Here is a 58690-nt window from a genome sequence, read left to right on the forward strand (position 1 = left end):
TCTTTTTAAGAAGTTTGCACTGGACACATGTAACATATGCAAAGGATTGTATATTATTTAGTTAAGGCATATTTTCCCATAACATCTCAGCAGTCTGCAAGTGCCTGTGTGGTATTCTTCAGTGTAGCAATGATACCATTTGCAGCTTTGGTAATAGGTAACTCTTTCTGACTTTGCTTGTAACTCTTAAAATTAAACACAGATTTGCCAGACTTCATGTATAAGATTACAGCCTGCAGGCCAGAGTACATTAGTACACTAGGAGTATTTGAAAATATCACAACTGGTTCTCTTCTTGGATTCATTCTCCGAAGCCATCTAGGAAATTACCTCCCTACCAATACAGACCTCCCTGGCTATGACACACAATTAAAAAGTTTTTGTTTGCTATTGTTTAATCCCTGAAATTATGGAATTTGAGTAGACGCAGTTTACAAGTGTTTGTATGGAACAAGTAGGCTTTTAATTGTTGCTTGTTGTTTTGTGCCTTCAAGTTATATCTCACTTATGTGACTCTGTCACAGGGATGTCTTGGCAAGATTTCTTCATTGGGGCTTTTCCTTTCTAAGGCTGAATCTGACTTACACAAGATGAGTTCCCATAGTAGAGCACAGATTCGAACCCTGGTCTCCAGAGGCACACTCCAGTGTTTAAATCACTATTCCATGTTGGAACAGAAAGGCACTACTAATGTTACAAAATGTAGAGCAGAATTTCTCAAACTGCGCTCCTCCAGATGTTTTGGGCTTCAGTTCCCACAATTCATAACAGGTGGTAAACTCGCTGGGATTTCTGGGAGCTGAAGTCCAAAATACCCGGAGGACCGTAGTTTGAGAAAATCTGCTCTACATTTTGTAACATTAGTAGTGTTTGTGTAATATAATTTTGCTCTGGCAGACTGCCTGAAATGAAAGGCAGAGGCTTCACCTTTATTTCATTATTATGATCCAGCAAAAGCAATGCTGGAATATTTTCATGCAAGCATGACCTTATTCCCAAAGCAACAGTCTTTTATATTCCATAGTTACATAAGGAAGCAATAGTGACAACACACTGTATATCACCTAAGTCCATAAAGCTTAAGATAATACTTTATAATAAAGAGTCAGGAAAAATAATCAGGAGGGGAAAACATGAAACACTAATACTGTATTATGAGAATAAGTTGCATTTTATTATGAGCAAAGTCATCTTTATTCAATCACTATTTGGCCTTGCCATAGCTGTACTAATTATTATAACATACACACCACTGATCAAAAATATGGCACAGGATTTTTAGATGGAAAATTACCTTGGATAAAAGGTTTACTTCTGACCATATAGTACATCCAAATACATTTTTCTGCTACAGAATAAATGTTGATGAAACAGATGCAAAGTTGTTTGGGGAGAAAACATCGTAGAAACATTTTTCAGAGTACAACACTTATTTGACATACTACGTTAACCTTCAAATAAAAATACAGTAATTTCTTTGGTGCAAAGAACCAGATGTCTCTGTATATTTGCTGTGTAATATAGGTCTGATTACATGTTTCAGATTTATTTCTCGGATTCTGTATTCAGAAATGGAATTCCCTTGTCACAGAGATGTTGTGCATTTTGAAATAGGTGCCACATAGTTTTCTTTGGGCATGTACAGAATACATCCATTCAGTCCACATCAGTGCAGTCTACGTTTATAAGGCATCTCCTTTCTTTAATGCTGTGTCCATTTAATGCTCTTCAAATCAATGCCATCCTGTACCATTTCCCACAGCGGACTGTAAAACGAGAAGGAAAATCTGCAGTCATTACCTAGAAATACAACTAACATCCGACATTAATAAATGTTGAAGAATTTGTAAGAACAGAATGTTATTTAAAAATAGCTGCCTCTGAAGAAATACGAATTCTGTGTAGTATTTCTTGTTTGAATCCTACCGATAGTCCCAACTCAATTACTTAATCCATTATTGAATAGTGGCTCAACATGTATTTCAAACACATTAAGCCAATAGGCCTACTCTAGTTGGGGATAGTATTTAAGACATTTGTCCATCACCATCCTCCCACAGGAGGGTTATTAAATCTGACTAAGGGACAGCATGATAAGCTAGTAGAATCTATGCAGGCTGAAATAGATTTAACGTGCTGGCTTGAACAACTATATAGGAAGGAAAACAGCAAAGGAGCTAAAGATTCTGTCCTGGAATATATCCGGATGGGCCAGAAAATTAGTGGATAAAAAGTTCGTAGAATATTTACAGGAATTCGCTATTATATTGTTACAGGGTGGAGAATGCCTCAAATCTTAATTTGTAGGGTTTTGGAAGCTTTGCAGTGGTAGCAGCGAGACGGCATAAGTGGGGGTGCTGCTGTGGGGGTTTAGCAGTTTTAGTTTCAGTAGAACTAGAAGCTTAGTGTCAAATTATGACTAATCAGTCTAATAATAATATACTAACCATCCAGATAAAACTTAAGAGTTACTTGTGCTTATTTTGTATTAACGTCTATGCGCCCACAGTAAATTCGGTGCAGTCCGCCAAAGAATATAGCAATTGTTGTTGGTTTTTTTAGATACAGTTTTTTTAAAAGATACAGTCTTGGGAGATAGGACCGCTGGTCTGGAAAATACGAACATTGTATTGGGAGGTGATTTCAATGCAAGAATGGAAAAATCAAATGAGATACTAGCTCAGCATTTTGGGTTGTATTTAGAGAAACAATTCTCAATAGACATTTGAGCGATATGAAATTTAATAAGAATGGGCTGGAACTATTCTTGCTAACCTATAAATATTTTTTACTAATCATGAATGGTAGCTATTTAGATGAGTCATCCGGCCTATGTACTTACCACTCAGTAAGGGGCGGGGCGGGGCGGGGGGGGGGAAGAGTACTGGATTATTTTATAATCTCACCAGGGTTGCTGTCAGCAGTCCAGACTTTTACAGTGGACATACACCCAGAAAGTGATCATCACCCCATTAAATTAGTCATAAAAACAGAGGTAGAGCAGCCCAGATTACCAAATAAATATGCAATGGACTTGGTATCCATGGGGCCTAGGAGGCTCAACTGGTATGAGCCCTTGAGCGTCAAGGTTATGGACCTAATGGACCAATATTGGAAACCTGTAGAGATAAGATCCTCAAATGTACAATAAACCCAACAGAGGGCTATCAGCAAATTATTACTTCCCTTAAACCTTATTTGATCCGTGCAGAACTAACTAAAGCCTGCAAGCCTGATAAGAGAAAGTGGTTTGATACAGAATGTAGGAGCCTAAGAAAGGTCATATCCCTGTCTATCAGAGCAGCTAACAAAAATGGGACTGAACAAATTTATAAAATTTTGAGTGAAACATATTCACCACCCTCCATTCATGACACACAATGGCTAACAAATATTTAAAACATTAAATACAAAAATGTGTCTTTAAAAATAGCTATAAAACTCCATCATAGGCAAGAAATTCCACCTCAGGGAAGGAATTTGAAATTTGATTCAAATGTCAGATAAAATCTTTAACTCCCATGCTTGTGCTGACAAGTACTGTAATGAAAAGTGAGGCCTTTCCTTTCCATCCTAAGAACGTCTGCTGTCAATTATGTTTTTTAAACCCTAACTTGAAGGGAACATTTTGTGTGGAGATAGTGTCCAGTTGGAGGGAGAGAATAACCCTCCTCTCCTCAATGTTTTCTTCAAAATTACCATCTCCACCACTACAATGAGGCTTTTAAAAAACTTGTCACAATAAGTAAAGGATAGTATGTGTATGAACATAAATATATATAAAGTGGTGTCACTCGTTTATGCGAATGAAGTCAGGGAAACCATGGGTGCATCTACACTTTAGAATTAATGCAGTTTGTCACATCTTTAAATTATATGGCTCAATGCTATGGGATCATAGGAATTGTGATTTTTACAAGGTCTTTTGCCTCCTCTGCATCATGAAACTAGAACTCCCACAATTCCACAGCATTGAGCCATGATAATTAATGTGCTGTCAAACTGCATTAATGATACAGTGTAGATGCAGCTTATATCACTGGCCTCATACCAGAAGTAAGTTGGCTCTGAATATTTTGGGAGTCGCCTCTACTCACTGCTGGAATGTTTGGAAGTGCAGGGTTGTAAATGCTTTTCTAAGGGCTACAGATGTTAAGTCTTAAAGATATTGTTGACAATATTGCTCATTCTTTAGTAAATGAAACCGAGTAGTGGCAACAGTCAGTAGTTATCTGTGACTTGTTAGTGGATTATTCCAAAAATACAGCATTAAAGGTTGCCACATTTGCAGTCGCAACCCAAAGAATTTGAGCTAAATTTGTAAAATCCACAGTGGAGGCTAGAAATGGAAATGGAGATCATTTGGGATGATACAAATCAGACATTGTTATTGTTATCATGTCACTGCAACTGTTTAAAGAGTCACTATATAGAATAAGTTTTAATGTTTATATTGGAAAGTGCTTATTGTACTTTTAAAGGTTGTATATTATTTGATGTCATGACCTGTGGCTGGTATGATAAACCATTTATTCATTTACTGCTGGCATGCGGCTCCCTACATGAACACCCAGAATCCATTTATTCCTTGCCTAAGGCAAGTCCTCAACCTCAACCAAGGAAGGCATCAAATACTATTCTTCTTTCCCAGACTTGACCCACTTTAACCACTGAATTCCAATGAATTCTTGACAACAAAGGTAATGGTACACAAATTCTGCAATGGTTAAATGTCAAAAAATTAGAAGAATTTTACCTCATCTCCCTTAATCTCTTGACATGCTGTATACATTTTGTCACAGTATAATCCACTTCTTCTTCTGTAGTGAAACGGCCAATGCCAAACCTGCAGTGAAACAGAGCTTGTTAAAAGCAACACAATACTTATACACGCAGAGAGACATTCTGCATTTGACAGAAGTTATACGACAATGTAAAGACTCAAAGTGACTATAACCCTTGCCTTATAGATGAATGAGCCAAATCTTCATCTGTTCCAATTGCACGCAACACATATGATGGTTCCAAAGATGCAGATGTACATGCACTGAAGAAAATGAAAACAAATTGTCAAATTATTACATTTTATAAGGGATGTAAAACTACCATAGCCAACTGCACTAAATTAGCATACTCCTGAAGTATATGAGTTATTTATGTTGTCCAAATGTCCTTCTTGACTCTATCTGGTAGAACAGTGTTTCTCAACTTTCCTAATGCCACGACCCCTTGATACAGTTCCTCATGTTGTGCTGACCCCCAAACATAGCATTATTTTCGTTGCTACTTCATAACTGTCAGTTTGCTTCTGTTATGAATCGTAAATATTTGATATGCAGGATGTATTTTCATTCACTTTACCAAATTTGGCACAAATACCCAATATGCCCAAATCTGAATACAGGTGAGGTTGGGGGGGATTGATTTTGTCATTTGGGAGTTGTAGTTGCTGAGATTTATAGTTAACCTACAATCAAAGAATATTCTGAACTCCACCAATGATGGAATTAAGCCAAACTGAGCACACAGAGCTCCCATGACCAACAGAAAATACTGGAAGGGTTTGATAGGGATTGACCTTGAGTTTTGGAGTTGTAGTTCACCTACATCCAGAGAGCACTGTGGACTCAAACAATGATGGATCTGGACCAAACTTAGCATGAATACTCAATATGCCCAAATGTGAACACTGGTGGAGTTTGGGGGAAATAGACCTTGACATTTGTAAGTTGTGGTTGCTGGGATTTATGCTTCACCTACAATCAAAGAGCATTCTGAACCCCAACAATGACAGAATTGGGCCAAACTTCCCACACAGAACCCCCATGTGAAATTAACAGAATGAAGGCATTTACAAAGTTGAAATGTAATGGAGAAGACATAAAACCAATATTAGGGGAAAGGTGTGAAGGGTAGAAAGGAGCAGAAAAAAGAGATATTGTGGTAATACAATTAAATGTGTTGTATGTGAGCAAAATATCAGAATGCTTTGAATTATTATGATTGCAAAAGTTAAGAGAGTTGAAAAGAGATGGGAGAAAGGATAAATAAACTGAGAAGATGGGGGCAATGATGTTAAAAGGCAGATTCAAGGCTAAACAATAAAACCTGTTAAAATTATGTAGATAAAAATCCAGTATCGTGCTTGTATTGCCCTTTTCTCCTTCCTACTGCTCTCCGTGCTGCCAGAAAAATCAACCTTTGAGATTTCTCATCTCTGCGGAGCTAATTTTGTGGGCACTGATTGAATACAGTGGGGAACTCACTTCTATTTGATTTCAGTTCTGGCAATAAAAATCCAGTTTTGGATACTGTTTATACTTTGGGAAATATTAATAGAATCTTTAAAAGGACCTATGATGTTAGAAGCAAATTCTTTATGAATGGAAGCAATGTAATTCCGATGCAAATTAAAAAAAGGTCTTTGGATTGGTTGGTCATAAACTGACACTGACATCCTGTTTAAAAGTGATAGATCACACCTTACGCTGTCAACAGAGGTAGCAAGCCTGCCATCAGTAAGGAGCACATTTGGGGCTAATAGCTTTATAGTGTACCTCATAACCAATATACATTCTGTTCATGAGGCAGGGCTCTGTTTGCATTCCCACTGACTTCCTAAGCTTGTCTATTATGCTGTTGATGAACAAAGAGCAGCTTGCATTAGGGGGCTGTGAAACAGTTTTATGCAAACATGGTAAAAGGACAACCAGACATTGTGCCCCAACAGCTTCTGAATGCTCAGACCATTCTTGAGGCCCTTTATTTCTCTTTCACATTCAGTATTACCTTCCAGAAGAAAGTGCCACATCTTTAAGTGCCATAAGCAGACTCTCTCCTTCCACATATGCAAAAGACAGGTTGATGCAGCCTGGGGAGTTAACAAAGCATAGTCATCCTCTTTAAAGATTAATCTATCTCTCTGTACGAGAGAGTTATATTTACATTTGTAAAACCTACATAGAATACTAATATAAACCGTTGTTATGTACATAAAAATAAATTCTGATTTATAGCAAGCCTATCTCTGGAGTTTTTTCTGGAAATTACAGCATGGAAAATATCAAAAAATGTGATTTTTTATGATATGTAATGTATTATTTTTAGGATAGCACACAAGATTACATACTACAGTCTCCACATTTGTGGGATTAACTTTGTAGATTTGATATGGTCTCTTTAGGAATCTCTAGGTGTTCCAGCACAATCCTATGGTCAACTTCTGGCAGAGATTAACCACCATTTATTTATTTATTTATTTATTTATTTGTTATATTTCTATCCCGCTCTCTCACACCCCAAGGTAACTCAGACAGGTAAGATCCTGCACCACAAACCACAGAACACATGGAAATCTAACTACATTTTAAATTACAGCACAGCGTACCTGTTCCACACATAAGTTTACAAAGAGGTTTATTAATTTTCTTTTATTTGGGGGAAGGGGGTGTTAAGAACCCTTGAGCATTATCAAGATAATTAAGATAATTACTGGTATTTAATAAATTCAGAAATAAAGGGAACACAATATTCTTCTAACAATACCTGGATATCGGTTCTCTGGATCTCCATTCATTACCACATCAGGAACTTCTGCCATTATTTTTGTAACTAGCCTGTCAGCCAATAAGCTAATTCGCTTATGGTCATACTAGAAAACAAAGAAGAATACCAATCAGCTAATTAACCAATCCACAGATATCTCCTTACCTATTTACCCAAAATATTATACTAGTGATTCATATTTTGTTGCTGTATGTTTAAACCTGAAGAGGTATAATTTTGTGTCAGGTGTCTCAATCCTTGATAAGGAATACACCCAAGTAGTTACTAAAATGGTTAGTTTCCTTCTAGAAACTACAACTCTTTTCTTATTAGCAGCAGCAGAGGAATCAAAATATTTGCAGTTCCGAGTTTGGCGGTTCTGTAGCCGATACATGAAAGAAGAGAAATGGACTACTTAGCTAACGACTGCAGCATTACTAAAATCAAAATGTATCAGGAAATGGTTCTATTAAGATGCTAATGTTTAGATCATTGAAGCACATTGTATTTTTTTTTAAACTAAGGGGAAAATATGGAACAAGATTAAACCTATAGTATAAAGGAAGAGATGTTAAGCCCTCATCCAAATAAGCAGGTGAGTATTTTGCAAACTTTTTTGCAAACTTACTACTATGGAAATTGTGTTAAAACACAGCAAAATAAAGCTAGCTAAGCTAACTTGATCTCAGGGTACAATTCTACACTGTAGAATTAATGTAATTCGACATCACAACTGCCATGGCTACATGTTATGGCAATCATGGGAATTGTAGTTTTACAAGCTCTTTAGCCTTTTCTGCCAAAGAGGCTTAGTGCTGTACCAAACTGCAAATCCCAGGATTCCAAAGCATTGAAGCAAGGCAGATAAAGTGGTGCCAACCTCATTAATTCTACAGTATAGATGCATGCTCAATCAGTTGTACAGACAAATGGAATTGCACTTTGTACCTCCATCTCTTGCTGTGCCAATTCACAAGCTGCTCCAAGGCCTACAGCTAAAGGAGTTGGCACCGTCCCCGAACGTAATCCTCGTTCCTGGCCTCCTCCACTCTGTATGGGTTCCACTCTCACCCTTGGTCGTCGCCGAACATAAATTGCACCAACCCCTTGAGGGGAAAAGTGTGTTTAGTAAAGAGAAGATTATGCATACTGAAAAGTTTGGGAATGTTCAGAAAGGCTTTTCCTCCCTGTATCGATATTCTTTCATCAAAATCCTCAGTCACAAGAAGAAAAAAACATGAGTGAGTTTTAAATAAGAATATAATCAATTTCCTGTGGTTACGCCAATTATTCTAACTATACTCACTAATACTCACAACTTTTCTGTCAAGTTAGTAGCTATTCCTTTAACAAATCAAAATCCCTGTTCTGTTCCTAACTCAATACTTTCTTCATCATTAATTCGTTCTAGAAAATAAGAATAAACAATGTGGCATCATGAAGAAAAGCGTAACAGGGTTTCTGACATCCCTACATACTGCTGCATTCATACACACACACTCTCCAGTAATCAAAAAGATTAAGCATTTGCACTTTAAGAAACGTAGCCATGATTCCAAGAATAGTGCAATGCATGTGGACTGGCAGGTATCTATGTAATAATAGTGTAAAAGAGGGAATGTAAGCAGATGTGGCTAGTTATGCAAGCAAAACCGGCTGGAATTCTCTCTTCTGCATAACCATTAAAGGAACATCTATCCATTATTTCACCTGTCAATCTTATTCAATAAAGAGTGTGCTTCACAATACCCAAGATACATAGATGCCCATAACTTATTTCAAAACTTGAAATACATTGTTATGCACAAACATACACACATGCATAGTAGACTACACCAAGGATAAACACAACAACAGAACAGTCTGCAGACAGTTATTAATTGCATAAAGACGATTACATAAAGTAGTTTACACAACATGTCTAAGAACATGTTGTGTAATTTCATTGGCAGAGTGACTTTACTCAGCCCCATCTACACTGCCATATAAAATCCAGATTTTCTGCTCTGAACTGGATTATATAATCCAGTTGAAAGCAGAAAATGTGGATTATCTGCTTTGATAGCCTGGATTATATGTCAGTGTAAAAGGGGCCTACATGAAATTCTTCCATTCATAGAACAGCCAGACGAAACAGCGTCTGTCAGTGGAAGTCAGGTTGGGATATTTTTTTCCTCCTCTGCAGCTCCCTGGATGTTTAGAATGAAAGCCATTCATTCTAAGCTGAAAATCACAAGTACTTCAATGCAGTCACAATGTGTATGGACAGATTTTTTTTCTGGATTCAAGTAATAAAAACATAGAACTTGTAATTCATTGACCTACAATTTATCAGTAAGGCAAACAGAATTCTTAAAAGGAAAAAAATATTACAGCTCCCTGATAAAACTAAGTCTCCTAAATCATTTTACACCCTTGGGATGAATCCAGTAAAAGTGTTGCTCCCAGCAGCTAGAAATAATATACAATAGAAAGCAATATACATTTGCAGCTGCAGGTCTAACCTGTAATACAAAAACAACATCATTCAGTGCAAAGCATTATTTTTTCTGGTTACAACATACATTTTTTCCTCCATAAGTATCAAAACCTTTGTTTTACAGTACACCTTTGGCTATTTCTCCAAACTTTGTTTGAAGATCTAATACGATAAATGTAAGAATATTTAACAGACAAAAAGACTAAATGCCATAATATCAGGAAAAAAACAAATACCTTTGGGGCCATATATTTTGTGGCCACTGATGCTCATTAGATCAATTTTCATTTCATTGACATCCAGTGGGATTTTCCCAACTGCCTGGGCAGCATCTGTGTGAAAGAAAATTTTATGGGAGCTGCAGATCCGACCTGTAATACAAAACAAGAATCATTCAATACAAATATCATTTTTGTCTGGTTACAAGATACAGTACACTTGTTTCCTCTATGAACACCCAAACCTTAGTTTTGCACAACACCTTGGAATAGATTAGCAATTTCTCCAAATTTTATGTAAATAACTAATCAAACAAGTGGAGGAATATTTAACAGTAAAGATTAAACGTCATAAAATTGAAGAAACAAATATTTTGGGGGCCAAATATTCTGTAGCCATTGATACTCATTAGATACATTTTCATTTCATTGACATCAATTTTCATTTTTAAAATTGTTATATCTAAAGAAAAGCTTCAGATTTATTTTAAGGACAATTTTCAAGACACATAAATGCAATTATTTCCACTTTAAGAGGACCAGGAGGCCTCACTTTCAGGGGAGCTTTTCAAATATGTATTAGGAATATGTGGCAACAGAATCATCTTTGCATACAGACACTAACTGAGTCAATCATGCAGAGTTAAGGCCTATTTAAGAGAAAATCAGCTGGACTAAATCATTCCTAAGGTTGATTTTGGGGAAGACCAAAGGAGAACCTCTCTTTCTCTGGCCATCCCTAAACTATTATTGGGAACAGGTTTAACTGCATACACAACACATCTCAACCCTTAAGGTTTGTACTTCTGCTCTGATAAAAAGAGCAACAAGTAGTAGCTCTAATAAATAGTGTATTTCCCTTTTTTCAAGCATGAAACTCTGTCAGAGATCTCTTCTGATCACTACAAATCTTGAACACACATTGAAATGAGTCAGTGTTTTGTTTCCAAGCACAGTTATGTAGACTTCTTGTATTCTTCTGAGTTAGTATAATTTCATCTTAATGCTCTGGGGCTTTTTTGCTGAAGCCAAGCCATTATCTACTTACCGATATCACCAACTGGCTGTATCACTCCTATCTCATTGTTCACAGCCATCACAGAAACCAAGCTTGTGTCTGGTTGTATTGCACTTTGTAGGTCCTGGAAAAAATAGTGCAAGATAATGAAGTAATTCAAGTTACATGAGCACTGGAAGTAAATGCTCTTTATAAATGATACTGAGATTTTAATTCAACTACTTGCAATAAACACATTAAATCTAAATATGGTAAAGGTCTGTTCACAATTTCCATAACAGAACTAAAACTTGGTACAATTCAGAAAAAAGTTTGGCATAGTTATGTTTCAATGACATCAAGGAGTCAGATGTAAAGAGGTGTGTGCATTAGAGGAGCAAGGACTTGGCAATTCTCTTCACCAGCAATACTTTGAGAAAATTCAAGGGTGGATGTGGTAAATGAAAACTTCCTGTGCACATTCATAAGGCTGCCCAGTCCGTTGAATAACAATCATTATTTTTGTGTTGGTTGTATATTTTGTAATTAAGTAAAAACTGCCTTAGACATTTTAATAGGGCTGCAAAACATGTACTTTGATTTGCAATACCAAGTACTGCAATGTATTCCATTATGTTCAATAGTAATTTTGTTTGATTGGTTAAATCTTATCCAGTTGAATACAAGCATATCTAACTTTATGCTTACTATGCCTGCTGAAGCGATTCAGTGTGACAGAAGAACAAGTGTCAGCCTTTCTCATTTTACCTGACAAACATTTTCCTTGTATTGCTATGTGTAATAAATTCAAGAATGTGTAACACACCTCAAGTTACTCACCTTTAAATCTATAATTCCATTTTTCTTTACAGGCAAGTATGTAACTTTAAAGCCCTCAGCTTCTAGTGCACGGCAAGAATCCAACACACATTTGTGTTCGGTTTGTGTTGTAATTATATGTTTCTTTCTGGATTTATAGAATCTTGCAATACCCTTTAAAGAAATCAAAGAAAAAGATGGCAGTTTTAAAGATGCCGGAATATTTTAGCTTTTAAAAAATAATGTTGAGTCAGAGGTTTGGAATGTTCAGTAACTTGGCTGCTTGGAGTCACTGCAAACAAGACCCTAAATGTGCTTCCTGTGGGGGAAAATCCCGCTGAATTTTATGGGCCTTAATCCCAAGCACCTGTGAACAACATTATCTCAGGATGTAATCCTATATGTACTTGAATGGGTTTTAATGTCATTGAATCCAGAAAAGTACACAGAGAATTATGCCACTGACTGTACTAGTCAAATAGATTTTTCAACTTTGATCAATATTTATATAAAACTTTCCAGCTGTCATCATTGCAAGGAATATTCTTATTCTAAATAGTTACTATAGTAGGGTATAACTACCAAGGAAAATATATGCACTCATAGGAATATCTGCAGTCCAATATGTTGGCATAAGGAAAGAGACCTGTAGTTTCAAACTATTCTGATAATATGACTGCTTAGCACAGATGCTTTAAGTATATTCCTGGCTGAATTAGGTCATCTTTGCAATAGGCTACTCATATCCTAGGTCAAACGCTCAATGAAACAAACAGTGCAATCCTACACATGTTTACTGAGAACTATAACTTACTTAATAGCAAGAATAAAACCGCATACCGTTTTATTAAGAGGCCTAACTGGAACATTCTCCCAGGAATAATATATATAAGGACTGCAGCCTAAGCATGATTACAACCTAAAGCTTCAGTTCTATCCATAATTACTTGGTAGTAATTCCCATTAAGTTCTGCAAAGCTTCTTTCTAAGTATGTTGCAAACCTTTTTAAGCTAATGCCAAAATGTATTAGAGGCTCATCTCATTATAAAGCCTTGTGAATATACAATTATACACATTTACAGAGTTTTTTTAAAAGCCTTTATTGAAAAGTTATTTTCGGATACAATTTGTGAAATAAACAAGGTTTATAAATTAACACTATTGCAAAATATTCACATCACATTATCTATATAAAGAAGTCATGGTTGGTTTTATATCTTAACAGTTCTTTAAATAATTTAAATAATTATTAAAAGAACGGGTTTTTTTCTGCTTGGTTTAAGCAGATTGCATACCATATGCCAGGTTAAATACTATTCTGAGGCTTGCCATAACTTTCAGATATTTCATCAAGCACAGACATAGATAATTGTGCTCTTGATTCCTAATATATTAAACTTCTGTTTTTCTTAGTGATATAATATCAAAGCCTAACTACTGAGAGTTGCGGTATGAGATATCAGACACTACAGTAGAATCATTTACCTTAACTGCTATATTGTTGGATTCTGTTGCTCCACTGGTAAAAATAATTTCTCGAGGATCTGCCCCTATTAGAGATGCAATTTGCTGTAAAAAAAAACAACAACAACAGTTTAATTTGCATTTGAAACAGAAAATAAAATTCATTCTGCAATTTCAGTAATATTGAGCAGCATAGAAATGCAGTACAGCTGAGCAGGAAAACATTAACAAAATTAATTATAAGAAAAATACAGAAACCTTACATTTCTGGCCTTTTCCATAGCAGATTCACTTTCCCACCCATAAGCATGGGTTCTAGAGTGTGGGTTGCCATAGAAATGCACAAGGTAAGGCAGCATGCTGTCCAAAACCCTGGGGTCCTAGGAAATAAATTATAAAATGTTCTTATTTCAATACAACATCTTTTCCTCCCCTGTTACTTACATGCATGTACACAGAGGGATAATAGCTTAGAATATGGCAAATCTTAATTTCTGAATAAATCAAGATTTATTTAGAAAACTAACTTTCTAAAGTTGCTAACTTTTTAATTCATTTTCTCCAGTTGCTCGATTTCATATAATTTTTTTCACAATCAAAACATATTGAAGTATACTGCACACCTAGGTACACTTATCTGGGGGTAACCCACTCACCCCCAAAAAGGAATAGAAATTACATCTGAGTAAAAAGTACACAGGATTCCTCTACAAATACTATGTTGTTTTCCTTCTTCTTCTAAAAAAAAAAAAAAGACTATCCCAAAATGAATACTTAGTTTACAAACCATAGGGGTAGTTGCTTGGACATCCATGTACAATGGTCGGAGTGTATTTTCTTCAGCATTACTTTTACCTAGGAAAACACAACCACATGAGTAACAAATGCAAATATGCAGAAGACGTGAACAGAAATTTATTAATATCAATTCAAATATTCTTTTAATAATCTTGCAGCACTTCCTTGAAAGTAGTTATATCAGTGATACAACTGATCCCTACACCAATTGACAGTCAGCCCTCCACATTCAGATTCAGTGGTGTTAGTGGCCCAGGACTCCTGTCGCAATGGGAAAAGCATAAATTTTAAAAATAACATTTTTTTTAACCAGAGAGAACACCTCTCTAAGAAACTGGTACTGGAGTACCAAGAAATGGTCAATGTACGACAGACATTGACCATAGAGTTGCACTAGAAAACCTAAAGATTTCTAGAGAGAACATATATTAATTAAATCTGAAAAAGTGAAAGCTGCAAATGTGGAGGGCTGACTGTAAATATCACTAAGCTGATTGGTTAGTCATAATGATATGTCTTTTAAACAAAGTAAGGTCATTTAAACCATTTTTACCAGTTACAAAAATAGATCCTATACAACCACTAAATCGGTTGAGGTGAACTCATAGTTTAGCCTTAAAAGTGCAAGATCATGTCTGTTCAACAAAAAAAGTGCGCAACTTTTTCAAAGGTTTCTAGAGTTGGAAGGGACTCCAAAAAACAATCCAACTCCCGAAAACCAAATATGTAATGCTGGTCTACAAGCTTCTGATGAAATTGACAGTCTGCTAATGTTTAAAGTAGTCTATTTCATTGTCAAAACATTTTCAGATGTATGCTACTGGGTTCCCATTAGAGTTACCAAAGCAAATCTATCAACTCAGAGCTTTCGTTTAAAGAACTCCCTCCGAAAGAAATTGCAGTAGCTTTGCATCAATAAGTCTTTCATCACTGACAGCAGGATACAACTACACTGCCCTGGGTTATAAAAGGAGGAAGAGAAATGTAGACTTATGCAACGCTAGGAGAAAGAGCTGTTCCTGTCTGAACCATGGGCTAATGCAGGGAGGAGGGAAGACATTTGTCACAGCCCGAATTATCCGGGTCGATGGTGCGTGAAATACCTTTGTTGACAAAATCCTTACTCACGCTCTGCTTCCACTATCACCAAATATTACATCTGATTTATAGTTATGTAATTTAACTATAATGATTACATATGTCGTAGAATCAATGCAGTTGACACCACTTTAACTGCTAGGGAACCATAGGAGTTGTAGCTTTAGGAGGTTTTTTGCCTTCTCTGCTGGTGACTCACCAAACTACCACTCCCAGGATTCCATAGCACTGTACTATTCCACCCAAAGCAGTACCAAAATAAATTAATTCTACAGTGTAGATCAGGCATGGGCAAACTTGGGCACTCCGGGTCTTTTGGACTTCCACTCCCACAATTCCTAACAGCCTACTGGCTGTTAGGAATTGTAGGAGTGGAAGTCCAAAAGACCCAGAGGGCCCAAGTTTGCCCATGCCTGGTGTAGATGCACCCTATGTTGTTAACTGCATCAAAGAGGGGTGTTAACAAATAAAATATGATGACTATTATTATTACTAGTAGTAATAATACTAGTGGTATTAGTGGCGAAGTGCTGAGGTGCTGAACTTGCTGTCTGAAAGGTTGGCGGTTCAAATCCAGGGCGTGGGGTGAGCTCCTGCGGTTAGCCCCAGCTTCTGCCAAACTAGCAGTTCAAAACATGCAAAACATGCAAATCAGTAGATCAGTAGGTACCACCTTGGTGGGAAGGTAATGGTGCTCCATGCAGTCATGCTGACCACATCACTTTGGAGATGTCTATGGACAACACCAGCTCTTCAGCTTAGAAATGAGGTAACCACCACCCACCAGAGTCGGACACGACTAGACTTGATGTCAGGGCAAACCTTGACCTTTTTACTAGTAGTACAACTACACTGAAAGGCAGTAATGGAAAAATACAGCCTAAAGTGCAAACCTTATCTAACTTGAGATCTTATCTAATGTGTAGTGGCGCAGTGGGTTAAACCACTGAGCTGCTAAGCTTGTTGACTGAAAGGTCGCAGGTTCGAATCCAGGGAGGGGCATAAGCTTTCGCTGTCAGCCCAAGCTTCTGCCAACCTAGCAGTTCAAAAACATGCAAATGTGAGTAGATGAATAGGTACTGCTCTGGCGGGAAGGTAATGGCACTCCATGCAGTCATGCTGGCCACATGACCTTGGAGTGTCTACAGACAATGCCAGCTCTTCGGCTTAGAAATAGAGATGAGCAGCACACCCCAGAGTGAGACACGACTGGATTTAATGTCAGGGGAAAGCCAACCAGTCTCAACATGTGTTATGACAGTATTTCCTGCCCAGTTTACTGCGCTCCTGTAAAAATGTATTGCACTCATTGAATCTATACCTCAGCTATGTTTCTTTCAGCCGTATTATTTTTATATTGCTTTCAATTGTGCTGTTATTTGTTTTTATCTGATGTTTTAATTGGTTAAGTGTTTTAGTTGTGTGCGTTAATTGTAATTTTGGGCGTGTCCTTGTAAGGCGCCCCGAGTCCCCTAGGGGAGATGGTTGGCGGGGTATAAAAATAAAGTTATTATTGGGTTGTTGTAGGTTTTTCCGGGCTATATGGCCATGTTCTGGAGGCAATTTTTCTCCTGACGATTCGCCTGCATCTATGGCAAGCATCCTCAGAGGTAGTGAGGTCTGTTGGAAGTAGGAAAAATGGGGTTATATATCTGTGGAATGACCAGGGTGGGACAAAGGACTTTTGTCTGCTGGGGCTAGGTGTGAATGTTTCAGCTGATCACCTTGATTAGCATTCAATGGCTTGGAAGTGCCTGGGGGGAATCCTTTGTTGAGAGTGATTTTATGTGCCTGTTTGTTTCCCCTCTGTTGTTTTGCTGTTGTAATTTTTGAGTTTTTTAATACTGGTAGCCAGATTTTGTTTATTTTCATGGTTTCTTCCTTTCTGTTGAAATTGTCCATATGCTTGTGGATTTCAATGGCTTCTCTGGAGTTGAAGTCCAAAACACCTGCAGGGCCCAAGTTGGCCCATGCCTGCTGTGGAATCATGGGGTTTGTAGTTCGGTAGCTTTTAAACAGAGGCTGGATGGCCATCTGTCAGGGGTGATTTGAATGCAATATTGTTGTGTCAATATTGTATATTGTGCTCTAATGGTTTTAAATTGTATATCGTTGATTGATCTTATCCTTGTTGTAAACCGCGTTGAGTCGCCTGTTAGGCTGAGAAACTGCGGTATACAAGTAAAGTAAAGTAAATAAATAAATATTCCTGCTTCTTGGCAGGGGGTTGGACTGGATGGCCCATGAGGTCTCTTCCAACTCTTTGATTCTATGATGATGATGATGATTATATAACCAGTCTGCCCTTGCTCAGCCACAACAAAACTCTTGCCATCCCTGACAAGCCGCACCAGCTGCTTTCCCTAAAAACTCAAGCTCCAAGACTGCATGCGATGGGGTCTTGGGAGTTGTAGCTTTACAAGGCCTTTCTCTTTCCTTGCCAAGGGGTGCTGGTGCCTTGCTATCATGATTCCATAACACTGAGCTTTGGCAGTTCAAGGGGTGCGTTATTTCCGCCCCTGGGTGACTCCTGAAGGCACTTAGGAAGTCGAAGGGGAGGCTTACCTTCTTGCTGAGCGGGGCCCGAGAGCCTCCTGGCCTGGAAGACCCGCCAGACCCGCCGCGGCGCATGCCTCAGCACCCACATCGCGCCTGCCTGCCTGGCCCTGGCTCTCTCTCTCTCTCTCTCTCTCTCTCTCCTTCAGAGACGACGCCAGAGGGAGGCTGGTTTCCTGTGACATCACCAGGGCGCGACGGAAGCGTCGCCCCAAGGAAGAAAAAGAAGGCAGAGCGGGGTTTGGCGGAGCTCGGAGCGGTCGAGGTAAAGAGGGCTGTTTGAGGGGGCCTCTTCTGAGGAGAGGGGGGAGAAGGAGGGAGCTCTCAAGCCTTCTTAGCAAAAAGTTCCTTTTCTCCCATTGAGCAAGAGAAATGACCCTGGTAAAAAGGACTCCTTGACCCGCATGGGCGACAGGAAAGCTCCACAGGCCTTGTCCTGGGTTATGTCACATGCTGTAGGACAGGCGTGGGCCAACTTGGGCCCTGCAGGTGTTTTGGACTTCAACTCCCACCATTCCTAACAGCCTCAGGCCCCTTCCTTTTCCGGCTGAGGGGGAAAAGGAAAGGGCCTGAGACTGTTAGGAATGGTGGGAGTTGAAGTCCAAAACACCTGCAGGGCCCAAGTTGGCCCATGCCTGCTGTGGAATCATGGGCTTTGTCGTTTGGTAGCTCTTTCACAGAGAACGCTAAAGGCCCTGTAAAACTACAAGTCCTAGGTTTTGGAAAATGGCTATGATGGCACGCCGGGAAGATCTAATGAGAAACTAAATGTGTCTGGCTATTTTCCCAGTGACCATCGGTATGCCCTAAATTACTATAATTCCCCCAAAATAAAACTCTACAAACAAGATTAAGTTCAACAATTGTTTACTGAATAATCAAGGTATAAAAGTACAGTTTGATTATGATGGTGTTAGAACAGTGAAATATAAACTCTGAGGTAACAAACTATAATTTCTATGAGGTAAGTATTCTATAAACCAGGGGTCCTCAAACTAAGGCCCGGGGCCAAATGCGGCCCTCCAAGGTCATTTACCCGGCCCTCGCTTAAGGTCAACCTAAGTCTATAGCGACTTGAAAGTACACAACAACAACAACCTATCTCATCAGCCAAAAACAGGCCCACACTTCCCATTGAAATACTAATAAATTTATATTTGTTAAAATTATTCTTCATTTTAATTATTGTATTGTTTTTAAGTGGTTTTTGCACTACGAATAAGATATGTGCAGTGTGCATAGGAATTCATTCATGTTTTTTTCAAATAATCCGGCCCTTCAATAGTTTGAGGGAGTGTGACCTGGCCCTCTGTTTAAAAAGTTTGTGGACCCCTGCTATAAACTATGGCAAGTGTGTGCTATAACTATGGCATATATAACTATTAACTATTGGGGGATGTATATTCTAATCTATGAGGTAAGTATTCTATAAACTATAAACTCTAAGGCATGTATTATCTAAGAATTCTATGAAGCATATATTATCTATTCTTTATAACATCTACTATAAACTCTAAAGCAAATATGTGATAAGGATGGCCTGTACGGACTGCAAACCAGACCAGACACTTTTCTGGCAACTATCTATAAACTATGACCAAAAGGAATGGAGCCAAAAAGTCTTTCACCAGGCAGAATGGGCTGAACCAAAGAGCTCAGCCTATAGGGGGAGCCTAAGCTCCTACTCTAAAACTTAACAGAATGGAACCGTCTAACTCCAGGGAAATAAACAGGAAAATGAACTAGGCCGAGACATCACAGGCATTCATAACCTTTTGGAGTTGTTGTTGTTCATTCGTTCAGTCGTTTCCGACTCTTCGTGACCGCATGGACCAGCCCACAGCAGAGCTCCCTGTCGGCCGTCATCTTACACTTAGGCGATCCCTCGTTGGATGAGTAAGATAGTCTTCCATGATCTGTATTCTTGTGGATCCGTAGGTGGCTGTGGAACCCTATTTTTGACCTGCATCTTCTCCCACAGTGAGGACATTGGTTTCCAGGTGGAAGGCGGTCTCGGTCGGGGTTGGCTTGATGTGCCTTCCTCCTGGCATGTTTCTCTCTTCAAATTCTGCAGCACTGCTGGTCACAGCTGACCTCCAGCTGGAGCGCTCAAGGGCCAGGGCTTCCCAAAGATGGAGAAGAAAGTTGGGGCAATAACACTTCCCTATTTGATGCCTGATTCCACCTTAAATGGGTCACTTTGGGAGCCATTGCTGTCCAAGACTGTTGCCATCATGGAGGAGCCACAGGATTTTCGCAAATTTGTTAGGGCATCCGATTTTTTGGAGGATGGTCCAGAGAGCGCTGCGATTCACTGTGTCGAATGCCTTTGCAAGGTCCATGAATGCCATGTACAGAGGTTGATTTTGTTCCCTGCATTTTTCTTGGAGCTGTCATCCAGTGAAGATCATGTCCACTGTTCCTCTGGAGGGGCGGAAGCCATCACCACCCCCAGCTCCTTCAAGGTCAATCCAGTCACTTCCAAGGATCCCATCCAGCCATCTTGCCCTTGGTCGGCCCTTCTTCCTTTTTTCTTCCATTTTCCCCAGCATAATTGTCTTCTTTTGGAGATTATATTTTTTTTTATAAAAGCATGACATTTCTTTCAGAGAAGAGTCAAAAACCCTCTAGATCAATAGTTCCCAACCTGTGGTCTGTGGGGATCCTCAACATTTGTTTATTTATTTATTTACAGTATTTAAATTCCGCCCTTCTCACCCCCCAGGGGACTCAGGGCGGATTACAATGTACATATACCTGGCGAACATTCAAGGACATAGACACACAACATATATAGACAGACACACAGAGACTATTTAACTTTCCAGCTTTCATGCGACAATTCTGGCCACCAGGGGAGCTGTCGCTTCACCGTCCATTTAAGACACTGATGGAGTACTTCCTCATTCTTTGCTTGCTTGCTTGCTTGCTGGAGATTTTATGGCATTGTAAATTAGTTAAATTAGCCTCCCCACATAAGCGATACCTAAATTTCCTACTTGACAGATGCAACTGTCTTTCGGGCTACAAAGGTCAACAGCAAGCTACACACAATGGTCGGAAGCTCACTCTGACCCGGACTGGTTTCGAACTCATGATCTTTTGGTCAGTAGTGATCTTAATGCAGCTGACTCCCAGCCAGCTGCACCACAGTCCCAGTTCATGGCCTCACTGTTACTACACTGTTGCAACGAGCGCGACTGGTCACACAAAACCCTCTTATAGTGCCGAGGCTTATTAAATATGGTTTTCTGTTGGCAAGTAGATAGTGACTACTGGATGGGATATGTTCTGTATCAGAAACTAGAGCTGATGTGGTTTATCCACTGCAATTTTCTGAATCAGCACGTCAAATAACAAAGCTGAACCTAAAGTTGACTAAATCAGATTTGTTAGCCCCCTCCTTAGCAGACTTCAAGAAAAACCTGAAAACCTGGCTTTTCCATTGTGCCTTTGGAGAGTGACCATCCATTCCATTTGTGTTACCCCTATGATGCACTTTTCCCCATTCTAAACTGAAAGCCTTACCCCACTGTTTCATTTTCCCTTACATATTTTCTATTCTTGGAGCCCCCGGTGGCGCAGTGGGTTAAACCACTGAGCTGCTAAACTTGTTGACCGAAAGGTTCGAATCCGGGAAGTGGTGTAAGCTTCCGCTGTCAGCCCCAGCTTCTGCCACCCTAGCAGTTTGAAAACATGCAAATGTGAGTAGATCAATAGGTACCACTCCGGCGGGAAGGTAACGGCACTCCATGCAGTCATGCTGGCCACATGACTTTGGAGGTGTCTACGGACAACAGCAGCTCTTCGGCTTAGAAATGGAGATGAGCACCAGCCCCCAGAGTCGGAAATGACCGGACTTAATGTCAGGGGAAAACCTTTTACCTTTACCTATTTTCTATTCCTACCTCACCCAGGGTTTTGTCATTTTACCTCATCAATTTGGCCTGCCCACCCTGTTTGATTTTATTGTGTGAATTTGCTTTATTATTTTACTTTGTTATTATAATTTTATTTTCTGATGCATTTTGTTTCTTGTATTCTGTATTTTATTGTGTTGTATTGTATTTTAAAGGGCTTGGCCTCATGTTAGCTGCCCCAAGTCCCCATTGGGGAGATGGTGGTGGGGTATAAATAAAGTTTATTATTATTTATTATTACCCTTTTGATACAAACGTAGAATCAATGCAATTCGACACTGTTTTTAACTGCCACAGCTCAATGTTATAGAGTTGTGGGAGTTGTAGTTTTGCAATGTCTTTCATCTTCTCTCCCAGTTAGTGCTGGTGCCACATCAAAGTACAACTCCGATTATTCCACAGCATTCATCTGTGGCAGTTAAAGTGGTGCCAAACTGCTGTAATTCTACAATATAATGCATCCTCAATGGGTTATACAGACAAATGGAACTGCAGTTTGTACCTCCCTCTCTTGTGGTGCCGATTCACAAGCTGCCCCAAATGTGCTACAAGACCCTGAGTGCTGAGTGTGTCATGCCTTCCTCTCTCTGAGTTTCAAAACTTGTATTCTTCCTATTGAGTGATTTCTGAAGCATCTGCACTGATGGTGCTTTCAGTAGGTACTTTCCATTAAGTTCATTCCCTTACAGGAGCATGAATAATGCAATCAAGGAGCACTTAAAGCCTGAATCATTTCCAAATTGGTATTGCTCTGCCACTGTTTGTCTATTACTGTGTAAACAACTACAGATTCAAGGTCCAGATCACTTTCATTTCACCAAACAAAAGTCTTAGTAGTGAAATTATTGAATAGTTACTAAACTCATTGATCTACCACGTTATGCATTCTGAAATGGGTCAATTTCTCTAATGTTAAATTTTGTTGGTTTTGGTTGTTGTTAATAATTGTTTTTGTTGGGGTTTTTTTCCTTTTCTTTTAGTTGAGCTCAAGTTATAAAGTTCTTTGGGGCAAAAATTTGCCTCTTTTGCTTATGATAGTATATCAAGCCTTTATAAATAATATTGCAGAATGCAAAGGAAGAGTTAACTTTTCTGGGAACCTTCAGCAAGCTTCTCCAGGAATTGTAGTTTAAATGTTGTAAATTTGGATATAAATATTTAGTAACATAGTCACACAAATCCTACCCCACCCCCCAAAATATGGATTTCACATCAAAGCCTGTTCTGCAGGAGCTGTTATTACAGTCCTACTAAAAAGCATATATTGAAGCCAAATCCACACTTCAAAGTGGCCTAAGGAATATCCCAGTGGCAGTTACCTTTAGACATTTCATCTACACTGGAAAGGAGAATAATCTGCAGAAACAATATATCTCATGTTGGTGCTTCATTAGTACTTTCATTTATTTTTCTAGATGCCTGTAACAGTGGGGCCATATGGCCAGTCGCAACCCAGTTGTTTTGACAGAGTGAAAATGGGCTTCATGATGGGCTTTGCTGTTGGTATGGCAGCTGGTGCACTGTTTGGTACATTTTCTTGTCTCAGGTATGTTGAAATTGCTATAGGACTGGTTCCATTGGCAAACTACTCTCACTGTTAAGAAGTCCCTTCTAGATTCTGTGAGTTCTGAGTTTCTGGCAGGTATTTAAAACTATTGTTTGTCCTTTAATGTTTTGAATTAGGGCTGCTCTGGGTCTTTTAACTGTCTGTGGATTTAAATTAATTTTAAGGAGTAGTTTTGGGTGTGGTTAAAAGCTTTTATGTATTTAATTTATAATGTAAATATAAATTTAAGGCCATAAACCTTGTGCTATAATTTGAAATTACAGTAAATTATGAAAGTAAATCTTCAGTGTCAGAAAGGTAAGGCCTAAACATGTTTTATGTTCTCTTTAGATAAAAACATCAGTAAACTCACTGTACTCTTAATTTTGTCAGTATATATCAGGAAAGATGGAGTTTTCCAAGGAGGATTCCTTATACATAACAACATTATGTAGTCAACTTAAATAATTGCGTTAAATACTGATGTCAGCAAAAAAAATGGAGACTTGCTAGTAGCTCATCTACTGACTGAGAATTACAAACACATTATTTTTTCTGATCTAATCAGCCTTCCAAATTGCTTCTGCAACTGAAGGGGTCATTAACCTTAAATTTTGATCTGACTTTGAGACTGATGTGTGAAATTTGGTGAAGCCCATTTGTGTCATCAGCTATATGCAGTAATATATAGTTGTGGAATAAATGTTTATGCCCTGTTTTCTCTTTTAGGATTGGCATGAGAGGACGAGAACTGATGGGTGGCGTTGGCAAAACCATGATGCAGAGTGGAGGAACATTTGGGACATTTATGGCAATTGGCATGGGCATCCGCTGTTAATATGACACTTTTTAACAATGAAGAGTAGTCAAAGTCTTTTTGTGTAATACAATAAACATCTTTGCACCAGGAGAGAAACTTGCTCTCAGCCATTATTTCTGCAGCTATAGTCTGCAAATATTTGTCTCCATAATGCGAAATAGTAATGGAGACCCTTAACTGTATGATGAATTTTATTAATCAAAATAGTAGACCAGAGCATCGCTAAATACAACCATGTTTTGAGTAGAATATGGCCTGGAGGACACCCATCTTAGAACTCTATCAATTTAATCTCGATTCCGAGCATACATATCTTAACAGACGTAATTATCTCCAGAGAAAGTGGAGGACATAGGAATGTTGTCTAAATAAGGATATATGTGAGTCTGTGAAGTCTTTTGTGTAATTGTAAAACTAAAACCTGGGCAGAAACTTGGGTGGAGGCAAACCTGAAAGATGGTCCCTTGAATGGGAAGTGATAAGGGGAAACAAAAAATGTATGTGGATTAATAGAGATGCGGATACGATCCTCCTTTAGATATATTTAGTGTGAAGAATCCCATGGGAGTTTCTGTCCAAAATTTCCACTATATAACAAAATTTACCTAAAATCTAGAGACAACTTACAGAACACCACATACTCCACCCCTACTAAAAAATATTGAGTAAAACGCCAGATATTTGTCGTATGTTTCAGTCAGCAAGTGACCAGGTCGTTGTAGTGTGGAAGCTGTCGAGGAGTCAGTACAGCCTAGGTCAGTCACAGGGTATCCAGTGAGATGAAGGAGAAGCAATAGAGTGGTTGTCAGATGGTCACGAAGTTGTTCAGCAAGTCAGTAATCCAGATACAGCCAGGAAGGAGTAAAACAGTTGCAAATTGTACCCAGTTCAAGATCCGGAAAATATGAATACTCTAAAAAAGTAATGCTGATTGTCAACGAGGGATGAAAAAGACAAAGCTACCAGTAAGTGGCAGGTGGGTTTATAGGCAGGAAATTAGACACCAAGTGCCTACATAATAACGTCTGGGGAGTCCCTTTCTGTGTAATTGGATTTATTAAGTAACTCCTTAACCCAGAGCAATAGACCTCTGACCCTACAAAGAAACTCGGATCACCTGATCCGTCTCTCATATTTTTCCTCCAGAGCTACCTCTGAACATTTCCAACTGGACCTTTAAGACACTTTTTCTGGATTGAGACTTTTAGATAGTAAGGATGGGCTGCTTACCTGTAATACAGCATGCTTCTTCACGTAGTTATCAAAAATAGATTTATTGTTTCAGCAGGACATAATTTGGAATCTTTTTCAGTGGTTAAGTAAGTATTTTAACAGCAGGCCCTTCTTCCCTATTCCATGTGACTACCAAGACTGATTCCTACTCATATCCTCCATTTCCTGGATGGTGTAGCAGCAGCAGCCAAGGGGATAGGGAGAGCAGGACACAACTGGGAACTTCCTCAGCAGTAAAAAAATGGATCCAATGAACTAAACCTCCTGCCATGAAAGCCACGTTTGTGGGAATGGCCATCACAGTATAAACTAAGTTAGGATCAATCAGATTAGAATGATCCCTCAGAATAGAGGATGAGGAAACAGAAGATGGGACTGAGATTGTTCCAGATTCTAGGGCAATGATAAGGGTATAGGTGGAAGTGGCCACACTGACTCAAGCAGAAGGCTGAGTAGAAGGGGGTGATATGGACTATCAAACCACAATTGAAGACTCCAGGATCTTGCCATCAGACACATCTCTGGTATCCTGTTGGGCTTGGTGGCTCAATGGTAAGGTGCTAATGGCAACTCCATTATTTCAATTGAGGGAGGGGGTCAAAATGAGAAGACTCAGTTCAGGCTGAAGTGGAAAGATAGGCCCATACACCAAGGAGTCCTGAGAAGCTACTTGTGATGATAACTTTAGAGCAGTCATGTGCAAGATGCAGCCTGGGGGCCTGATGTGGCCCCTACAAGGCTTTGGTGCAGCCCACAGAGGCTCTTGAGTACAAGCCTTAAGAAGGTCACATGCAGTGCTGCAGCAGAGTAGCCATTGGAACCTGTCATTCCCCCCTCTTAAGTGTTTTTACCTCTATGCATTTGCTTTCTCTGTGCACCAAAGTTACCAAACTAAGCTGTGGCAAAGAGGACACCACTGGTCAGGACACTGGAGGTGCTGTTACTGGTTGGAAACACAGCCTGTGGAAGTTTTGGGACTCATGATATAGTAAAGAGCAGGAATAAAATTTCATGGGGTATTGGCCCTTTTTTCAGATTGACCGTTTTATTAGACGATGAGGGAGGTGGTAAAGAAGTTTCCAAGTTCTTGCATCTGCTGTTTTTTGTTTCGTTTTGTTTTTTTTGTTTTTGTTTTTTGCCTGTCATCTCATCTAGAAACAAGATTGCCAACTCCACATTACTCATTTCCGTTGTTTATGAGGTAAAAACTTAGCTTCACCATGAACATGTTGCAAGGTCTTCATGGCAAAGCCAAGCTTCTCCCCCACAAACAAGTGAAATGATTGGTGCAGTTGGTGGTTTTTTTCCTCTGGTGAAGGAAACAACACAGGCAACCCAGAAGCAAATGGAAAGCAATGGGTGGAGGCGAAAATGGAACCTGCCACCATGCTATGGGGAGGTAGTGAATTCGAGGCTAATCTGCTTTCCTGTTTGTTCTAAGAGAAAGGCACCATCTTGTAACCCTGAGGCACTAAAAATCTGCAGCTTGAAGAGGTTTAGCCTACTTTGATTTCAGCCCCTTACTACTGCCAAGTTGTGCAGGCTTACTTTCAGGAATGTCAAACCTTCTTGGCCTACTTCTTCCTTTACTAACAGTTCCAAGGAGTGGATTCCATCTCCATTTCCAAGACCAGCCTGGAGTCAAGGGACTGTTTGGCAACACTGGGACATTGGATAGTTTTGATTTACCTGTGATAAAAGATGAATCCTATGAAGAGCACAAGACCAATTGAACCCACTGCAGAAGTTGAGCAGGCTTATGTAACCAAAAAGCTTATGCAATTCTCTAGAACAGTGATTCTCAGCCTGTGGGTCCCTCAGATGTTTTGGCCTTCAACTCCCAGAACTCCTAACAGCTGGTAAACTGGCTACGATGCCTGGAAATTGTAGACCAAAACGCTTGGGGACCAACAGGCTGAGAACTACTGCTCTAGAAGGTTCCAAATGATACACTGTGCAGGTGCAGGAGAGTCTACTTGTGTGTGTCACAGAGATCATGGATGCATTGGGGAAATTTTCAGCAAAATATCTTCTTCCAAAAATGTTGGGATACATGTGGAATCTGAAATGCTTATGCATTTTCCCCACCTTGTTTCTACCAGTGACTGGTAACATGTATTTGGGGGGGGGGGGGGGGGGTTGTATCTGATTAGGTTTTTGGAAGAAGCAGTAAAACTTGGTTTATTAGAGCATTTTCAGACTTAAGATGGCTGTTGAATAATGTGATGCTATGGAATTTGCAAGAGCTGTGGAGAAACTTCTGACAGATCAAGAAAAACAAGTGGAAAAATTATAGTGTCATTGTAAATGGCGTATCCAGGTTAGATGCGGGTTGTACCTGAGTGTCATAGATAACACTTTATGGACCCTCTTCCCCACTGAGAACAAGGACTCTGCCTTTGAACACTGTATATACTTCTTGGGAAGAACTATACTGGCTGAGTATCCTTTATCAGAAATGCTTGGGAACAGAAGTGATTTGGATTGCTTTTTTAAAATATGGGGGAGATGCCTGTATTTATACGTATATGTGGTATCTTGGAGAAGGAATCAAAGTCTAAACATGAAATTCATTTGTTTCATATACACCTTATACAAATAACCTGAAGGTAATTTTATACCCATTTTTTAAAATAATTATGTGTGTATGAAACAACACACATTGGGCACATTGAAACATAAGTAACAAAGGTGTCTATCAGCTACGCATATGCACAATTTTGGGTTTTTAGAATATTTTGGATTTCGAATACAAGATAAGGGATGCTCAGCCTGTTCTAAGTTGGAAGTCAACTTGACAGTATTTAACAGTCACTATCTGTTTTTGGGAACAGACCTGGATAAATCATTCCTAGATTTGGCAAGGACTGGTTCAGGTCCATTTGGTGTGGATTTATCCATCTACTGGATATTTAAAACATCACCACCCAAGTTTGCTAAATTAACTAATTATTGAAAAATATCAGTATTAATTGCTGGACAGCTGTAAGGAAGAAGGGAAAGAAAACCAACAATAAGCATCTGAAAGGGGGGGGGGGCAGATGGAAAATTAAAACAGCTGCACACAGTGTGGAATTTGATGAAATAGCTGGTTGGCAGTATTCTGCTTAAGATAATCCATGTTTGGATTTGTAATTTCAGATAATAGCTGATTAAGAAGATAACATGGATTCTGATCTACTGTTCTATCTATGCTGATATAAACATGGTTTACAGCTGATTTTCTAAACTTAGCAGCTAAGAATTCAATTGATAGCATTGTGTATAGGCAATTTAATTCTCAAAAATAATGCTTCCACAGGCCTTTAAGAGAATTTTATTTGAGTGGTTCTTACAAAGATTGTTGCAATATGAAAGTCATTTGTTGATAGAAATATCAAGCTGTTTTGTCAAACACACTGAAGTAACCCAAAATATATTTCAGAGCTCACAGAGCTTAAAAAAGAGCAGAGATTATATGCAACCAGACAAAATATATTCCTGCATTTCCTACTCCAACGTTCAATTAGATACATTCCCTGCAATCAATGGAACTTTAACCTGGAAATGCAGAGATAGCTTTGTTTGGAATTTTAAACACACCTCACACCTTATTTACAAGAAACTTTTACAGAGACAATCAAAAGTTACCATTTAGAAATAAAATCCTCTAATCCTTTTTTTTTTTGCTAACCAATGAGATCAGCTGACCAAAATTATTCAGTAGCCACTTGTATTTTCAGTCCATACAAAACACACTAAATATATCCAATTAAATCTGATATTTACCTTTAGCAGAGCATTTAAGTGAATGTAAAATGCAGTATCTGCTTTAAAAGAAAAGGCTTGTGAAACATTAAAAATCATGTCCTGCCCACCTTTTACAGAAAAGTCTTTTCTCTAAGATACACCTGTTCCTATAGCTCACTTTAGCCAAATATTCTAAATGTACAAGAATTACAAGGCAGAACAGTAAGTCAGCTTTGTATACAGTGGGAATGCTAACCAAGAGAATGAACACGTGGCATTCCTGCTTGCTATATTTTTTGTCTTTAAAGGTAACAGGAAGTGTACACAAAAGGTCTTTATGCCTTTTCATTTTGTTTTCATCTAAATAAAAGTTTAACTCAAGTCCTCCTTCAAAAAATAGCTATGTACAAAACTGACTAACTCCATCTTCATCGCCGAGCAGGAACCAAGAGCTGGGTTGCATTCATAGAATCTGGAAAAAGGTTGTGGTATGTTGGCAGAGGTACATATGCTGCTGTTATCATTTTACCTATCAGAAAAGAGAGAAAAAAGAGGACATCTTGAAAACTCTTGCTTTTGAAAATGAGTCAAGTACTGTGACAAAAATTTAATGCCAGTAAAGAGCATCCCAAAGCCTCCATGGAATTCTTAAAATTAATAAAAAAGAAAATATTCCCATAAGGAATGGGGCAAAGATTTATTTTTTTATCTCGGTTATCCATGCTGCTCATCTTTCCCATATTACAAATGCTGGCAAATTATCCTAGGTTAGAAGTTACAAACTAAAATGGTGAAATACATTTTCCACAGTGACTGCTTCATGCAAAATAGTAATTAAATTTCATGTAGCTTGCAAAGCAAGTCATTAATTCAATAATTATAAGACGCAACTAAAACTGCCATTGTCCCTGAAAGTTAATGCCATATTTCATCAATTTTAAAATGTATTACCAACAGAAAAAAACACATTATTTATTTATATGCACAGGTTGTGTGTGTGTGTACATATATTGAAACACCCGTGATTCTAAGATGTACCTCATTTTTCACAATGTTTATATGAGGAAAAGAGTGTGTCTTAAGAATCAAAGAAATACAGTAAGTATTTGTCCCATGCATTGATCTCTGAAGACACTGATGTATTTTTTAGCCATAACGTCAATGTGCAGTCATATTGTACAGACTCTGTAAGCTATAGGGGAAATGAGAAAAGTGTTTTAGGAACAGATGGCCAAATTTCTTCTCCAAAGCCAAAGCGCAGGTGCCTTATCATACCAGGTGCTACTGGGTTTCCCCTCCAACCACTGGGTGCTGATGGGAGTGCTTCCACACTCAGAGCTTCCTCATCAGGGAAATGAATTAATTGTGTACCAAAAAATGGCTCAATTGCTCTCCTGCCTCATTTCCCTTGGCAAGAAAAGGAATTCAGATTGGGGGAAGAACACAATTCCATGGACTGGATGTACTGGCTTGGTGAGTAAAATCTGATACAGGAACTACAAGTTCCCCATCACTTCTACAGAAAGCTCACACAGCTATTCAGGCTCGGATAGATGAATAGCACACTCATGATTCAATGGAATAGATAAACGTGTTCATTCTCAAAAATCCCATTTTAATTGCTTCAGGTTGGGCAACCTCCTTCTTAAGAATTATTTCCTTGGTGGTAATATGCTGTAAAACCTACCTGATCACTCAAACAGCCTAACCAGAAATCACTCAAGACAATTCTTCTCCCCTCCCCAAAATCATTACTTAAGATTTCTGGGGCCACAACTCCCACCAAATCAAGCAGCAAGACCTGCAATCAAAGATGGCAACAGCTGTAGTCTAAAACAATTTGAAGGGAACAGATGACATCTTTTCAGTATAGCTGTCTTCTGAAAAACATGGAAATCTTTTAAAGTCCTTTTTAAACCTTGAGAGCCTTTTAACCCTTTCAACCAAACAAGGCTGAAAAAAGATGGCTGATAGTTGAGGAAAGCCCTCTGCAGCAAAGAGTGGAAAACACAGCAAGGTGAACTCCTCAAAACAGTCTCTTTAGAATACGAGACGTGAGGCTGGATAGAATCCTGTGTGGGATAGCTTTGTGTGTTTGTGAGCAGTGCTATGAGGCTTTTTTAAAAAAGAAGGAATACTATCCTCTCCACAAACCCCTCTGTTGATATTGTAAGCTTGTAGCTGGCTAGCCGAAAGAGACTTTGGGAAATAGAGAGTAACAATAATAGTATGATCCACCTCATGTTGGATGTCCCCAACTTGTTCTCATATTAAACAGCAATATAGCAAAATATTTAAAGTTAACTTACCTGCAAACCACCTTCCATGTAATGCATTTACAGCTGCAATTGCTGCTGCTATTGAAGGGCATTTCACATAGACATTGCCCTGAAATTTAAAAAAAAGTATTGATTTTCTCTATAAATCCACTTTAACCACCCTTTTCCTATCCTAACATTTCAACAGGTGTATTAAAATAAACTTTTAACCATCTTATAAAGGGAAGCTGGCAGAGTAAAAAGTTAGAACAAAAGATAAACAAGTGAATTGAATACTCATAATAGTCTGCTTTTTCATGAAGTCAATTAAGGTGACATAATAGAATGTAGTATAACTAACAAGTTAGAAAATAAAACATCTATATAAATCATGGAAGTAAATTTTACTAAATTAATCCCAGAATTCTAAAGTCTTCTGATGTAATTATCAAATGTCAAAGAAGACAAGACACAGTAAGTTCCCTGCAGAGGGAATCCCAAAGCATAAGTACTGTTTAAAAAGGTTCCTGTTGCTAAGTAAGTCTTCCAATTTTTCTAACTTTTGCACTCAGGATCTGCCTCTGATGTTGAACAGCACAAGCAAGAACCAATGGAAAGTAACCCTTTGGTTACTCAAACCCCAAATAATTTCAAGTTAAAACTTCCACCCTGGACTGAACCCACAAACAAAATGCCAGCCAGTGCCAAGATATATGAAAGTATGTAATATAAATTGCCTAATACAGTGCCTAGATCCAACCAAATGTTTGGGACCAGCATTTTATACAAACTAAATGTTTCTGAATGTCTTGAGAGTAATCCCAGATTATATAACACTGAACTGCCCAAGAGACAAATACAACACAGAAGCTGCCCAAACAAGCTCCACATCCAAGCCTATCTTAGCAGCCCATCCACTAAGTGGACTTTCTATTTTATCTGATTTGAGCTTCAAAAAGTCATGTATTTGTGATTGAAATCCAAAACTGTTTTGCAGGACAAGTCAGATACATGAAATCATGCACTGGCCTTGAATTGGTACACTATTCACTAAACATACATGACTACAGATTTGTTAACAATAAAGGAGTAACACTGCATTATCCTCTCAGATTAAACATTTTAGTCCAGAACTATAACTGCTTCAAAGTGATTGAAATTAATACCAAGGTTAAATCTTACTGAATTACAGGAACACATATGGTAATTATGAAAGATTTAGATGCTCATTTACAAATATTGTAAGTTATAATTGAACATAATAAATTAATCACATTATTAGAATTCACGAATTTATTTTAGCAACATACCTGAGCTGAATTTTTGTCTACATAAATGTGGACAACTCCTCCATGTTTGTTACATTCCTCAATCACATCGTCCTTAATTTCTGTATCCCAGCCTGCTTCCTCTTCACTAAAAATAATAAAACATAAATTTAAAAATCTCCAATAAATGAACTTAAAAGAGTATAGAACAGAATATAACAGAAATTATGAAAGCTTAACTTACGTTTGAGGGTTAAACATGTTGGAAAGCTGGAAACATTGTGTTGCAAGGGGTTGTACTGATGCAGCTGCAGCCAATACTAAGAAGTCAAAAGGAAAGTTTAGAGTAAATTTCTACTTCTTTAACTGACACTCTTTTGGTTTATTCCTCATACTGGTTTAAGAAGTGGAAATGATGCAAATAAAGAAGTAATGCTTTGTATCTCCAGGATTTGCTCACAGTTCTAAAACAAGGCATCCACACACAATTCTAGTACTATTAATGAGGATTGTACACTGCCTAGTAATATAACATGCATTTCCCAGGGAAAATAGAATAAATAGGTTCTTGTGGGTTTTTTCGGGCCATAGAGCCATGTTCTAGAGGCATTTCTCCTGACGTTAGAATAAATGTCTAACTGCTATCACAACCTGTACTACCCTTGTTATTTACTTTAACATAAGAGATAATCAACTAATATGTTATTTTATATTTGAAGTGCAAACGATCATCATGATTTACTAGCCCTCTATTACTCTTCACTTACAACTCTTATTTCTACAAAATATGGAAGGCAGAAGCAAGAAATGGTTTTGTTTTGATCCAAGGCTTGGATAGGAAAAGGATCAGCAAGACAAATTCAAGCTGTTTGTTTTTTCAATGAACAATGAAAATTAGAAGTGGTCACTTGTTTTTGAAGGACACATGTTTCTTGTACTCTGGTGTGAAGTACTCCCAGAAGCTTGAGTTCATATACAATACTGAAATCTATGCCATATACATTACAGAAATCATTCTCACCTTCACTCTGCTGTGAAAGTCTAGTCTGCAAATCTAAAAAAAAAAAAGAACAAATAGTACCTTCATATATAGTATATAAATCATTTACTTTCATTCATTCAATAGCAAGTCTTAAATTTAAACTAAATAATTCAGTTATACATTAAATATAGCGAACATTGTGTCGTAGTGATCTATTAAGAGCGTTCTGTCTTAAATTAGGTATGTGCTCTGTCAATAATGTGTTATTTATTTGTATAAGATTAGCACTGTAATAAATGACAAAACACTCACAAACCATTGTAAGTCATTAAAGGCTGGATATTAAGAATCAGCAGCCAAAAAGGAGACTTACAAGAAGATTTTAATTTTTATCTCAGTAGTACCAATATGATGCAAAAGTCCAAGTAATTTATCAGGACACTTATTCTTATTTTAAAAGATCCATGTGAAAACAGGACACCTGCAGATTCTTGTGCTGTATGCCGCTACTTTTAAAACTCATGCCATAATTCATTTTAGTGCCTGTCTTTGCATCATTAAACAAATTAAGACTTATTTATGTGATGACTCAACATTTAGCATTTCAATCAATGGATATAATCTAGTTGAAACTAGCACAATTCCAGCCCATAGGTGTCAGTTAACTCCCTGTTTTGTTTGCACTAAATATTAGCAAATACAGAAATTTCTGAATGTTAACAAATCAACAGTTGCCCAAGCCAGCTGGGGTTTCTGGGAGTTGGAAGTCCCAAACACCTGGAAGATTAAAAATTGGGAACTACTGCTTTAGATGATGTCTAGATTAGCTTCCACATTAAGACAAATAGATTTTACCTGCTACAGCACTAAATGCTAATGAGCCACTCATCTGCAGAGCTTGTTGTGCAGCTGGAGGAATTTGAAGACCAGTACCTGGAATAAAAAGCCATTGATCCATTTTTGATAGAAGCTTTTATGTTTAACTATAACATTAACACCTTGTGAAGTCCCAATTGTCATTGTGGCTAAACTAAAAGAGCTACAACACAAGAATACTCTGTCTTACTTTGCTATGACAAAGTTGCCAATAATTTTTTCTATTTTCATCCTACCTATCCACTAAAAATAGTACTGGAGGAGTCTAAAATCACCATTAAAATGAAGTAAGAATACAAATTATGTAATAAAATTATTTAAATCACTATTGTATTCAAATAATATGGACTAAAGTTTTACAATAAGATGCAGTGCAATTTAGTACAAAAACTCAAAAGATAAAACATAGGCCCTTAATTTTTTTTCTTATTTATTTATTTATTTACTTTGCTCCAATGCACATACCTTCAGCCAGTCTCGCCATCAACTGAAGGCGGCCTGTTGTTCCCAAATCAATTCCAGTCCTTTCCAGTTCATCACTGTCCAAAAATGAGCTAGCACTGGATGCATCTGTGCGTTCTGTTACGTGACCTACTTTCATTGGTCTTCCAGCCAATTCAAATCCATTTAGTTGTTCCAAAGCCTTTTTAGCACACTCTGAATCTGAAAACTGTAATCAAATTATATTTATTATGTGAAGCAGTAACAAGATTCTGTTGCATCATTAAACATTTTTAAAATGACAAGCCTTATGAAAACGCATATATAAAACTAATATTATGTTTATACCTTCAGAGATAAGACATTTGGTTTATAGAAACTGTAAAACGAACTAGAGCACATAATTTTCCACACAGCCTGTCCCCGTTTCAATTCCTGGTTAATACATTTTTTCTTTTTTACCATCCTGAAATGTTAGCAACCAAATCATACTATCACATCAATTACTGTGGAGCTTATTAATGAGAACATGAATTTCAAAATCATTCCTCTGCCCTAGCTAAGAAATTTAACTATGTAATCATATTTCAAATTTCCTTGTTTCTTGGAAACATAAAACTGACTGGTTGTAGTCTCCTTACTGCTGGCTATTTTTTTTTTATAAAATGTCTAATGTGTAGAAATGAACTGTAGGCATACGTATGCTATATCAGTAAGATAAAAGAAAGACCTCTATCTCAGCCAAATCACTGCACAAATCACTGCAATTTGAAATACTTAAGTTACATAGATTGTTATCAATTTTCAATTGTAAGATATAGCAAGACACATTGATATTGACTGGTAAGGATTTCTCCTGACGTTAAGTCTACTCGTGTCCGACTCTCATGGGTGGTGCTCATCTCCATTTCTAAGCCGAAGAGCTGGCGCTGTCTGTAGACACCTCCAAAGTCATGTGGCCAGCATGACTGCATGGAGCACCATTACCTTCCCGCCAAGGTGGTACCTACTGATCTATTCACATCTACGTGTTTTGAACTGCTAGGTTGGCAGAAGCTGGACCTAACAGCAGGAGCTCACCCCACTCCCTGGATTCGAACCGCCAACCTTTCAGTCAGTAAGTTCAGCAGCTCAGCGGTTTAACCCCCTGTGCTACTAGGGGGCCCATGGATATTGACTACTTTCACCCAAACTTGGAAATGTGCAGCAGCTTGGACACAAGGGGCCATGTTAATCTTCTCTGTGTCATTCCAATTTTAGTATAAGTGCTGCCGAAGCGAGCACTGCAGCTTGGGCACAAGCCTTATTACCAAGTCATACAAAATATATAAAAATGGTTGACATTGTGTTAAGAGACTAACTCTAAGAGTCATATAAAAGCAAAAGCAAAACAAACGGTTAAGCCTTACAGATTTGGTATTTTTACTGTTACTGCAATAATTAATTTTATTAATGTCTAATATTTGTTCTTCTGATACACAACCAGAAGTGAATATATTACATCAGGGGTGGGTAATTATAATGGGTCCCAACCTTGCAAAAAATAAAATGACTACAACTTAATAACAAGTTTCTGACTTGTAAGTCAGCAGCTCCCAGGGTATATACTGTATATACTCGAGTATAAGTCCGGTTTTTCAGCCCTTTTTTAGGCTGAAAAGGTCCCATTCAGCTTATACTCAAGTCAAGATTATTAATTATTTAATTCTATTATTATTATTATTATTTTTACTCTATTATTATTACATGTATTATTTTACTTTATTATTACTGTTATTATTACATTTCTATTACTTTATTATTATTACATTTATTGTTTTACTCTTATTACTGAAAGGATGTGGAAACATATTTACACTGAAAAAGGTTGGTATCATGGTTTAATCAGAATTGGACAGTCTTACCTTAAATTATTTTTATGTAAATATTCAAAAACATTTAAGCTACTGATGCCTCAATTAATGTCATAGTATTGGAATCTATTTTTATTTTGGAATTTACCAGTAGCTGTTGCATTTCCCACCTTCGGCTTATACTCGGGTCAATATGTTTTCCCAGTTTTTTGTGGCAAAATTAGGTGCCTCGGCTTATATTCAGGTCAGCTTATACTCGGTATATTATATGCCAATAAACTTACAGTGATAAATCCATATCCTTTGGAACGCCCGGTTTCACTGTCCATCATCAGCTGGATGCTTTCAATCTGAAAAGAATCATTATTACCTATTAGCATAGACAAAGCATTTTAAAATTATATTGTGCTGGATTTATTTATTTATTATTTATTTACATCACTTATATCCCGCCCATATCAGCCTGCAGGCAACTCAGGGCGGTCTACATATCAGCACAATTTGATGCCATCAATACAATACAACAGCAAAAACAATTAAGTGCATTTAGACAAAAACAATTTAAAAAGAGCTATTTCCTCTCATTCCAATCCTCATCCGTTTCATCGTCTTGGCCGTTCCTGGGTCATTCTCCATCTCAAGCTTGACTATCTATTCTGGGGTTCTGAATGCTTGCTCAAAGAGCCAGGTTTTTACTCTCTTCCGAAAAGTCAGGAGATTCAATGTTCTTTGCTATTTTGTTTCTATGAACTCCCACTGCTATTTTATAATGTTCTATGGTGATTATTTACAAAGATGTTGTGATTTTTTTTAAAATCTTGATACTTCCTCTCTTTTGGTTATATAGGGAGATGTTTAAAATGACTTCATTTCTTCAGTTGGATTACCTTTTTAAACTAAAGAAATTTATTTGTCTATAAAGTAATTTTATCTTTGCGATATATATACCAGAAAAGCAATATATGGTATAGTACTGAGACATGGAACCTTTTTTGGTCAGGGGAAGAGTTCAATTTGTGAATGGTCTTACAGATTAAGTTCCAGCAGTATACAATGCTATATGCATTATAGAGGGCTATGGACAGAATTAAGCAATTCCAAGTGTGATTTTTTATGGATCTGAACATTTCTCCTATCACACAAAGCACAGTAAACATCCATGCACACATATTTAGCACCATGCCCCAATGCAACAATTTTTCAATCTGTGTAGAACAGCTCCAGTCCCAAAAGGATAATTCAAGTTAAATGACAATACTACTATCTCTAACTAAGAAGAACAGTATAGTGACCATGAACCAATGCAGAATGATGATAATCAATATTCAGCTATGGGATGGAAGTCCTCCATTTTGACACAGTGGTCTGAGGATCAAACTAGAATGAGGAAAGGCAACATTCAATGTTCTGCTCAACCATAAAGCTGAATGGATGTCCTTGCATGAATCCTTATTTCAGCCAAACTAACAACACACATTTTTGTAAGAATACACTCAGGGGACACGTATTTCAAGGAAAGGAGTACACAACTTAAATACAACTAAAATCATGTCTACTAACATGAAAACTTACCCGACCAAATGGCTCAAAGATTCCACGAAGCATATCTTCAGTTATGTTGAAGTGTAAAGATCCTACATAAAGCCTCATGGGGCCTGCACTGCCCTTTTGTAGATTATTAGCCATTGCAGCGGCTCTGTTTTTCTCTGCCTAAAATATACAAATTAGAAAGAATAAACAAAAATCCACAAAGTTTAACAGCAAACTGTGTAACATTTAATGAATGATACTCCAAGTCATATGGAAGCTCCAAAATGAAGTAAACTAATCAGTACATGCATAGTTGGTAGTTGGTAGATCATTCCAACTCTATGTTTACTTGCAACATTTAGGTCTACTTTACAAAATATACTAACATATAACTATTTTTTAGGAGTAGAGGTTTATATTTTCTATAGTAAAAATAAAATATTTCCAGTTTCTGCTGTTTGAAAGTTTCAAACAAAATGTTAAGTAATGTCACTGCCAATACTTGAGGATCTATGAAACTAGGTGAGCCCAAAGGATCTTTCTAGACTTGTACTGAAAAAATGTCCCACTATAATCAAAGTCCCACTTACTCTCTATTAAGTATGCTTAGGACTGCATCCATATAGAGCTTGCTTGAGAAAATGCTTTTTAATCTCCTCGAAGTTTCAATATTATGAAGTATGGCAGACTGTTAAGTAATAGAACAAAAACTAAGCACGTTTCACTGAAGCATGACATTATATTAGCCCATTTTTTTCCTTTGGTTCTCCATCCCATACATAAATACATCATAATAACATTCATTTAGAGCTATTAAGCCACAATTTAAGAATGTGTATAGAGTCTTTTTTAAAAAAATGTATCAACCTACTTGAGATGCTTGTACAATAATTGGTACTCCCAACACTCGCTGCCCAGTTAATCCAATTGCCAAAGGTACTGAACTAACATCAACGAATTCCACATAAGCAATTCCCTTGGAACGTCTGGAGTTTCTGTCTGAAATCATGCGTACATCACGGACCTAGAAAAATAGAGTCAAAGCCCTGTTTTAATCATCTAAAAACTTTTAACAGGACTGTTAACATCACATTTCATTCTATGTGAAACAACATAATCTTCACAGATTTCGGACTTAAGTGCAAGGATTGTGATTTTTAAAAAATGGGAAATATGAACATGTTAAAAACAACTTTTAAATATGTCCATATCCCAGACATCAAAAAATCACATTTATAGTTAATCATAACAAGTTGTTTCAGTTAGCACTTCCACAAGCCTCTGTATGAGAGGTCCCACAACTTCAGTAACTCAAGCCATACCAAATATAAAAAGTGACTTTTGAACTAATTTGATCTATACACTACAAAGCTTGGCAAGATCTGCTAAGCATCTGCATCAGAAATACAATAATACCACCAGAAAAAAATTAAGAGGTTTTAAACCCACCTTTCCTACTGTAGAAAAAAATTCTTCAAGGTCTCTTGGCCTAATTCTTGCAGCAAGTTGCATACAGAAAACTGTTCGAGCATCTCTCTCTTCTGGAGTAAGATTATCAATAGGTTCTCTGAATAAAAATAAATGTTATGATCAGTAATTTCAAAAATTCTAATAAGAGACAAAATAAAATTGATTCAGGCTATTTCTACTAACACAGAGATAAGAGTGATACCGTTTAGAGTATGTTGTTATATATAGTAAGGGTAAGATGTGCCTGCTTTTTCAAATTCATCAGCTCCTTTGGTGAGAACATTAAGTATCTCAGAATTATTTTTACTGCAACAGAAACTACTGACCTCAGAAAAGGACTCTGTCACTTTCCTATGCAATATTCTATCCCAAAATACTAACATGGAAAACAAATGTAACAGATGGATTTATGGAAGTAGATTACTGAGTGTAACAATGAATGTTTAATAGTCTTGTGCCCTTTTTCTAAGCATCTATGCCAAGAAATGCCTATTTTAAATAGACATGCTTCTAAGGATGTACACCTTACCTAATCACAGCATTAGAAAGGAAATGCTTTTAGCCAATGTACATTTAATAGTTGCGTACGTCTGAAATGAAATAATGTATTCAGCCATTTTATAAAAGTTTGTATCTTTCTACACTCTATTCATACAAAGACAATCTGTACAGCACAAGGCACCAACAGAAATGCAGCGACACACAGAAAAATGAAGTGATACCACTGCAGTTTGCACTATACATATATAGCACTGTTTGAAGACAATACTTAACAAATGCACTTTTATAAATAAAATGAACTGTACTAACTGTAATCGTTTAAGATTGAAAAGTATATGGGGTATACTATGTTTTATGTGGCATTGAATCTTGCCAGAGTTGTAGGCCGCCTTGAGTCGCCCTCACTTTATGATGAGTTTTCATGGCCCCTCTATATGTACTAGCTACTGGGGTTTGCAAAAGTCTTCTCAATGGAGTTGGGGCACCTCAGTAGAAAGTGGAGAGCAGGCAAGCTCCAACATTAAAGAAGAATGATACAAAACGACGCTATTTTTCTCCAACCATACCAGATTACTATTTTAATGCCAGAATGCAGTGGCAGTACATTACATTTAAATATTAGGGAAGATGCTAAAAACATGCTGGGCAAATCTGCATCCTTGAAGTTGATACTGAAAGGAAAGTACCATCACCTCTAACCAGGAAAACCTGGTGGTGAATCATCATAGAACTTGTACACCAACACCAAGAAGACCACAACTTGTTCTAAAACTTGACAGCACTAAAATGAATTTGCACAGAATGCAACCGAAGTAACAAGCAACACTGGAGAGACTATTCAACATAAAAAGTAAAAAATCAAGTTCCTACCTTACAGGACTCTTGTCTTTTCTGAATGGACTTTTGCTCCTAGATCGTCGTCTACCACCACTAAAAACACATATACAGGATTAGGAAGGTGATAAATGTTGAACAGATAATTAAATATCATAGTATGAAATAAAGAAAAAGAAACCTTATTTTGATGTTATGAGGCAAGCCCATCTTTCCTCTCATGGCACTATTGAACTTGGGACCCGAACTAGGTTTAAAAAATAAAAATATAGCATTAATAAATAAGTTCTTTATCAGGAAGAACCATCTCAACTTGTGCTCACATTAAGGATATATTTTGAAAACAAATGGAATACAACTAATGCAATTTTAGATGAACTGAGGTATATGCAGCAACTCTAAAAATAGAATTACAGCAGTTCCTCTGTTAGTGATGTATATTTACTATTAACACAATAATTAACCATTCCAGTCCTGTAAAACAAAGTGACACATAGCTATCTTTATATAATACTCAAAGACCCTATGAAGCAGTAGGGAATGGACTGAAAAATGCAGGGATTGTTTTTCTAAAGACCTCTACTTCAAATAATTTTAAATACTTATGTCAAGGAATGTATGACTTTAAATTACTGCTTTGTTCTAATATAAGAAATTATATTATGTTTTTTACTTTTCTCTTTATAAAATATTGGCATGAAAGTTTTATTTCCTCTTTTCGGAAAGAATATATTAAAAAATTACAAGATAAAAATGGTAATATGAAACAACATACTAAGGACTCCGGTAACGTCCTCTGAATCGACGTTCCCGGCTTCTGGAACGGCTACGTCTCCGCTCTTTACTTCTACTGCGTTTCCTCTCTCGACTTTTGCTCTTCTTCCTTTCACGATCACGACTTCGTTTGCGTTCCTTACTTTTACTCCTCTTTCTGTCATGACTACGACTTCTGCTCTTGCTCTTTTTTCTTCTGTAAAGGACAGACAACAAAAAAGTTCAGTTATTTTGCTGTGAAAAAACTGCAAGCAATAAAACCTATTTAATATTAGGTTGGGGTGGATAACCTACAGACGATGGACCAATTTGAAAACTGTTCTAAAGTCATCAAATTTAGACCTCTGGCAAGAATTATTCAGGTTGCCACAGCTCTGATGGCGTGCTGGTCAGGAAGGAATCAGTACATGATCAAGCAAATAGGGTGGTGAAACAGAAAAAGGTATCTATGTTACCCACCTATTGTTTAATCTATCCTACTCACAACTGACTTTGGCCAACACCAATGTGCAACCCCCAACTAACTAGTCACAAAGCAATGTGATCCTCAACATTTCACACTTTTATTAGATTATAATAATGCTGTGGGTAATATAGGTAGATCTAAAATCCCGATTATGCTAGTTAAGAGAAGGTAGGACACATAAGACTTATTTTAAGTACATTTAAGTACATTAGTAATGCAAATTATGCATCTATATAATGCCTAAAAGCAAAGAAAGCTGTTGATATTATGTAATTCCTGCAGGCAACAATGCACATTCATAATTACGATCAGAGTGAAGATCTTTCTAATTAAGATCTTTACATTTCCTATTCTTTTAGAATAAGCGAGAATGTTTCTCCAACCATATTTTTTTTAAACTGCAGATAACTATACCTACCAAGTTCCTTTGCAGAAAAGTCATCTTCATCACTGATTCTGTATTGTTCATTTAATGAGACTTTTTTCAAGCTATTCCCTGTGTGTGCTAGATATGTTCCGAATGCAGAATTAATAAGTTCCATTGGAGCCAGTGGCTTGGATCCAAAGGTGCCCTTCTACTAGTGGAAAGCCTCTTCTGCTCACAGAAGGGCTGTTTCCGACCTAGCGGAAGACATTGTGTGAGAAAAAAATCTCAAATTCAGAGAAGATCTTCCACTGCGTAAGTTATTTCTGAGACCGTCTTATACCTTTCTGTATCTTATACTACAGCTTTCATAACCATTATCACCATTTCTCAGAACTCTTTTTCTCAAAATGTAAACACAATCCCCCCACGCTAAAGTACTGTGCTGCTCAACTGGGAAAGCACCAAAAACGAAGTTCACCAGACAGCACAAATACACTTTCTTCTTTTGGTTATTGTAAGCTTAATTCAATCTGCTGCAATTTATTGGTATCAAACACAGAGGTCTCAATGCTATATTTACTATTTTTTGAGAAAAACTCAGGACTCCAAGACTGATGGCATTATATTCTCAAAAGATTCAAATATATTACCTGAAAGTGCAATGTTGTGTGTATTTGGGACCTCTGTTCTCCTTAAAGCATGGGTGAACAGACTTCAGGTTGGAAGATCTATTTTCATTTTACAAGACCTTTTTGGGTTCCAGCAACTGGTATCAAGTGCAAATTAGTGGTGCTACTATAAGAAGGCAGAATAATGGAACTTAAAAATTATAGAGCAGAATGTCTATGACAACATGCCTCAATCTAGATTCTTTTTAATACCAGAAACAAACTCAACAGTCCTTTCACATGAAACTCCTATTTTTTATTCACCATAAAGCCTTCTATAGCTCAGTAATGCAAGATGAGTGTTTTGGTGATGTTTGTAAACAATTGATAGTCAAACCTCTGCAAACCGACTGAAGATCACCAAACACTGTATTAAAGGAGATGTCACAAAGTTTGCTCACTGTCATTTCAGTGCTGCTTTGGCTTTTCCTTAAGGCAGGGAATGCAACACCTTTTGCCCAAGTGGTAATTTAGCCTGTTAACTGAAAGATCTTCCTCTTTCTAAAGTCCTTCCTCATCCAAAAGGAGAGGGATAAAAGAACAAGTTAGGAGCAGCTCCACCACCCTCAGCTCTATTGACTTCCCTCCAGTTTTCCAATCAGAAAGCAGCAAAAATGGCTTAGGATTCACTACCATCTCAAGCAGAACTTCTAGAAGTCATGGCTGTATCATTTCACTGTTGGGCAAGTTATAAAAGAAGCAAACCTGTTACTCAGCCATTACTTTGAACACTCCTCTAGTGCAAAGTGTGCTTAAAATCACTTACAAAACCAATGGGGGAAGCCTGTGTATGACTCAGTTGGAATATGAAGCATTCACTCCTCCAGAAGTTGTATGCCTGACTGTATCATTGTACACTAAATCAAATCTGATAAAATACCTAACACATCATTAAAATATTTTTATTCATGGCACTCCTCTCTGTCATTAGATTGTATGTCAGGTATCCACAACAACCATCTTCACAGAAAGTAGTCCATATCAAACATTTCTAAACTATAACCTTCCAAGGAATTGCCATCTTAAATCTATGTTTAACATGTTATCCATGTTTCATTTACCAATGTTTGACACAATTACCTCCCTTAAGTTTCTGATAATTAATCACATGCAGAATACATGTGTTTGCATTTGCCACCACAAAAAGGCTGTACATTACTTCACCTTAGTTCACATTGTCACTCCTTTCTTTAAAAATTGAATAGTTTCTTTTTTTAACATTATGAGTGCATTAGGGATGCCTAATCATCCTTCAGGCAAGTGAAGAGTAGCACGGTTGATGGGGACGAGGGAGAGGGCTTTCTCGGTGGTGGCCCTCTGGCTCTTGAACTCCCTCCCTTAGGGAGATCAGACAGGCCCCTTCCTTGTCCATCTTCCATAGGGAATTAAAAACTTGGATGTTCTGTCATGCCTTTGATTAGGTAGTTTCACCAGAGAACTATCTCATTCCTACTCTAAGCCATGCACTTTATCCTTGGCCCACCTATTGGTTACTCAACACTTTTTAAGGTAAGGATATTTCTCAGCCTCTGTTCACTTGAATTCCGCACTTTCCACTGGCCCCATTTCGGAATCATTGAACTTATTTATCTCAGCCTTGTTGTTTTGTGATTGTGTTATGTTTTTATTTGATTGATTTTAATGCTGTTTTTATTTGTAACATGTGCTTGTTTCCTTGTAAGCTGCCCCGAGTCCCTTTGGGGAGATGGTGGCGGGGTATAAGAACAAAGTTGTTGTTGTTATAAGAGAGGAATAGAAATATCTTACTTGACTCTCAGAACGAAGTCTACAAGTCTCACAACCGATTTAATATCAAACAAGCTATTGTTATGATTTCATCAGTTGAATTACTTTTTCTAAGTGAAATTATATAGATTATACAGAGTAAGGATTCCTTTTCTAAAATGCCTAGGACAAGAACTGTTCCCTATTTCAAATTCTTTTGGATTGTGCAATCGATACATAATGAGATTATCTTGGAGATCGGACCCAACTCTAAACTCAACGTTCATTTACCATATACAACTTATATGTGCAGTCTGAATATATGTTCAATGTTTCAAATAATTTTCTGCATAAAATAAAATTTATATATAGTACATCACCATAAAGAAAAATGCCAGTATCTTAGCCATGAATATGGACAATTTGGGAGGATTTTGAAATTCTGAAAGAAAGATTTTCAGCCTGTGGCTTCACTTAGGTTTCCTGCCAAAGTTTCTATAAACAAGGACTAAATAAGCAGATTTATCACACTTTAAACCATTATGGTGCAAAAAATTAAAGCCCATAGCTTTCCTATTTGTTGCTTAATTTGAATGTAAGTGGACTCAATGAATTAAAACTGCTCAAAACAAAGTTAATCACAGCATTACACACATCAGAGGGCAATTGTTGATATAGATTTTCTTTATACACAGTTACTTATGGGTCCCAGAATGTTTGCTCACTGCTACAAATCATACAGCAGAAGGGAGTTTATAAATGTATAAACAGCTGTTACAATTGTCTATTCATTATACACTAAAGCTTTTCCTATTAGTCTGGCTATGAAGTAGTAAGCAATATTCAGCACAATCCCGATCTGCAGTGATGTTTTGATAGTAATGTGCCATCAAACATTTGCTCACTGCAAGGAGTAGGAACGTCTAGTGACATGGGAAGTTGTCACATATAGAATCAGAACCTTAGTTAATAGTATACTTTTAAAAAACGTTCTCTATGTGTGTGTGTGTGTCTTTGCATTGCTTTATATTTTTAAGACACCTTGGGAGAATGATGGGATAAAAATAAAGCCAATAAATAAAATTAAAAAGCTTATTGAACCCAGTGTTGTAGACACTGGCAATAGCTCTGCAAGGTTTGAGGCAGGGAAATTTCCAGTTTTACTTTTGAAATGACTGGTAGTGAATCAGTGACCTTCTGAATGGAAAGTATGCAATGGCTGTTGAGACATTATTCTTTCCTGTATCTCCTTCTAGAAGCCTACACTACATAAAATACTACTACCAAAGAACAATGGATGTAAACACATGTATTTATAATTTATTTTACAATTATTTCTAAATGCATTTTCATGGCAACAGGTTATTTGTCTAAACCACTAAATAAAACACACATATCTAGAATATAGTGATCTAAGTGTTAAACTAGGACTAGGAAAACAGAGACCCTCTGCCATGAAAACCCACTGGGCATCCTTGCATGAGTCATGCTTTCTCAGGCTCACTGAAAGGTGAAAGGACGCTCTAAACAAATCTTGTCTAGAAAACTCTGCAATAGGTTCATTTTAGGGTAACCAAAAGTCAGAAACTACTTAAGGGCACACAAAAACAACATATTATACAATACCAACATCGCTTTATACAAGCTAAATGCCACCGGGAAAATAAAAACCAACCATACACTTACAAACTATAGAATCTTTACTGAACTGGTAACAAGTATATTTTATAGTGGTAACCAAGTCACTTCAGTTTGAAATCTGTTCTATCTGGTTTTTCAGTAACTAAGGAATCAGTCATATTAAGAATTAATATTCTGAACTCACACAGAAGATCTGCTTAACCCTGATCTGACTAAACAATATAAACAAGTATCTGACTAAACAATATAGACTAAAACAAATAAATTTTAAAAGATTGTGACAGTATACAAAGTGGCTACTATGTCATAGCAAATTCTACCCTAGATTGTCATTTTAGTTAGTTTTAGCCTAATACCAGTTCTGGATTATCACAACTACAACTGCAGGAGAGAATGTGCAAATATATTGCCTGCACTGTGAGCAAGAACTCTTTGGCTTTGAACAGGCCACTGGGGAACTACAGTAACATTCAATTAAAGAATATCAAATATTCCTAACACAGCCTTGAGAATCATCTTTAGCATTATCTTCTCTACAATCAGCATCAAATTGCTGCAGATTGTAATGCCACTCTGAGTCCCCTTCAGAGTTCAGAAGGGCAGGATATAAATATAGTAAATAAATAATGTATAAAATGCAATCACAAGATTATTAAAATGAAGTATTCGAATTGTATGTTTCTGCCATTGCTAGGATTTAAAATGCAAACTGAAGGAGTGAACTGCAATAGCAAGAAAATTATTAATAATCAAGATGGCTGTTTTGCTGATGGGCCATTCTGAATAGGTACATATAAACATAGGTAGTTGAGGACTTTCACAAGAAAACCCAATTCAGTATCCTGAATAACCTGTCTTTAGATGGGTTGGATGAACATGGGGGATTAGAACGTATTTTCCTGTTTGTGCTGGATTCATCTGACACTCTGCAACATGGATGAAACTAACTGAATATATCTTATATGCCTCTTGGACATCTCTAGGATGCATCTTTGATCACAATTTTAAACCAAAATTAATTTTGTCCTGAAATTATAACTATAGGTGAGTGGGGCAGGTATGTGTCTTCAAATAATGTATCAACTTGTGGTGACCGAATTAATTTTAGAAAGGAATATTCACAAGCAATTTTTCCAGTTCCTTCCTCTGATACATAGTGTACAGCACCTAGTATTTGCTAGTGGCTTCCCATCTAAGTACTAACCAGGACAGCCCCTCCTTAACTCCAGGAGTCAATATTTTTGAGGTAATACATCTCATTGATAGACCTATGTGGCAAATTAGTACTAGGTGTGACAGAATCCCTATCCAGGTTGGCCCCACAGTTACAACCTTTGGGCTCTGGTATTTTACATTGTCCTTTTCCTTCCAGTGTGATAAAAGTGTGACAGGTTTTCCTTCTTAATAATTTAAACATCCACACAGAGATGTGGAAAATAAAAAATCACAATTTTTTGTACGAAAATAAACTAGCCATCTGTTGGGAAAAAATCAATACTTCATTAAAAAAATAATACTTCTCCCTTAATTCTCTCAATGTTCTCAGCTCTCAAAAAACTATTCAGGTTTCCTCCATTTCTCACATCCTAGCTAGCCATCTATTTTTGACTCCCCTAACTAACCATTTAACAAACAAGGATGTTCTTTCATCCATAGTGCACTCCCCCAAACATTCCACGAGCTGGGTTTGGCTGGCTTTACCTAGGCTTGCCCAGCTTCAAATGAAATGGGACATTTTGGGATCTAATATACCACAGACAGGCCAGATTGCTCCCCTCCAGAAATAAATTGAAGCCTTAAAGTGTTATTCAACACACTAAACATATTTTGAATCTTCTACTCTGTGATATTGCATGATGTTTCCATTAATCGTTTTATTCTATAATTGACAACTTTGTTAACTTAAGAATGTGACCTCAATTGTAGCAAACAGGAAATAAAGTCTTTAACTAACCAACATGGGACAAAATCTATGTCTTTAAATGCATCTTGACACACAAAAAATCTGTATGAAATCCTTCAGAGGTCAGTTAACCAAAGCCACTTTTTGTTTGGTCGTGTCAGGAGTGACCTGAGAAACTGCAAGTTGCTTCTGGTGAGAGAATTGGCCATCTGCAAGGACATTGCCCAGGGGACGCCCGGATGATTTGATGTTTTATCATCCTTGTGGGAGGCTTCTCTCATGTTCCCGCATGAGGAGCTGGAACTGATAAGAGGGAGCTCATCCGCCTCTCCCTGGATTCGAACCTGCAGCCTGTCAGTCTTCAGTCCTGCCGGCACAGGGGTTTAACCCACTGCGCCACCGGGGGCTCCATGCCAAAGCCACTGAAACAATGAAACTACATAAATCTGATGTAGTGTTCCTTAACAGTAATATATTTTAACACTGCTTGACTATTGATCCAATTACCTACAAAGAACCTTGCCAACTGTTGAAAGCCAAACATTTAGGAAAAGCAGCAAAAAGTTAACCTTTTATCAGAAAACATTTAGTGAGGAGACTCCATGACTTCTTGGGAATTGTAGCCCACCCTGCAGTTAAGAAAGGCTACAATGAAAAGTCCAAATAAAAAAATACACATTTCTTAAATTAAAATGCTAGAATATTAATTCTACTATGCAAATACCAAATACTTATAATTAATCTTGGACTTTGGTAACAACATTCACAACTCAAGTATTTTCTAACAATGAGCAAAGGGCACAAGCAATTAAAGATAATTAGAAAAGCAAGTCTATCTTTTACAATACCACCATTTAACACCGGACAGGCAAAGCGCTGCCTACATCATGCACACACACTGCCTGTTTATTTGGTCCCAGAACTTTTTCAAAGGGTCTTGGAGAGCATTTTCACTATCATCTCAATCAACAGTTTTTAACAAAGATCTCTTGGTCCTAAAAATGTGGCAAAATGCCCCAGCTCCCTAGAAAGCACTGGTAGCATTTACAGGGATGAATTTTTTTGTGAGGAGCAATGCAGCCTGGACCTCCCAGGTCTTCTGCAGGGTTAACGCAGCCCCTACCTTCCCATCAAAGTTGCTCATCCTTTTTTTTACACCACTAGATCTGTATACATAAAACTCTCATCCTATTATAGCACCCTGAAGTGTTTAGAAAATAAATAATTTTCCTTCCTATTCATGGAAGTCACATGGTAAAAAGAATAGCATGACTTATGATATTCACACAAACTAAATTTTGAACAATGGAGAAAGGGAACTTTCTAAAAATAAATTTGATATGGAACAATAATCAGGGATGTTAATTATTTTTACTACTAAATATTGGGTGACGGGTATGATTCAAGTTGTCTTCATAACAAGAGACTACAAAAGGTAGTCTCTACTCACAAATCAGGATAATGTATCATTTTGGAAACATTTTTGTATGATATACATATTTAGATATAGTATACATGTTTATTTTATTAAAGATCACATTATCTTAAACCAATCTGTTTCATTATTTATCATATCTATGCTAAAATATGGTGTTCCAAATGTGATCCAGTTATTGCACCTTGTCTCCAAATATCCCTTCTTCCAAACGACTACCAAAACTACTTAAAAGTCCTATTATTTAGAGAGGTATGATTGACTGGGATTCAAGTCTATTCTGTTGTGGCAGCTCCAACCTTTTAATAGCCACTTAAACCAAACCATGCCTATTTTCTTAGACTCCAAATGTTCAGACTTAATAATAATAATAATAATAATACAAGTTCCCCAGTATCACAAAGCAAGGCAAGATTTCTTGTAATCTGATGTTTTGCAATTATGAATTTATCTCCTCTGATAGGCTTGTGTATGAACTGCTGATATCACAAGCGTTCAGTTTACATAATCTTTATAGGTTGTATGTGTGTTTACTATACCATTGTATATAATGAATTTCAGCATCCATGCATTCATGGTATCCAAAGGGGGAAGGGGTGTCTTGAAACTAAATTTCCTCTACCAAATGCTTCACATAAAAATTGAAAAACATCAAGAACACAATGAGGATGGCTACCAAAATTTTTGACTGAGACCAAGACTATTTTCTCAGAGCTACACAATAAAGAATAACAATGCACACTTACTTCTTGCTGCGCTCTTCATGGCCATTGGCACTGCTCAATTTGTTCTCATCCTAAGCAGGGTTGATAGAAGAACATCGTAAGGACGAAGTGGAAACATTTCAAGTGGTCAAAGGGGTAATGGGAATAGGGATAAGAAAATACAAAACGAAATATTTAATACTAAGTTTTATATTTAATTTGGAATGCTACTAGTTAATGTAGACTTGTTTAACCACTTTTGCTTACATTTAAGTTGTACAATTATAAATGGAAGAATTACTGCTTAAAATGATATTTAAATCGTATTTCCTTAAATGATAAAGTTATCCGCAGTTTTCAGCACTTAAGTGGTTACAAGAACAAAAATAAAAAAGGAGTATTGTGTTTAAAAGCATTTTCATGTACTATAACCCTTTTGACCAGTACCAAGGCTATATCTCTGCCTAAGCCCCAAGTGGCCATGCTAGCAGCCAGCCACTATCGATTTCCTGTGACCGATGCCATTCCTGAGATCTTCGCCCATTTTCGTTGGAGGGTTGGGACTGTAAGAGCTTGATGCCACCTCTGTCACACATCTCGCCCTGAAGCAAACAGGGATTCACACTGCTTTAGTAACGTCGACTCCCAAGTCAGTCATCAATTATCCAACCAGTCCAGCCTAAATATTCCCTATTTCCATACCTGTTTACATGGAAAATATCCATGTTAAGCTTGTACACAAAATTCTTAACATTACAAATTATTCATTTCAAGAAATTACAAGCTACTAATTATATAAAAATATAAATTTACAAGGTTACAAGCACTTTTGAAATCTCATACCTTATGGCTGCACTAAACATATTCAAAATGAACTAACAGTTGCTGTTAGGTTTACTGTAGTTATCACACCAATTATACCATGAGTTCAACTGCTACATTCTTTAATTTTGCATAGTACGTTTGTGAAGCCAGTGCTACTGCATGCATAATTTAATAGTTTCACCACGGTCTAGTGAAAAACTAAACATTTCCTGACTATTTTAGATATGAAACTAGGTATAAAATCTTGAAATAACGTAAAGACATTATACCAAAATTTCTAAATCTCACTGACTACATAATTACTACATAGATGGCTATATGATGGACAGCAATACTTTCTTTTACTTCTACGAAAATGTGAACTATTCAGGGATCCAAGAATTTTGGAAAGGTCTTTCTCACAGCAGCTAATTGCCATCTGATATGTTAAAGATTAATCACCCGTCTATCTTTTTATTTAAAAAAGAAGTCACTCTTCTTGCTTTAAGCAGACTAAGGATTTCCTTGCCATGAACCTGAAAAGGTTATTCTTGGAACCCTGCTATTTGCCCAAACCACTGCATTCACCTTGTTGCTATACCAAAATTGAGTTGGTAGTTTTTAGGAGTGTTCTTTGTTTGTTTGTTTGTTTGTTTTTACCTAGGGGGACCACGGTACAGCGATACGTCACTCAATTACTACCTTATGATTGACAGTTCACACTGGAATCAAAGGTGAATTCATGGGAGTAGAGGTGAGATATCGTTAGGCAAGTCTACAAAGAGAGATAGATGGGCATTTATTCATCACGCTGAAGTGAAACTACTGCACAAAATAATTACATTAACAGTATATAGTTACTTGCAAGATACATGTAACGCAAGTCCATAAGATAAATCATGAGGGCTCCAGGGATGTTACAGTTCAGCAGTAGTTTCATGAATAATGCTAAATGAATATTGCTAAAACCTTATTAGCATAGTTTCTCACCTTCCTATAAGGAGCTTCAAGCATTGCTTCTATATCAATATCATCAGCCATTTTTTCAGGACACCTAGAAAGAAGAATAGCAGCCTTTAGTCAAAAAGGTACTTACAGAGATTGTTTTGAAAAACCATCAAGACCATTATCATTTTTAATGAGGGCAAAGCTATAGCTGCATCAAGCATTTGAAAAGGGCAGTTTAGTGTTGCATTCTTAACATTCTGGAAACACTTTCTATGCTAATATGGAATATGTTTAGCCACACACACTGATCCAACTATCTAGTCATCTACCATTCAGAAAATATGAACCAGCTTCACATTATTATGAAACACTGTAAATATGCAACCCATGCACATGTCTGCCAACAGCAAAAATGGAAATCTAGTATTAAATTCCCTCTTTCAAAGAACCATTACACATTATTGGAAATTCAGAATCCCTGAATAATTAACACAATCAGCTGTTGATTCCCTACCACCAAAACAGTCAGTTTGATTTATATTTTTTTAAAAGCTGCAAGATTCTAATCCTCTGTAGACTAAGACAGATGAAGTTTTCACAAAATAAGTGCTGCTTTCAGCTCAGAGTGCGGTTGTGCTACAGCAGGGTTTCTCAACTTCTCTGTACCATGACGAGCCCAGGCTTCGTCAATGGGCCAGCAACAAACAGGCCGCAGGCCACAAGCAACCCCTAAAAGCAAAACAAGAACATTTTAGAGCACCCACATTACATCTGATTTAAACTTATGTCAAGTCTATTGAACCAAGATTTTTATATTCATGATGACTAATGATCCTGAAATTGTGATGTTATCATTAAGGCAATTCGTTTTATAATATATGAGCATTTGCAGGTGCATATATCTTCTGTTAAGTAAATAAAACTACCCTGGTATTCTTGTTTAACATGTTTTATTAAGTCCATTTTCACTCTGATTACTGTTGAGAGATGATTCTGTAAAACTTTATTTAGAATTATAAAACTATTCCATTCTGTATTGTTGTCTTTCCTCCAGGGTGTGGGAGAAACATCCATATTGTGAAAAAGCTCACTAAAGCTTCAGAATAGAAGTTTCTCCTGAATCTGGGAATTTCCCATTCCCTGAAATCTGCCATGAATCATTGACTCCTTGGGTCAAAAATTCAAAACAGATTAATTGCACTGTTTGTGAGCACTTCATTATGAAGCCCGATAGTGTAAATTTCCAGTTGTATTATACTAACAAATATTAAGGCTTTTTATAATAATGATAATGGCTTCAATGCGGTAGAGAAAGTAATTAGCAAACATTTGTAGTATGACATCCAATAAAACTGAAATATAGCATTACAGAGATGTTAAGGTAGTGTAGTGCTTATATTTCTCAAAATATTTTAAAGCTATAGATTGAGCTTCCGTTATTCAAAGTTCTTGGGATCAGATATGTTTTGGACTCTCTAGATTTGTATACACATACATATTTGTATATAAAAAACTTAATGAGGAATGGAGAAGGGGATTGCTCACACATCTAGTGCTTACTGAGATGTTTTTTCCCTCAAGGAGCCATAATGGTGGAAAGATAGGCGGCCTCTATAAAAAGCACACATCCCAGATGTTTCCCAGGTGGTCAACGTACTTTAAAAAAAAGAAGGAAGTAAGGAAAATGCCCCTCCCCGTAATTTTTTTTCATTTTTTCTGGGCTGGATACAGATGCTCAATGGGGTTGGCCTATGCTCACCCACATAGTCATTTCAGGGATGTCTGCCCTAGCCAGAACATCTGCTTTTGAAAGGAACTTGTGTAAGCAGACCGCTCCCTCTTCTTTTCCAATCAGGATTACTTAAGGAAAAACTTTGTGGGTGACGGAGGTGTGACTCTAGCCCTCCTGTCCCAAAGGTGAAAATTGGTAGCTGGCAGGCAGTCAAACGTTTCAAATTTTTAGTATTTCAGATTTCTAGATAAAGAAATCCAAATAATTAATAAGTTGTATTAATAAAGACAGGAAACCATTATAAAATACATGGTCATTAATATACAAGAGATCTGTGACTGAATCCAGGAAACATTACTAGCAGGCTTTCCTTAATCCACAGTCCTAAAAGCTGCAAATAAAACAATTCCTAGCTCAGCAAGCACAACTCATATGCAGTATCGAGTTGTAGTATATTTGTATATATAAAAACAGAGGCTCCAGCTATTCCTGTGATTCAATACGTAAAGGACTACTAAAAATCTGCTATCTAAGCCAAGATAGAGCCATAGAGCAAGTCAGAAGGCCTTCACATTGAAGACTGATGAAATCAAAGAAGAAAATAATGCAATAGAAGCAATTATATGAACAGCTGTGTGCACTATTTGTATGAAGATCAAAAGATGTATCACTTCCCTAAGAAAGATAAACCATAGTAACTGTTGTGTGGAAATAAATCCTGATAAAATTACTGCATTTAAGTTGAACACAAAAATAGAACCATATTTAACTATTATGACGAGCAACTGCAATAAAACAAATGGTTGAATGGCAGCCATATAAGTATTATAATCATCATGCAATTGTAAATAGAAGCACAGCCTATAAACATCAAACCATAAGCTATGGAACTGGAAAACCTACCAACAGTTAAATAAAAGGGAACAAATAACCTAGTAAACTTGCTTCATCTAGTATCCAAGTGAAAATAATATACAAGAGAGGCACAGAAATATTGCCAACATATAATATGTGTTTTAAAAGTGCAAGGTTGGAGCCAGATATTTATACGAAGGTAAACTAAACTTAAAGTTACTTACTACCAGAATAGATTTTATATTGGTTTAAATGGATCTACTCATGGCAAAAACTATACTTCTCCCATTATCTATGTGATCAGTTAGCTAAAGTGCTTAATAAACTGTAAATATGTATTTAAATATAATATTTTAAGTATTGTGTTAAAAAAATTAGTATGCTACTGTCAAAGCAATAATAAAAGAAAAATATTGGTCTTGAACAAACAACAGTGTTTGACAGAATAGAGTTCTTCTGTAGATAACAAACTTTCATTTAAGGAAACATCTCCCACAATAACATTCACATTCTGGTGCATCTGGGTTTTTGTGTAACTTCAAGGAATAGGAAAGACCATGTATCAAAAGAGAAGTCTGCCCGGCAGTTTTATTTAATCCCACTTTGTCTGAAATAAGAGGAAAGTGTTAGAAACTACTAATGAAATGTCCATTTATTGAGTTAACAAACAAACATAACAAAATTCTTGGATCAAAGAAGCATGGTACAGCCAGATTGTTAAAAGGATGCATGTCCAAGTACATTTAAGCCAAAAGTTCACTGAGTAACTTCAGCAAACGCCCTGCATTCCCTTACACTTTTCCATGCAGATATTATATTGGCCTATATCAAAGGGTGATAGTTAAATTTACCAAGAACGTAAAGTTTTTCAAATATTAGTTTACGGTTGTGAAATAAATTAGAAGGGCACACGCAAAACATACTGGTCTTCACTACAGAGCAAAGACCTCAAGCAGATACCAATCCATGAAATAATGAGAAAATGTTCAATATCATGCCCTTTAAAAGTATCATATGGTTTATCTGACATTCTGGTGGCCCATTTAAGGACCAAAATAACATAAAACACCTTTATAACTAAAAAAGTATAGAAATGCAGTTTATAAACTAGAATATGTGAGGTATCAATTGACCTCTTGAAGCCAATTGAAAACATGCCAAGAAGAAAAGGTAAGATAAATTATATGTGTAACCATGAACCATGACTCACAATGTCAAGCATTTTATTGTTTTATTGTGTATATAAGAAATAAAACACAATCAAAACAAAAAAGAAAAATGAGGTCCTATGGAGCAATGTCAAGCATTATGTACAAACATCCCTTTTGTAAGAACTTAAAAATGTGTTTTTACGAAATAAACATCATGGATATTTGCTTTCTAAAATAGAAAAACTGGTCTGTCCAGTAGTGACCATACCTTGCTTTTGAAAACGTTGGACTTTCAAGCTAGAACACCTATTTGCTTACAGAGCAATCTACTCAGAGCACCAATCGACTTCAAATGGGATGCACTCCTATTTAGACAGGCACTGGATTTTCAAACTTCATTAATCAAAGCATCTCTCTTTATAAACACAATTTGAAAATAGCTTTTACAATGTATCTACGTTTCAAAAATATTGTGTCAAGCTGAATGGTGGATGGGGAAGGGTTATAACTGCTTGACTAGGCTCGAATAATGCTTCCAGGTAGTAGGAAAACCTTAAGCAAATACAAACTGAGTCTAATTGTTACAATAAATGAAAAATAAAGAAGAAATATAGCCTTCCTAATTTTAAAACAGCATACAGTTCTTGAGAGGAAAACAATCTTTCCACATATCAGGCACAATTTAGTTTTGTGTATCTTTTATATACATGGTGCATACAAACACACATTTTTCATCATATACTAAAAAAAAATACCAGGACTCCTTTCAATAGGTTTTACGTTGACTCTTTACTAAATGGTCTCATTTGCTCGGGACACCAGCTTTTCGTTAACACATAGCAACCACTGCCGAATGCAAAGGCCCTCCCCACGATAATATCTGAAGTAATAAAGAAATAGTTAGAAATCTTGCGATGGAAGATATACCCCAATCACCATTTTGAGGACAAGGAAGGCCGCTCTGATCCGGGAAGCCTTTTGTGTAAACCAGGCATGGGCAAACTTCGGCCCTTCAGGTGTTTTGGACTCCATCTCCCACAATTCCTGACAGCATGTTAGGAATTGTGGGAGTTGGGAGTCCAAAACACCGGGGGGGGGGGGTGTTTTCCCATGCCTGGTGTAAACATCGAAATTCGCCACACACCATTATTACCAGACGTCCCCTTTCCTTCTCCACTCTCCCCGCCCCTGCCTTGATGTGCATCTACACTGTAGAATTAATGCAGTTTGGCGCCACTTTAGCTGCCGTACCTCAATTCCATGGAAACATGAGGGAGTTTGTTGTTTTACAAAGCTCCTAGGCTTCTATGCCGAAGGGTGTTGCTGCCTCGCCAAACGACCATAGCATGGAACAGTATCAATAAAAGTGGTGTCAAACCGCATTAATTCTACAGTGTGGACGCACCCAGTCAGCAGAGGCAGGCTGGAGTCAAAATGCCTTCAAGAGAAGGGGGAAAGGTAGGCCCAGCGAGGCCTGGCGCGAGACACGAGGCCTTTGAGAGAAGAGGAACGAGCGAGTCCCTTCCCTCAGTCCTTAATTAAAGGCGCTTTCGACATGGAGAAGGCCAATTACCTGCGCTGCCGGAGGCCTCGCTTGTAGCTCAGGTGCCCAAGAGGCGGCTGCCGTTGTTTGCTGGCTCCGGATGTTCTGTGGGAGGGAGAGACGGGGAAAGGCTAGGCCTCAGACTCCCCCGACGACGGTAGGAAGGGAAAAACAGACACGGGAGTCAGCGGGGCCTCGAGAAGGTTCACAAACAAGGCCAGAGACGAGAAAGTTCCTCAGAAAAAAAGGATCCTCCGCCTCAGCTTCACTAAAAAGCGACTGCTCCCTGAAATGGCGCCCGCCGCGTCCTGATGCTGGGAGGAGGGGCCGCGAAACCTACACGGGGTCGTCGAGGGCTCTTCGCAGGGGTTCTCGCGATATTTCAACGCAAAAATGCTGGGCGTAGCGCCTGCGGATTGAATCTCGCGAGAGGTGCCGCGCGGAAGAAAGCTGTCTCACACATCGCGAGAAAACGGTGTTGGTGTTGTTTGGGATGCTTTCTCCGCGAGAGTTGGTGACTAGACGCTGCGGAGCGTCATAATAGGAAGCTCAAAGGCCTGGGTGGAAGTCCAAGGCCTCACATTTTAAGGAAGGGCAGATTTTATCTCCCTTTGCCATTTATGAACTGGGGCTCTTTTGAGAGAGAACAAGGGGGACAGAAGTAACCATAATAACTATAATATATATAAAAGTCTAGGTTGATTGGTAACAAAAATTCGCTGTGGGAAGTCTGCAGCT

The 58690-nt window shown here is 37.5% G+C and overlaps 3 protein-coding genes and 1 pseudogene across 7 annotated transcripts; 1 reads left to right on the forward strand and 3 right to left on the reverse strand.

The window, feature by feature from the left end:
* Positions 1-1152: 1152 nt before the first annotated feature.
* Positions 1153-18114, reverse strand: NFS1 (NFS1 cysteine desulfurase). Its single transcript, XM_060772409.2, has 13 exons — positions 17985-18114; positions 14311-14378; positions 13787-13903; positions 13545-13628; positions 12080-12232; positions 11291-11384; positions 10261-10395; positions 8494-8651; positions 7546-7651; positions 6790-6871; positions 4964-5047; positions 4757-4846; positions 1153-1766 (listed from the first exon to the last, which is right to left on the reverse strand). The coding sequence occupies exons 1-13, from the start codon at positions 18064-18066 to the stop codon at positions 1703-1705; spliced, it is 1317 nt and encodes a 438-aa protein (XP_060628392.1). The 5' UTR covers positions 18067-18114; the 3' UTR covers positions 1153-1702.
* Positions 18115-18140: 26 nt separating this feature from the next.
* Positions 18141-24357, forward strand: ROMO1 (reactive oxygen species modulator 1). The gene is made up of 3 exons (XM_060772410.2): positions 18141-18240; positions 23311-23441; positions 24171-24357. Exons 2-3 carry the CDS (start codon positions 23311-23313, stop codon positions 24277-24279), a joined length of 240 nt encoding a protein of 79 aa, XP_060628393.1. The 5' UTR covers positions 18141-18240; the 3' UTR covers positions 24280-24357.
* A 4437-nt stretch (positions 24358-28794) lies between these two features.
* RBM39 (RNA binding motif protein 39) lies at positions 28795-58297 on the reverse strand. 5 transcript variants are annotated; one of them, XM_060772408.2, is made up of 19 exons: positions 57983-58297; positions 52714-52777; positions 52426-52498; positions 51367-51521; positions 50962-51011; positions 42012-42206; positions 41418-41483; positions 41273-41332; positions 39881-39998; positions 39303-39455; positions 38474-38611; positions 37186-37251; positions 35073-35277; positions 34587-34664; positions 33771-33803; positions 32994-33069; positions 32792-32897; positions 31533-31611; positions 28795-29752 (listed from the first exon to the last, which is right to left on the reverse strand). In XM_060772408.2, exons 4-19 carry the CDS (start codon positions 51400-51402, stop codon positions 29652-29654), a joined length of 1560 nt encoding a protein of 519 aa, XP_060628391.1. In that variant the 5' UTR covers positions 51403-51521; positions 52426-52498; positions 52714-52777; positions 57983-58297; the 3' UTR covers positions 28795-29651. The 5 variants fall into 5 exon arrangements, with proteins under 5 accessions (XP_060628391.1, XP_060628389.1, XP_060628388.1 ...); XM_060772406.2 differs by having other exon boundaries at positions 51367-52498; XM_060772405.2 differs by lacking the exons at positions 51367-51521; positions 52426-52498.
* On the reverse strand, positions 36269-36332 carry LOC132775276 (U6 spliceosomal RNA; annotated as a pseudogene).
* Positions 58298-58690: the final 393 nt, after the last annotated feature.

Source organism: Anolis sagrei, chromosome 4, assembly GCF_037176765.1.
Source record: "Anolis sagrei isolate rAnoSag1 chromosome 4, rAnoSag1.mat, whole genome shotgun sequence".
In the NCBI taxonomy this organism is placed as follows: domain Eukaryota; kingdom Metazoa; phylum Chordata; class Lepidosauria; order Squamata; family Dactyloidae; genus Anolis; species Anolis sagrei.

What these genes read in the sequence shown, in the direction of transcription:
- ROMO1 (XM_060772410.2), top strand. Translation starts at nt 23,311, where the DNA reads ATGCCTGTAACAGTGGGGCCATATGGCCAGTCGCAACCCAGTTGTTTT. An exon ending in GGTACATTTTCTTGTCTCAG is followed by an intron (nt 23,442 to 24,170) that starts GTATGTTGAAAT and finishes TTTCTCTTTTAG; the next exon opens with GATTGGCATGAGAGGACGAG.
- RBM39 (XM_060772405.2), bottom strand. Translation starts at nt 52,764, where the DNA reads ATGGCTGATGATATTGATATAGAAGCAATGCTTGAAGCTCCTTATAGG. An exon ending in AGCATTTAGTGCTGTAGCAG is followed by an intron (nt 33,804 to 34,586) that starts GTAAAATCTATT and finishes TTTTTTTTTTAG; the next exon opens with ATTTGCAGACTAGACTTTCA. An exon ending in AACATGTTTAACCCTCAAAC is followed by an intron (nt 32,898 to 32,993) that starts GTAAGTTAAGCT and finishes TATTATTTTTAG; the next exon opens with TGAAGAGGAAGCAGGCTGGG.
- NFS1 (XM_060772409.2), bottom strand. Translation starts at nt 18,066, where the DNA reads ATGTGGGTGCTGAGGCATGCGCCGCGGCGGGTCTGGCGGGTCTTCCAG. An exon ending in GTGGCACTTTCTTCTGGAAG is followed by an intron (nt 5,048 to 6,789) that starts GTAATACTGAAT and finishes CATTTTCTTCAG; the next exon opens with TGCATGTACATCTGCATCTT. An exon ending in AAGAGATTAAGGGAGATGAG is followed by an intron (nt 1,767 to 4,756) that starts GTAAAATTCTTC and finishes CTCGTTTTACAG; the next exon opens with TCCGCTGTGGGAAATGGTAC.